At 36.2% G+C, this 72,089-nt stretch overlaps 1 protein-coding gene across 1 annotated transcript; it reads right to left on the bottom strand.

Moving 5' to 3' along the window:
- Positions 1–49,106: 49,106 nt before the first annotated feature.
- On the bottom strand, positions 49,107–69,707 carry LOC149159705 (large ribosomal subunit protein eL32z). Its single transcript, XM_089436548.1, has 3 exons — positions 69,528–69,707; positions 49,784–49,965; positions 49,107–49,622 (listed from the first exon to the last, which is right to left on the bottom strand). Exons 1-3 carry the CDS (start codon positions 69,615–69,617, stop codon positions 49,493–49,495), a joined length of 402 nt encoding a protein of 133 aa, XP_089292674.1. The 5' UTR covers positions 69,618–69,707; the 3' UTR covers positions 49,107–49,492.
- Between the last annotated feature and the right edge of the window lie 2,382 nt (positions 69,708–72,089).

The following is a 72,089-nucleotide window of genomic DNA, read 5'->3' as shown; positions in this document are numbered from 1 at the left end:
CAGCAGTCATCGCGTATGACCAACTACGACCCAAAAGAAGGTTGTAATCCAGAGGGGCATCAACCACCTCCACATCTAGATTAACAGTTTTTCCTTCAACCCCTATAGGTAAGTCCTGCAAAATGCCATAAGGATGAAACCCTCGGCCATCAAAGGCTTTTAGAATCGTCGGGGATTGATTAAGTGTAGGAGAACCAAGGGCTTTCCAACACTGTATCGACATAATACACGTTGAAGCTCCCTCATCAATCACAGTCCTAAAGCAAGGTCTGTTTTTGACTAACACTGGAATCTAGAAAGCCATTTGATGAGGTAGATGAAGTGTACTATTTTCTAAATCAAAGACTATGAGATTTGAGTCCTGAAGATCAACAGCTCCTATAGCCGACAATAGCAATTTACGTTGTGCTGGACATGATTGCAGCACCTCCAAAGCCGACATTGCTGAAGGTGAAACAGCTAAATCTTCAACAATGTTATAGTTCTGAGCAGCTCTCGCATGTGGATTGAAAGCTGACTTTCGAAGTATACCTTTAGCAGGCGGTTTGATTACTAAGTCTGGATTAGGTTTCTCGATCTGTAGCGGATCGGAACCAGAAGGAGCTGAGGTTGATGGGTTGGAATTAGAAGATTCTGCTTCCTTACCACCAAGAGGACTCTTACTTCCATAATCTTGCGATCGTGTCGCAATCCTAACATGGGACATCATCATTATGGGTTCTTCTGAGGCATTTAAGGAAGAACCTATCATCTTACTATCTTAACTAGGAAAAGGATCCTTCAAAACAACAGGTGTTTGAGAACCTTTGACGATTTTTGCAACCTCGGCACGGTGTGGACAATCTCTTGTAAAATGCTCCTCATCACAGATGAGACAAGGATAGCGAGGTTTACGTTTCTCGTCAGTAGATTCAGGTTTATCTGATTTCTCTTTTGAGTTTTGTTTATTCTTCTTCTTGCCTTTCTTCTTACCGCCAGATTTTGATTTGGTCGTAGATGATTCTACGACATGGACATCGGCAGGAATTTCGGCAGAAGGCTCTCCCATCGAGGAATCTGGTAAAGTTATAATGGGAGAAGAATTCTTGGAAGATTTCTTCTTACTTTTGGTATTAACCGTACCAATCATACCGTCAGCGGCATGAGACCCTGAGGGAGCTGCAGTTATTTGATTTTGTTTCGGGAGATCGGGGATTTTCTCGTGTAAAGTACCTGACTGCGTATAAACTAGGTCAAGGTACTGAGCTTGAGCAATTACTTTCTCTTCAGTAACAACTCCTGCCTTGGCTACATCCTCAGTTATTTTAGGTAATAACGATTTTACAAACCATTCTGCCAAAATTTGGTCCGGGATAAAAACTTTCACTAAACGTCGTCGACGTCGCCATTCATGAATGTGGTCTGAAATATATGTGGACGTTGATTGTTTTAATGAAGTTAATAATTTCGTGCCATTGTCATATCGGACTGGCAGCTGAAAATGAGTTAGGAAGGAAGTGGCTAACTGGCTAAAATTGTAAAAAGAGCCTCGTGGCAACTCAATGTACCACTTGGCTGCAAGACCATCAAAGTGCATTGAAAAATACGAAGGCGAATTGAATCATCTATAATGGAATTCGATGCACACCAGAGATGGTAAGTCATCACGTGATTAGATGGATCTTCTCTTGACTTCCCTTCAAACTTTGGTATATCACTGGGCAACTTATTCGGCATTGGCAGCCAAAACGGAAGATAATTTATGGGATCATTCGTAAGGCACGACAAGTTTGGTAAATCCAAAGTTGCTATAAATGGTAACTGACGGTTCGGATCTCGAAAACTTGGGGTCGTAAGACTAGCCCCAGGAAGAGGATATCCAGGATAACTTGGAATTGGATTTGCATTTTGGATATTATATCCTCCTGGAAAAACAGGATTAACCGCACCATACGGGGTTGTTGAGGTTGCTGATAAGTATACCCAGGGTACGGTTGATACTGATAAATCGGGCTTTGCATAGCAGGATCGTATTGGTACTGTCCCTGGTACGGTTGATAAGTAAATTGAGGTTGACTTGTGACAACCGTACTTGGCCCAAGTTGTCCTACAGGCATCTGAACCGAAGTCTGGATTGTAGGCCCGGGCTGAGGTAAAGAAGCTTGAGGAATTGATACAGGAACAGTAGAAACCGGAGCTACCGATACTCCAGAAATAGGTGGGGTGGATTGAACAGAAGCCGCAGTAGTTGCAGCAGATGTTTGAGGTGAAGTTCGAGGTGAACTAGGCTCAGGCTGATGAACTACCCCAGGTGTAGAAGTTTGAGTAGTAGGCTGGATAGGTTTCTGGGGTGAACCAGAAACCAAAGGCTGTCCAGATTGGGATGAAAACTGCACACTGGGTTGCGAAGTCTGTTGAGTTGAATCCCACACCATGTTCATTCCGGGGTATGGACCCGTAAAAGGTTGAACATATTAAGGACCAAAACCAGGTTGAGTGTAGGGTTGATAATTATATGGTACATTTCCAGTTCCTTGAACAAATGATTGACCTGAAGGTGTTTGGAAACCTTGAGGTTGGTACTGACCTTGCGGTTGGTACTGACTTTGGGGTTGGTACTGACCTTGAGGTTGGTATTGACCTTGAGGCACATATTGAAACTGGGGTTGACTTTGAGGTACATATTGATACTGGGGTTGACCTTGAGGAATGTACTGTCCCGTAGGGATGTATTGTCCTTGAGGTTGCCCCCCAGGCGGTATTGGAGTACCTTGCGGCTGCCCCCCAGGCGGTATTGGAGTACCTTGAGGTTGCGAATTTGGAGTAGTACCAGACATCATAATAATCTCTTCTACACTCAACAGTTTAGTTCTGTTATTACCAGGTGATATTACATATTCAATTGGTTGAGGAGATGCTCCTGAAAAAGTACCAGATAAAGACTGATACCCAGAAGAACAGAAGGACTGCCATGTAAAAATGTTTCTGGCATCTGAGAAAACAAGGATGACTGTCTCAACATATTCAAAGGAAGATAATAACCTCTGGGTGTTGGATGGAAAGGAAATCGAGGTGGTGAAGAAGCAAGACCCGGATTTTCTAGAAAGTTTGTCAACGAAATATACCAAGCATCACCTCTAATGGGACTGTAGAAAATGGATTCACGCTCCCTAAGTTCTATAGCTGGTTGGTTTTCAAGGAGGATTATATCTTCGTCCGGACTTACAAGTTCTTCGATTGAAATGAGTCCAGAGGGAAGATTTTGGGTAATGACACTTTCGACCCTGGGTGAACCAGGACCACTAGAAACTGGAGAAGCAAATCCTGAAGATGGAGTAGCAGCAGGTTCAGTTTCAGGTTCAGAGATTTCAGGTTCTTCGGCTAATGAACTAGTAGGAGTAACACTACCAGTAACTTCGGAAAATGAAATCGGTTCAGAAATATATTCTGTTGCTTGGACTTGATAATCAGGATGTATAATTAATGAAGACTCTCCGGCCTCCGGTGACCCAACTCTACTTTCACTAGGTGTGACAAGAGCTCGTAGCCCTTCAAGCTGACTTGGTGTAAATTCGGGAGGCTGCCCCCGAAGTCTCCGGGATTGTCTCAGTAATTCAGCCACGATTAATTATTTAATTACTTCACACGAAAACAAAGAAAATCTCAAGAAAACCACCTAAAGTCTCTAAAGAACCAAACAATTTGAAGCACACGCCTAATAAATCTAAGAGATCAAACCACACACAAACAGTAACTTTCCGGATCGAAAACACTAGTTGGTGATGAAATCCAACGTCGCAGAATTCAATACAGAAATGGCGGTTGGAACAGTTACCCCGACAACCTGCTTAATGAAACAGACTAGCACAAGTTTCTCCACTATAACCGTCTCGAGTCAAGATAAAACCCCAGAGAGTCCAAGTGAGTCTAGTCGACGTCTGCTCCAGGTACAGTGAGACCCGTCCTTCACCGTCACCTTGGGAAAGAATCCTAAGATTATGGTCACTAAGGTCACCAACAATAACAAATATAACTGGGGGAATAGTCTACGATCCGACCTACGCGTAAGGGCTGAGTAACAAGCTAAATCCCCTTGAAGGCTCCTCGACATGATCAATTCGAGGTTTACCAACAAGTGACCCCAGGATCCTCGACAATGGTTAATCCGAGGTTTACTGTTTGTAGTACGCACAAATCTTCTATCTTTCCCAGTGAGATAGACTTGATTGTCTCAAAGGTTCGAACATGATCTCGTGATTGACTCCTATAAGAGGAGCTTCCCAGATTATATCTATTACAATTGGATTTATCCCTACCGCAAGATCAACTACTTGTTTGTTTAAACTATCTTGGAGAGTTAACTACTCCCTACTCCAAGATACTAGCCTAAGTATGTTGGTGATAAGAGCCCTAGAAAATAAAAAGATTACTAGATGAATTTTGATTAAGCGTTATTTTTATTGGTTGTTTCTTAAGTCAATAGGTGTGGAGATGAAACTTTATGGTGTGAAGACTCGACTCCAAAACACTAAAATATTCACCTAAGATGATAAACAATTCATTTTCTTTTTAATGAATTTCTAGCTAAGGAAGAGTTGAGAATGCAATGCTTTGAAAACAAAATCTTTCCTTTAACATACAACTGAAAAGAAAAACTTTTTGTCTTTTTCAATGAACTCAAAAATGAGACTACTAATTACGCTCATGGAAAATCCCTTTTCTTTTCAACAATCAAAAACTACAAGAAACAATTCTTTCAAGAGAGCTTTTAAGATTTCTAGAAAACACTATAAACTATTGAAAACAAATCTTTCAACAAGCTTCTATAATTTCTAAGAAATACTCAAAACTATAAAATTCTAATCTTGAGATCTAAAACAAAATGGATTGAAAAACAACTTGAAATGTTTTTTGAGGATGCTTTACTTAGTTTTTCAGCCAACTAAGGATCAATTCGTTCAGAAAAACAAACTAATCAAAAACACCCAATTATGTTTTTATAAAAAATGAAATTCGAAACTTACAAGCAAGTTCGTTCAAAGTTTTGCAAAGAGAAAAACGAGATCTACTTCTCTTCAAGGATAGATTTCATAAACCAGTCAGACTCAGCAAGAAGACCACAGATACCAGGGTGATCTAAGGTTCTAAGGCTTCCAATCTTTGAGCCACTACAAAGACCAAGCAAAAAATCGATCCAAACAAGCAAAACCTCTAGAAAATCACTAAAAACAAGAATGCCAATGGAACCTAACTCACAAGGAACTTTTCACAAGACACGTGTAGATCTGGGCATAAACTAACAGCTATAGACAAAAACTAAACCTAACTGGGCGGAAGGATCTTAGGTTTTTCAAACTTTTAACAGGGTCCGCAGGCTCCCAGTAGAACCAGGTGCGGTACCGCTCTGTGTTTTACTGTAACAGTGCGGACAGGTCCGCACTGTACTAAATGCAGAACGTGCGGTCCTCTTCCAAAAATTCGAAAAAATAAAAATCAAACCAGGATCTAACAAGTACCCAATCCCACACACATCAAGCAAAAATTAGAAACAAAAACTCAAGTTTCTCAAGTCAAAGGCAAAGGAAAATTAAAAACCAAAACCAGTTCCCTAGTGGAGTCGCCAATTTGTTGGCCGGATAAATCGTTCTTGCGGACAAGACCGATCTCCCTAGTATCAACAGATATCTAGCAACAAGCAGGACAAGCAAATCTACTTTTCTCTAAACATGTTTCAATTCATGAATAAAATCTAAGAGGTGTAATAGATCCTACCTTGAGTCCAACGCTAGTTTGTGGCAGCCTTGCTCCAATAGCTCCAAAGAGTTTCCTTTCAACAACCTGCAAACACAAACAAGCACACATCAAAGAACACCTGCATAGCTAATATAATAAAACATGTTCATTATGAAGATCAAGGAGCTCATAAAATAAACCATTAGAGACAGCTTATTGAGAAAAATAAACTTGATTGTATTAACTTTAAGAATAAAAGAACTTTACAACCTTGGTGCCTTGATGTTGTACAAGCTCTTTCCAGGGTCCAGCAGGAATCTCCTCTACTTTGACAAGCCTCACTCACTTCCCAAATGAGATAAAAGGTATGTGATCTCTCCTCTCAAAAGCTCAAAAAGGAAGACTAAGTTCCAGCAGCATTTACCCTCAAAAATCTTCAGCTTTCAACCTCCCCTACAACCAGCCCAATGCCTTAATTTATAGTGCAAAGGAAGGAAGTTGCAGGTCCACCATCAAAGGGATAAGTTCCTCCTTCAATGGGATAAGCACCTCATATCATGGGGTTAGCTCCTTTAGTTATGGAATGGATGAACCAAGGAGGAGCGAACCTGCCAGCGTAATATTCCTTCTAGAAGCGTCCAAAAGTGACCCAAGGTGAGTTTTTAAGAATGTACTCACGCCTTTTTTACTTTTACAGGGGTTCGTACTCATTACATAAGAGACAGAGCGGTCAGGTTCGTAGGGGACATGACCATTGGGTGCGGTACCGCAGGTAATGCTAGGAGAAAGTGTGAAACCAGAATTTGAGATATTTTTAAGGTCTTTCTCCCATTTTCAAGGCTTGACATGAAGAGCTGAGGCTTAAGACTTGCAAAGGAGGTATGTATGAGTAATGATGGACTCACACAGACTACAGAAAGTCATGGTGACAATTTTTTGTGTAACACTAATGGAGAGGTGTGCAATTCGAGAAGAATTTTTTGTTTGAGTTGGGAATTCTTACAGAGGTATAAGCAATCTTTGTACCATAACAAATCATTTTTCCAGCTAAATGTGTCAAATGTACTGGGATCTTGCTGCAACTTTTAAATGAGTGCCCACACTTCTTCGTCATTCTTCCATTCATCCCTTGCTTCGTTTATCCAATCTAGTTGGATAATAGAAATGGCACAAAACAATGCTTCCACATCTTCATCCTTTCTTGAGAGTGCATCTGCAACAACATTTTCCTTCCATCTTTTGTAGATGATTTCAAAGTCATAACCCAACATCTTTGTGACCCATTTTTGTTTCTCTTCTGAAGATAATCTTTGTTCTAAAAAGTATTTAAGACTATCATGATCTATTTTTACCTTGAAGTGTCTTCCCATTAGGTAAGGTCGTCATTTCTTAAGTGCATGTAGTATTGCCAACATTTCATTGTCATAAATAGCTTTGTGTAAATACTTTCCTTTGATTGGATGACTTTGAAAAGAAAGAGGTCTTCCTTCTTGTATTAAAACAACACCAATTCCATTTCCTAAGGCATCACATTCCACAATAAAGGTTTTTGTGAAGTTTGGTGTGGCTAATACTAGTGCTTGGCACAATGCCTCTTTAAGATGTTCAAATGCCATCGTTGCTTTTGGAGTCCAAGAAAATGCATCTTTCTTCAGTAATGTTGTTAGAGGTGTTGTTATTCTCCCATAATTCTTAACAAACTTGCGATAATACTCTGTCAACCCAAGAAATCCTCGGAGATGCTTTATGGATGTGGGAATTTTCCATTCCTTGATGGCTTTAATTTTTCTAGGGTCTACCTTAACACCTTCATGAGATACAATATGACCCAGATATTCCACCTCCTGTACTCCAAAGAAACATTTGGAGGCTTTTGCATATAATTGTTTCTCCTTCAATAGTTTGAGAACCCTTTCAACATGTGGAACATAATCATTCCAAGACTTGTTGTAGATTAGTATATCATCAAAAAATATTAACATAATTTTTCTAAAGAAGGGCTTGAAAATGGAATTCATCAAACCTTGAAATGTAGAAGGTGCATTGGTAAGGCCAAAAGGCATGACCAAGAATTCATAACGACCCTCATGAGTTTTAAATGTCGTTTTTGGAATGTCTTCAGTCTTCATTCTGATTTGATGATATCCTGAACGAAGATCCAACTTGGTGAAGTAAATTGCTACTATAATTCATTTAATAATTCATCAATGATTGGAATGGGAAATTTATCTTTAATCCTGAGCTTGTTGAGCTCTCTATAATCCGGACACATGTGCCATGATCCATACTTCTTGTGCACTAATACTACCAGAGCAGATAAAGAACTTTGACTAGGTTGAATTATACCAGCCTCTAGCATTTCTGCAACCATACATTCAATTTGACTCTTTTGGGCATAGGGATATTTGCAAGGCCTGATATTTGGAGGAATACTTCCTGGAATCAAATGAATAGCATGGTCATGATCACAAATACGTGGGAGGCCTTTGGGGGTCTCAAATATCTTGGAATGATTGTCCAAGGCTTTTTGGAGATCTGGAGAAATATATGATTTCGATGTGGGAACCTCTAGTGAACATAATTGTGCAATGATACCCCGTTGTTCTTTATTTAGAAGTTTTCATGTCATTAGATCTTATTATCTTTCCTGGTTTCCCTGTGATACCCCTTAATTCCACTTCCTTTCCTTCCCGAAAAAAATTCAAGAAAAGTTCTTGAAAATTAAAAGCTATTATACCCAAAGACTGTAGCCATTGCACTCCTAGTACAACATCAGCAACACCCATTGGAATGGAAAGAATTGGACTATTCAACACATATTCTCCCATGGATAGCTTGATATTCCATAGCAGTTTATGGTTCCTCCATTTCCAACCATCACTTGACACTTTGGTGCTGGACATATGAAGTAATTTAATTCCTTGGCTATCTGACAATGAATAAAATTATGGGTACTACCCGAATCAATCGACACTATTACCTTTTTATTCTTGATATGTCCTTCTATCTTGAGAGTTTGAGGAGTGGTAATTCCTGCCAATGCATTACAAGATATGGTCAGATTCATTTCTTCTTTATCTAGGGTTGGTTCCTGGTGTATATCCTCTTCTTTTGACATTTCTTGTTCCTTTTCTTCCTCCTCTTCACAATCTATGTAAAATAATTTATTCTCAGCACACTTACGACCTTTAGTGTATTTGCTATCACAATTATAACAAAGCCCTTTTGCTCTTTATTCTTCCAATTGTTGTGGTTTCAAACTTGTAGGTTGTGGAAGGCTAGAGGTAGCAACACTTCCATCTTTATAGTTGTGAGTGGTAGGCTTCCTTTTTGCCATAATTTTGCTTTCAATTTTTCTTGTCAACCTGAATGCCTTATCCAATGAATCAGGTTCCCAAAGGCAAACCTCATGTTGAACGTTATCCTTTAAGGTCCCTATGAACACATAAATCCTATTCTCCTCTGGAATATCATTTACCCTTATATTCAATTTTTGGAAGTCCTCAATGTGCTCCACCATTAAACTCTTTTGTTTGAGATTTATCAATTGACTAAAGAAGGTGTTGCTTTTTGTATCCTCATAATGTGTCATCATTTCCTCCATAAAAATTGACCAAGTGACAATTTTTTTACGAGAGAAAAGCCATCGATACCATACAAATTGATTGGGTTCCAAATATAAAGTTGCAATGTGTACCTTTTGTGTGTTTTTCACATTATGGAGATCAAAATATTGCTCCATCTGTAGTATCCATGTTACGGGATCCTTGCCATCAAACTTCCTCATATCGATCTTTGGAACATGGTGGGTCTTCGATCCAATGTTAGAGTCTATGAAATCATGATTAACATTTATTTTGTTCTCATCATGAGTTTCATCTAATACATTTTCGCCATTAGGAATCATTTCTTGTAGCAACCTTGTCAAACCTTCCTTTAAACCTTCCATGTCTGCTTTTAAATCATTCTTAAAATCTTCCATATTATCTTTCATGTCAACCATATTAGCTTTCATGTAATTCATATTAGCTTTCATGCCATTCTTCAATCCTTCCATGTCTGATTTTAAGCTATTCTTCAAACCATCCATCTTAGCTTCCATTTCATTTTTGGTTACTCTTTGTGAGAGCGAAAATTGTTGCACTTGGTCTCGTAATTTTGATATATCATGTTGCATTTCTTCTTCTTCTTCATGTGTCGTAGTAGAAATTTAGAGTTGCTTAACAGGTGTTTCCATTTTCTTTCTTTGGGGCATAAATTAATGAGTATTATGTTTCACTATTCCCTTTGAATCACTTCAAATTATTTTTTCAAACAAAACTTATACAATTTTTTAAAAAAATACACACCTTTTTTTTTTCTTTGTAGGATCTCGATATTGAATTTGTTGTATCTTTGTAATGGCGGATCTCCAAGGTCTTAAATTTCATCCTGTGGTAGCCCTCTGAGTCCTCTTTCCAACCCCACAAGTCTTATCGATATTGGATTCTCAAAGAAAGCGTTATGCCCAATCTCCCACAATGACCTGATTATAGACAGGTTCAGTAGAGAGAACTTGTACGAAGTGCCACGTGTCACTGTTTTGACCTTCAGACCTAAAAACAATACCCAACAAAATAAATTTCGTCCTCCTTTGGTCACTTTTTACGAAATTCCAATATGATGCTCAGAGATAAAGTTATGACGATTTTCCCAAGATCACCAGTTTGAGATGGAATTCGGGAGCCTGCAAAAACCATAACTTCCTTGGATCATATCTCCGAAAATATAGCGAAACAAGATCTGAAATTCGGACACATCGTTCATCAATATTTTGTCTCAAATATGTTTTTTCAGCTTCTGAAGCTTCGTAGAAAAAAAAGTATAGCGAAAATTCTACGAGGACCTGTTTGAAGGGGCGAAACCCTAGAATTCAAAGCTCACAAAAAGATAGAAAAGATAGATCAACGACTTCAAAATCAGCCTCTTCGAGGGGGAAACCTCCTTTACATTACACAAATGAACAATTCTTGGATGATTCAAATGACAAAACCTCATTTCTATATATAAGAGTCTAAGGGGTCACAATATAATCAGAGCCGACATAACAATAATAATGTAAGGGCACAATAATAACAATAGTGTGCTTCTATGGGGCACAATAATAACAATATGGGAACAACATGGGCACAACAATAACAATAATGGATACAATGACAATAATAATGGGGGAATACACCAGTATTATAGGGACCTAACAACTTCCTTTCTTGTATCGCATCAATTGTTTCAAATTTAGAAAATCAACAAATCTACAAGAATATAGATGAGGAGGCCTATGGTCACTTGATCCAGAAAAAGACATTGGACCAGATGGGTTTACAATAAGTTTTTTTAGGTCCTTTTGGAAATCAATCAAAGGGGATCTTCTACGCATGATCAACTTGTCCAGAGGAAAAGACAAACTGGGAGGTGGAACGAACTTTTCCTTTCTAGCCCTAATTCCCAAGGAAACAAAGCCTACAACTTTTTTCTCGCTTGAGGCCAATATCTTTGTGTATTGTGGCATACAAAATACTCACAAAGGTAATTGCAAAAAGGCCAAAGAAGATACTTTTAGCAATAATATTAGAAAATCAAGGGGTCTTCATGTAAAAGCGACAAATTTTGGACAATGTCATCCTAGTGCAAGAGGCAATATACTCAAGTAAAGAATGAGGCGAGCCAAGTATTGTCATCAAGTTCGATATGGCCAATTCTTTTGATGTAAAACACTCTTTGATTTTCTTATTTATGGAAAAGCTTGGTTTTCGTCAAGAATTTGTAAAATGGACCAAGGCATGTATTGGAGCACCATGGATAGCCCCTCTTTTAAATGAGAGACCCACCAGCTTCTTTGTAGTTTCAAGAGGGCTCAGAGAAGGTTTCCCTCTTTCGCCATTGTTATACATCTTGGTCACTGAAAGCGTCAGTGGAAATTTAGAGATGGAAAAAAGGGAAGGTCGTATTTTAGGTTTAAGTATTGCGATAATATTAAAGAGGTCAATCACTCCCAGTTTGCAGATGATACTATACTTTTGGGTGCGGCCACAAAAATAATAGAAACCCAATTCCAAATAATTTTGGATGAATATTTGGACCTATTAGGGAGCCTTAAAGACAAAAATAAAATTAAACTATTTGGATGGAATTACCTAAATTCAGTGCTACAGGAAATATTTTCCCAACTTGAATTTTCAGCTAAAATTGGATGGGGGTCCTGTAAATACCTGGGAATTCCTATCTCGCTAGGAAACTAAAATTTTGAGGACTGGAGTGAGGTCCTCTAGAAGGTCAAAAAGAAAATGCAGGCATAGAGGGATCAATGGCTTAACTCAAAAGGGAAAATTTTCTTGATTAGACCCATCCTTTCAACACTCCTAATATACTTATGTTGTAACAACCTCTTAGTTCCTAAAGGCATTGCAAACTAAATTGGAGCACTTATTAGAAAATTCTTATGGAAAGGGGGGAAGAAAATGATAAGAGATTTCACCTAGTAAACTGGAACATCGTCCAACTTCCAAATTCAAATGGGGATATGGCTATAAAAGATCCTCTTTTGATGAATTTAGCATTGGTTCCTCACAATGCTCATTACTCCAAGTTGCAGAGGAAAGTATCGCCCATGTTTTCAGACAATGTCCCTTCTCGTCGACAGTCTGGAAACTGGTGTTCGTTGAAATAAATCCCATTCAAACTATTCTGGAAGCATGGTTGGAAATGTTTGTTTTTTGGAAAAATAATTACCCATGGCTACGAAAATCCTCATCTTATCCTTTGATTTTGGATAGCCCTTCCAAAGTATATATGTTGGTTAGTTTATCTCATCATAAATGGAGCAATTTTCAAAGAAGAAAAGACAGATCCTTCTAAAGTGGCTACCAGGGAAATATCTCTTATGTCTGAAGCAATCACTAATAGGGGTTAAAAACCTTTCAAGTTGAATGAATTAAATCCAACAAAGAAACAATGGATAAAATTAGGAAAAGAAGCAGATGATGCTAGCAAATTCAATTGCAAGCCAGTTAGAAAATGGATCCCTTATATCAAAATGAGCCATTTGGATTTTTAGAGTTGGTGCAGGAATAAAAATATTTTCTCTTTATTTTTTTACAGTGCCTCTAAAGGAAATCCAAGGGTGGCAAGAGTGGGTGGTGTGATTCTCTACCCCAATGAAAATATTGAATTGAAACACCAAATTAATGGTGTTTGGGGACTCCCTACTTGTAATTTTACAAGTTATGGAAACAGAAAGGAACAATAAAATAAATCCTCTATCAATACAATTACACTATTTTGAAGAGATAGAATTCTACCATGTGTTATGGCATTTGAACACATGCATATACATAATTTAGAAAACAAGGGGTCTTGGATGGAACAAGGAGTGTTGGAAATAAATAGTAACAATATATTATCATGCCCCCTCCCATAAATTTTTATGTACATATCTATGGGCATTAGCCCCTCTATGGAAAATTGGAACCACCACCATCCTCAAGTTGATTATGGGGTGCAATTGTAATCAACCCACTGGACCTGGGTGGAAGCGAGGAACCTGATTCCAAGGACTAGAGAATCATGGTTCATTGGTTGAAATTATCCTTGAAGAAGTGTTTTATGAGGAAGAACAGTAAAAAAGGATGGGAACCTCCTTTTGATAATGTCAATTTAATGTTATGTAAATATGTTATGTTTTTAGGATTATTTTACAAAGTCTACATAAGACATAGTCTTAAAATAGCAAGAAAAAAATGCCATAAACAATGGTTCTCTATTTTGTGGTTAGTAGAAGGTACTCTTGTTTTGAGAATAGTAGAATGTAGTGCTTTTGGAGCTAAATGTTAAATGTATGAGTTATGGCCTTGAAACTCGTATTTTTATAATAGAAATATATAATTGTTTCTTTGAAAACAAAAAACATTTATGATAGTAGGATCATAAAGAGATGGCCAAACAAGAGACACCAATATTTTACCCTGGGAAAACCCACATGGGAGAAAAACCTAGCAACCTTTTCTTTAGAGAAATTGTTTAGTTCAACAAGAGATACATCTATTATTTTCAATCAAACACAAGGTGAAACTGAACATAACCAAACCTAAATCTAAACTAGTCAAACAGAGATAAATGACCTGAGAAATTTAGGTCAACTCTATCACAAAAAATTGGCCTTCCTGAGAGATCTGGGTTTTCTTTACGAGAACTCGGTTTGCTCCAAACAATTTTGGTCTACTACCCAATTTGGTCTGCTCAGAAGAAATTTTGGTCTCGTTATTGACTTGTTCTACCTTAGAGAAACATTCAAGCTTAAAGGACTTCAATCTACCTCAGAGATAAACTTCGTTCTGCCCACGGACTAGGTTTAATTATAAAATACTTATTTTTCAATTGAGCTCAACCTTATTCTTCTTTGTATGTATAAATATAATATCTTGCTTGATCCAAGTTGATGTTCCAAGAGGAGGATGAAATGACCTTTATATAGTGATATAGCGAACCGAACAGGTGTGACTATAGGGGCAAGCAAACTTGTACTCTTGGAGGATCGACTTTACTATTTTGTAGCCAAAAAATAAAATTTAGAAATCCAAAATTCCCTCGCTTTTTAAGCCGACGTGATGAATATGTTTTACAAGTATTTGAAGGGCTAAAATATTTAATTATGAAGACCAACCATAGCTACAAAAATTAAACACTCCCTCTTAACTATGGAGGTATTCATAATGACTATCCAGATATTCTCCTATTGACAATTTTATCTAAGAAAAGGTTAAAAAATCATCATAAACATCAACATCATTTGATTAACATAATATTGGTCAACAACTTTGACCTATGTTAAAATATATAGCATCAAATAGGTACCATAATTCCGGTTGGCATCTCTAACCCATGGCACATAATTAGCATCAACTAGTCACCATGATTTTGGTTGGTTCCTCTAACCCATGGTATACAGACTAGTCCTGGTTCAACATCATCCTTGTAAATCTCTTTGACCCGTGGTGAAATCCTAGGGTCACACTCAATTCATTTGAGTAATCCTGGTCCCAAATCCAAAAGCCTCACTCTAGGCCATGACGCTAAATGGGCTCACTCAGCTTATCTGAAGAGTAATCATGAGCATGATGCTAAAGGACACCTACTCAATTCTATGGTTGAGTAATTATGGGCCTCTAGGACCATTATTCCTAATCCTCATCAACATACTTGACTCGGGAAGAATATTTTCCCTTTATCGAACCATTCTCCCTAATCATGGTCAACATACTTGACCTAGGGAGAATTCTTTTCTCGAATGCTATCACATCAACACTATGGCCCATTCTCCCTAATCCTAGTCAATATACCTAACCCAGGGAGAATGATTGTCCCTGATGTTGTAACTTCAATACTCCCTCTTGCTCAGAGAGGCACTCCAAACTTTTCCTCAAAGTATACAAACTTCATCCTGGAGCAAAATATTTGTCAGCAACCTGATTTTTTGTAGAATAGTATTGGAGCCACACTACTACGTTTTGTACCATGTCTTGGTACTAGATTTCATTGTGTTTTGACCTGTAGTGATTCGATGATCAAAATTTAGCTCAAAAATGAAAGTGCCTAGAATATTTCGAAAGTCGCTTCAAGTCGAAGGGTTCATCGTTCTAATTGAATCCAATGACACTTGTTTCACCTCAATCCAATGTCGTACGACAAAGTTATGATGTTCTGATTGTTTGGCCCAACAACTAAGAAATTTGCAGGGTTGATAATTGGGCTACTAACTAGGCAGTGATACCGCTGATGTCAGCGTGCCTACTAGGCGTGTACAAACCAATCCTGGCCTACTAAGTGTTAGCCCCATACAGGTGCGAGTTGGCATGTTTTTATTGGTTGGTTGTGGTGGTCCAATTAGAGGATGCCATGTGGCCCAACCAGAGGCCGCCATGTGGCACCTCATGGTAGGCCAAAATTTTGTTTAGGGTCAGATAGCCTTAGGTGGGATCAAACCCACGACCTACCGTGCAACACTCAATATCTTACCACTGCGCCATGAGGGTGTTTCTTAACCCTATACAGAACTGACGCTATTTAAATTTTTATTCGACACTTTTTTGGAGGAGGGGTCGGGCGGTCAGCCCCAGTCACCTGCACCACATGACCACAACGCCAACATAGGTTTTTCTTGGTACCATCCCAACCCTCAGTCATAGAACCTAAACGGGATATTCAGCGGAACCGGAGTGGAGCTCAACAGGAGTTAGCCTCGACCCTAGGCATATTGGTGCTCACAGGACATTGGCGCATGGCGGAGAGGGCTCCAGCAGCAGGGGTGAGCGGTTAGCCCTAACACCCAGCCACATTAAAGACCACATGACCACGAGTCGAAGGGAAATGATCCTAGGTCGGTGGGGGCAGGTCATTGGCCCTACCCTCGGCCTTATGAGCCATGTGACCAGAATTTTTCGCGTAAGGATTATTTAACGTTTTAATGGTCCAAAAAATTGCACCTTCAGCAGGTGATTTTTTCGCCTCCATAGCGGAAAGTAGGGTGGATTTGTAGCTCTGTTAGATAGTTTATCCAATTTGTAGGACATATAACAGAGGAGAAGGTTTTAGAACTTGGGAGAGCCATAACTTGATGAGTTTTTGGCCTTTTGGAGCTCAAGAAGAGTCTAGATAGGGTTTTTTGGACATTTTGGATCCAATGGAGACCTTTATTTTCTGATTGGAGCACATCTGAAGATAATTTTTGCAGGTTTGATTCCATGGGTGTCATGATCATTCACTATTTTGGAGTAGTTATTGAAGGCTTTTGAGCATGGAAAGGACCTTGTAGGGGTTTTTTAGCCTTCATATTTTTACTGCACCAGTTGTGACTTGTATGGTACGATTCATGTTTGTCTTTTCTCAATATGTCTTGTTGAGAAAATCTCTCTTTTTGTACTTCAATGTGGAATTGTAGTACTTGTATGCTCATGTATGCTCATTTTCAGATGGAGTACTAGGTCTTTGTAGGAGAACCCTTTTCTTCCTAATGGTTTCATCATTAAATGTACGTTGTCATGCTTTTTAGAGTGAGAGTTCTTTGCAGGAGAACATTTCCTTGAAGGGGAAAATAGCCACTCATATTGTCACCAAAATTTATGTCCTCTTCTTCACTGAATATATGGAGCAGTCCGCTGTGTTAGCAGACCCAGAGATGTAGCCCAGGAGGGGTGAACTATGTCACCAAATTTTGTGTTATTTCTCTTCTTGAATGTATTTATGAGTTAAATGATGATTTATGCTTATTTAGAATTTCACATTTAAATTAACTCATTAACCTTGAAGAGACCTTTAAAACTTGTGTTTTCATAAGACCCGTTTTTACTTGCAAAGCGTTAGAGGACGGTCACTTTTTAGGAAGGAGAAGTTCTCCTCCAATTTCAGATCATGTAGTCATAGTCATCACTCGCACTTGATCAACCAATCCTATAAGCAGTTTCTAAAGCCATATTGCTTCTCAACTCACCAACCAAGCTACAATACACTCAACCCCAACAGTACTGAGTGTGATAGATGTCTACTTCCTGCTCATCTAAAAAATCACAATGAAGCCCAAATTAAAGCAATCTCTCGATGAACTCTTTCTATCTTCTACATTCTCTGCCTAATCAGAATTTGTGTGTCCCTATAGTTGTACTTCACTATTTGAGACATATCTCACACCATAATTGGTTTTGCCATAAAAACTATACCATGCTCATTAGATAATTTTTGAGGTAAAAAATAGGCCTCAAAACAAAAATGTACAAAAAAAATCATCTTTATAAGAACCAATAGGATTCGATATTATGATGTCAACCACGGGGGATGATTCATCATTTTTGGAGTAAAAAGGTACAAAGATAAAAATAAATAAAAGAACTATTTTTTCAACTTGTATTTTCAACTTATCTCCCTACTATTTTACTCAAATTTTGAGCAGGAGCGCTCGTTGGATGTGGAATTTAATTTTTCATCCAAGGAGTACTTGTGTTGCATATTTTCGATGGACCCTATGACACGAAAAAAATGCATGATTCATATGATTCATCATTTTTGGAGTAAAAAAAAAAAAAAAAAAACCTTTTTCAACTTGTCTCCCTATGATCTTACTTAAATTTCGAGTGGGAGCACTCATTGGATGTGGAATTTAATCTTTCATCCAAGGATAACCCATGTTGCATACTTTCAATGGACCTTACTACACGAAAAATGTGAAATACATGAAAAAACGTGATTGCAATCACATTTTTTCATGTATTTCACATGTTTTTCATGTATTTCACATTTTTTCGTGTAGTATGGTCCATCAAAAGTATGTAACATGGATACTGCTTGGATGAAAAAATAAATTTTGCATCCAACCACTGCTCTTGCTTGAAATTCGAGTAAAATCATAGCGAGATAAGTTGAAAATACGAGTTGAAAAAATAGTTTTTTTCTTTTTTACCTCCAAAATTGATGAGGTAATCTAATCTTATTTTATTATTTCCACTATTATTTTATAATATTCATCAGGAGACCCATTTTAGACCTTAAAATTTCTCTAGTAGGTACTTCGACACATATTGACCCACATGTCTTGCCTCGATGATAAGTTAATCAACTACTTTCTAATTACCCTAACTGGGTGCTCTTTCTGAAACAAATCTTGTTGTGGAAATCCTAGCTACTTTCTCTATGACTACAACTTTCTAATTATTGTAGCATATCAGCAATCTATCTTGACAAACTCAATGACATTACATCATCCCAAAAATATTAGAGAGATCTCATAGTATGCTTCTTTTGATCAAGGAGGTAATGCATGTAATCTAGGTCCTTCATCTCGAACTCAGAGATCAACTCCCTCGAAGCTAAAACAGGGCTTCCTCCCCTTGTCACATGAGTCCTTCTTCTTTTTTTCAGAAACAAATCATATAGGATCAACCTTGATCCATCAATCCAAGTCTAAGGTACATTTTTCTATTTGAAATCAAGAGACTCCTTCATGATCCTCAAAACCTTGAGGTGGTCCCATGTACCCCTCTTCCTCAAATTCTTCATGGAGAGAAATGGATTCTACATCCATCTGATGTAATTCAATAACAAAAGCAATAATAATTCTAAAATAAGTGTACCTATCAACTGGAGCAAATGTATTTTCATGATCCTCTCCCTCTTTTTGGGAGAACTCTCTAGTCTCAAATCTTGCTTTGTGTTGTCATCTGATGCATGTTAGATCTTATAGATCTATTTGGAAGTCACAATTGACTTCCATTCAACATAGTCAGATATACTTCAAACTTGTTGATATTTCTGCTCCCTTAGATCTTAGATCTCATCTAGTACAATATCTCTCAACACAAATCACTAATTCTGGGAGAGTCCTCTTGTCACAAGCTTTGCTTCATTCTTCCACTAGTTCCATCTATTCCCATATCTTTCGAGGATTATATGGAAATGTAAGTGTTGAAGAAAGTGTAACTAGGTTCGGTCTTCATAATGACATGTAATTATTACTGATGTAAATGATGGAATAAAGAGAACGAAATTATTTTAGTATGCCTTGCTGCATGGGTTTCATGAGCAAGAGGTTTATTTATTAGTGGCTCCCATTGAGAGCCTTAGGATTTATTATTAAGTCAAAGAATCAAAGTCATGTATGAAGAGCTCTTCTTGAGCATATATAAAATGTATATGAGTCAACCTAGTGTCTAGATCAACCCTCCAAGACAAGCACAATCCTCTTGAAGAAGTCAGCCAACAAAATGATGTAAAAAGTAGTCATATCGGCCTTAGAATGTATATAAATATCAAGTCGGCTCACATATGGAGACACATCCTTTCAATGGACATGTCGGCTCAAATATAGGGACAAACAACTATATAAAGGAGCTTGTACCCTCACATTTTCACAGTGAGATCTTCGCATGCCTCTCTGAAATCTCAGAAAAGAATAGTGGTTCAGGAATCTCGAATGAGGACAGTAGTTTAGTGTTTCGGATGGAGAAGGATCCCTATGGTTTTCGGATGGGTATGACAGAGGTGATATCCTCCTTGATGATCACTGTATTTGTGATGAAGAAGATCTAGGTGATGTCTTAGTTACACATTCTCAACATACTCTCACAGTCTCGACATAATTGTAATAAGAAGGAGCTCGGTGATCCCACAGTGATGCATTCTTAGCATACTAGACACAGTCATGATCTTGGTAAAGTGGCAATCATGGTCTCGGTCATAATGAAGACAAGGTCATGATCAATATCTCGGTACAGCTCTCATACATATAGAGACCTCGTTGACATGGTGATGATCTCAGTAAGAGTGCAGCAATAATCTAGGTGAAGGTACAACAATGGTGCAACTGTAATGACCTTTGTGGTACTATGATGATGATCTCGGTGAAGCAGCAGTAATGAAGATCTTGGTGGTGCAGTAGTGGTGGCCTCAATGGTGCAGCAATGATGATGATCTCAGCAGTGACAAAGAAGAGGATTAGTGTCTTGGTCTTGGAGTGGCCTAATAGGTCAAGGGTCATGGTCTTGGTATTTGTCAATTGGAATCTCTATAAGAAGAATTTGTGTGGGTTTTCCTCTCAAAGAGTGAGAGGTTTTGGCCCTGGAAAAAATCCAACATCTTGTGTCCTTGTCTCTTTTGTTTTGATAGCTATTTGATGAACTAAGAAGACACACTCTAATAATAACAAGTGAAGATTGTGCTAAGAAAAAATAATTAAAAACTCACAAATAGTTATCATGACTAGAAGAATTTCATTAACCTACATTGCCCTAGATTCTTCAATAGACATCTCCCTCTTGATCTTAGCCTTCTTGCATCAATATTGCAAATTTATCAACCTCGACCTCATTATCAGCATGATGTCATTCCTTCCTTCCATAAGCTAGGGTTTCTTCTTTCAGTGGAAACATTAATCTAGGTCCAACTCTAGGGCTACAACTTCAAGGGTTTTCACATCCAAGACTTGCATTCTTCTAGGATTTACAAACCCTAGTTTTACAATACTCGTTTTACACCTTTTGCAAGTTCAACAGAATTTGTCATATGCAAATTCTCTTTTCAATATCCAAATGTCCAAAAATATATAGAGTCCATGTTAGCACCTTATAATTACCTCTAGGTTGAAAAAAGGATCACAAGGTAACCACAAACCACTTGCGGAATTGGAAACTAGCATGTCCAACTCTAGAGAGGGCTCTCTCTTTCAACTTAGTCACAAAAGACTAGTTTAAATGAAGAACAATGGCTAGATCTTGGGCAAAGGATGAATTTTTGATTAAATTTTGTGTTGGTAGGGTTTCGAAAGGAGTACCATTGGGAAATGAGGTCAAACTTTGAGTGCTTATGATCAAACCAATGACTGGTAAATTTGTTTAGGAAGCAGAGGCGAGATTAATAATGCTTATTAGTGAAAAAGATGATTATTAAGGTGTATGGGAAGAAACAAGATCAACAAACCATTATACCAAAGGCATCTAACAGAGGATAAATCTTTGATATAACTTTAGCATAAAAGAATGAATATGAGGACTATTATGAATAAAGCATTTATCTTGGAAAGAATTCTAAACATATAATCATAACAAAATGGAATAATACTTAAACTGCATGTGTTGGAGCACCTTACACCGATCATTTCCAAACAATACAGTTCAAACATTCAGAAGATTTCAGAGATAATATAGTAAACAAAGAAATAATATGCATTCACATAAGAAAAGGACATATATCAAAGCACCATGTACTGGAATCTATGGTAAAAGCATATTTGTATTTCTGCAACTAGGTTTGTAATAATATTCTCAAAAAAAACAAGAGAAAATGCCAATAGCCTACTCTCAAAATACCACTACCAACCACCATAAACCCTTTTTCATGTCTTTACCTCATTAAATACAATAAGGAATTTGAAATTACCACTCTAAGGTGGTTGAATTCACTAAACATAAGTATAATAGGCTAGATACAATGTATTTGTAAAAAAACAGGAAGCTATCATAATTTAAAAACATCGCTGCTCTAAATCTTACAAAAAAATTAGAAACATCATGTACGTACTTATCAACTAAGCTAACTTATCCATGCTTATCCGACCATTAAAAACACTTCTAGAATGTCTCAAAATAGAAGTTTGTAAAAATAGCCATAGCTCATAAACTTGCACAGCAATGTGAAAAAGGTTTCCAACTTGGCATGGTTGCAGGTTGTACTGGAAAAAACTGAGCTAATGGGTGCGCTTGAAATGATTTTGTGTTGGTGTAGAACCCTTAAGATATCCTCTTTAGCCTTTTCCTACCTTCTAGCTGACTGCTCACCACTTGCGCAACACTTGCACAACAAAAAAGAGATTCTGAATTTGTATTAGCAACTCCTGCTCCAAACTAATTGTAGTGACCAAATAATCATCTCATCCAACCTTATAGAACCTAACATACTTCCAATCTACCAAAATATCCACATGTTCATCAAAATATGACATTATGTCACTACATAACAAGCCCTTAGTCATATGGATTTAGCCTTCAGCAAAAAGAAACAGAGCATATAACCTCAAAAACTTCAAAAAATGACAGCATGAACAAGTCCAAGACTACCTCCTCCTCTTCTTACTAGATGATGGTTTGGCTTCCTTGGATTGCTTTGTAACTGTAACCTGCTTACTAGCATTAGAGGAATTTTGATGTCTAAAATGGGCCTCCTAAGAAAAATGTACAACTGAAATAAACTTTTTAAGAACCAATAGGATTCAAGATGATGATGTCAACCATGGGGGATGATTCACCATTTTTGGAGTAAACAAGTAACAAGATTAAAAAATAATAAAACTACTTTTTCAACTCGTATTTTCAACTTATCTCTCTAAGGTTTTACTCAAATTTTGAGTAGGAGTGCTCGTTGGATGCAAAATTTAATTCATCATCCAAGACATACCCATCTTGCATACTTTCGATGGAACCTGCTACATGAAAAATGAGAAATACATGAAAAAACGTGATTGCAATCAGGTTTTTCGTGTATTTCACATTCTTCATGTAGCAGGGTACATCGAAAGTATGCAGCATGGGTACTCCTTAGATGAGGAATCAAATTTTTCATCCAACAAGTGTTTCCGCTCGAAATTTGAGTAAACCCATAGGGCGAAAAATTGAAAATACAAGTTGAAAAAAATAGTTTTTTTCTTTTTTCCCTCTAAAATTTGATGATGTAATCTAATCTTATTTTATTATTTCCACTATTATTTTATAATTTTCTTAGGAGGCCCAATTTGAGTAAACCCATAGGGCGAAAAATTGAAAATACAAGTTGAAAAAAAATATTTTTTTCTTTTTTCCCTCTAAAATTTGATGATGTAATCTAATCTTATTTTATTATTTCCACTAGTATTTTATAATTTCCTTAGGAGGCCCATTTTAGACCTCAAAACTCCCCTAATGATGATTGCTCGGCTTGCTTGGATGACTGTTTGGTTTTCTCGAGTTGCTTTCTAGTTCTAATCAACATTTGTTTCATTAGTCTTATCCTTCTTCTCATGATGAAATTATGTGTGTAGTAGCTCTTTATCTGTCTATGTAAAGGTAGAGTCCATTTAAAAACTACCTTGGATTTATCAACTATGTCAAGAGCTTCCAACACTTCAGCATAGAGTTCCAAGTTTGTACCTTTTATTCCTTTCTACCACCTCATTAACCTAATGTTGGCACTCCTCAATTTGCTCAAACAGTTTCTAATACTATTTCCATTCATCAAATTTTGGCTTCTCTGTTGCTGGAAGGGTCTCTTTCATATGTTCTTCCCTATTAGTTGTTGATCTTGTCTTGGGTCTTCTTGGTTGTTCTGACAGATGGAAATCTTCCACATCAATCACCTGCTTTGCTTTGTCTTGAGTTGTAGGTCTAGAAGGCCTCCTAGATGGCTCACCTTCAGTGTGTTGGGTTGCCTCTGCTACTTTGTGTTTAAGCTATCTATTTTGTTTTTTCAAATAAGCCACCATGAGATGAGCTTTGTCAAGGTTGTCCTACAGCTCTATGATTTTCAGATCCTTGTCCTCCATGGGAGCCTCTTAGCTATCTTCTCCAAATTCTTGACCACCTTCCTCTAATTGCTCTGGTGCATCATCATATGGCTCAATTGTCTTCTTAGAGGTTGGTTCCTCAATCATCTTCTTTGTAGCTGACCTGGTTCTTGGTTTGTGGAGAAACTATGTTTCTTCTTGGTTAGCTTGTGACACCCTACCTTTCCCTTTGTTTGCTTTTCTCTTATCCTTCAATGACTTCTCTATCTTTTCAACTTCAGGCCTACTGACAGATTCTTCAGTTGCAAGTGTTTCTTCATTTGTTCCTACTGAGGGAAGGCCTTCTTGGCTTTTGGAGCTGTCTGAATGGGCCAACAAACTTGAGGCTGACAAGAAAGCCTCCCAAGAACTCTTCCTCTTCTCTAATTCATTCAAGACCAACAATTTAATTAGTGCAAAGTGGAACAAATTGGGAAAATGTTTCTCTCCCTTAGACTGAACCTTTTTTGCCATTTTGCCCAAGCTTTTGAAGAGGTAATGAGGTAAGTTAAGGCTCCTTTTTCCAGTGAAGTGCATGAGAAGCCTGATATGGTATTGGTATACTCTGTTGAAACGACCTTCACAAGTGAAATATCTTTGTACTTCTTTCAGGAGTTTGTTGTGGTGGTTCAATAGGTGACTTCTTGAAAAGGTGATCCCATGTTCACAAAGTCTTTGTAGTGTGATGCATCAAGTTCCATACCTTTAAACCAACTTTCACCTAGTAAAGGTATCCCTATGGCTTAGGAGATGGTTTCCTCTGAAACTATAAACTCCAAGTCCCCAATATTCACCTGGTTACCTTTGAGACCAAGGGAAAATAGATTGACCACTTGAAAATGGTAACCATAGGTTTGAATCTTTTCACAAAACACCATACATCCTGTTTGTTCAAATGTTGCTCAAATGGTTGGGTCAACATTGATCATCTCTAAACTTCTGGGTTCAAACTGTACCACTTCTCCTCCCTTGGTTTTCCTTTTGTTCCCAGGGTTTTCCATCTGGTTATGTAGATTGTTGAACACCTTTTCAAACCAATTATGGGAAAGATTTGTGGACAGAGGAGAGTGACAATGCAATGTACAGGGATTAGGTGACAGCACGAAGGACCAAGTAAGTGAGTGACAGCACAATGGAATGTGGCAATTTAGGCAGTTGACAAAGGTTTCAAATGAGATGGAAATGGCTTTGGTTTTGGGAAAAACAACATCGACAACTTTATATGCCAGAAATAGATGCCATAACAATGGTTTACATGTAAAATACGTGCCAGAAAAATGAAAAACCTAGCTGAGATGCCATGCTCGGTTTCCAATAGTGTAAACTGAGTCTTAGGTTAGATGTGAGATTGAACACGTTACGAAAACCCTCAATCCAACAGCATAGAAACTTTGTGCAGTGAACGTGGAGCAAATATACACACAGACACTCTCTATCATCACTTGACCAATTATTTAATGTAAGCAACGGCTAGGGAGAAATATTCTCATCTCGGACATCATAAAAAATAAGGATAATGAGCAACATACTTACACAGGCCTTAGTTAAGAATTTGAACCCAGTGCGCGACAATTGCGTAGCATGGGCAAATTGTGTAGCGGTTGCGCATCGAACTCCTTTCTTCTGAGTTTTCAAACACTAGTTTTCGATCCAAAACGTCTTAGATCACAGGTTACAATGAAGTGGGGATGAGCGCGCTTCAAAAAAAAATTGAATTTAGTGCCTCCATATGCCTTGTTTCATGTCATGAGGATGAATGATTGAGTGGAGGAAAAGTGAAATGACATGGGGATAACTTCCAATGATGATTAATAATGAGAAGTAAAGACCATTAACCAAACCCATAGCAATTCTAATTAACATGAATCTGACTAACATGACTTTGACTAATGATGGATGAACCCCATGAAATGACCCCTTGAACCCTCAATGATTTCCTTGTCCCTCCATGATTACATATTTGGAAATTATGACTTTATAACCTTCTCATGGATTCTAGACTTCAAACTTTTACAAAATTCAACTTTAGTTTCAAAAACCCCTTTATGACATGAACCTTTAAAATGGGGGATGAAAGCCTATGACACACACAAACCCTTTCATACAGAAACCTTTAGACTATGACACCTTGTGATTCATAGGCTAAAATTTACAAACATACCCCAAAAATGGAATAGTAGGATAAGCAAACACTATGATTCCTAGACTATAGGCCCTAACAATCCCCATGCCTCAGAATATGAAATTCATCATGTAATTAAACAATCAAAGATGTTACATCTTAACGTTAGTCTTAAGCAAATGTATCAAGATTAAGGATCTCCAATACAGATTGTTATATTAATGTGATATGTCTTCATTAAGAGAGAATACAACATACTTGGTTATTGATTTATTGCTAGCAATGATGTTTTGGCAACTATGTATTCTTAGCGTAAACATTGATTTCCACTATGCCAACCCAAGTAGCTTTTCCTTCATCATAGCAGTAGTAATAATAAGAAGTTCTTCTACAAATGACTGATTTTTCTCAAGATGACTTTCGCCTCCAAACTTGAAGAGGAACTCGGCCTCTTTTTCATCGTGATTTCTTTCATATCAAAATACGTCATCAAGGCATTTTGATGTCCTTCTTTGCTTCCTCTGATTATGAGTAACTTTCTTGTACATTGATCATATCTCAGATGTTTAGTAACAACTAGAATCGACTGTAAGTACTAGCAACACATTTCAACCAATGCAATCATAATTTCAATAGTATAATGAAAGGAATCATACTTGACAGGAATCATTTTCATAATAGTACAATAAATGGCATTGACACTTTGTATCCCAAGGAAATGTCCTTCCTTACATAGGTATGAACTTCAATATGCTTCAGGATGCCAAATGTACAGATGTGTGGATCACATATCTCCCTTACTTTGAATCATAATCCGAATTCAAAATCATTGTGACATTGGCTTATATATTATCAGGTCTTCCTAAGCCCAAAAATTTTACATGCAAATTATCATGCTATAAACAAGTGTCAAAACCATAAGAGAATGGGATCTTTGTGACTTCATATAGTATAGTAAGGGAATCGCCCTTCCAGTTATTATGTCAACAAGGTGAAGGTAAGATATCTTTATAGGATAAGATGATGGCATTCCAATGCCCTCCATAAATAAATAACAACCTTCAAGCATCTGAAATGTGAAAGGAATTTAAATTTATTTCTACCTTAACCATGAGCTTTCTTCCTGGATTCAACTTCCTTGAATTAGATAACCTTTTGTTTTATTTTGGTAGGAACAATGGAACTTTATTATAAAACATTCCAACTTTTAGAGCAAGCTCACACTTAGCTCTATTTTCACCCATCCTTGTAATCTTGGGTGCATTCTTAAGGAAAATCCAGGCATTTGAATTGCATGGATTGTTTACTACCATAACCCTTATTATTTGGGTGTGCAACAACATTAAGAGTCTTTCCCTCTCTTAGCAAAGAATACAGAGAATCCTCAAGTTCCATTTAGTTTTTTCTTCTTCCAAAATACTTGAACATAGATTTCATTAAGGTATGATTCAAAGACTTTGAATCAATGGTGCAATTCTTTGCATCTGAGGCCTCTCGATCTCTGTGGATGTTACACTGAGGCCTTTCAGCCTTCTTGAGGGGATTCTGAGGCCATTTTGGCCTTCCTGAGATCAGCCTTGATGCCTTATGCAACCAAACTACTTGAGGTAAGATGGGGCAATTCAGTCCCTTGTTACAAGCTTCAGCTTTTCGACAAAATTTAGACTTGTGATCTCAAATTTGATCACAGAGGTAGGTTTTTTCGTCACTCTAGGACACATGCGGATCTTATGTACTCTTCAAAAATAGCCTATGATTTCTAGGGTTAAAACAAACCCTATAGGAACAAATTGACTTCTTCAAGGCTGCTCTCATACCCTTGCTCTAATACTATGTTAATTTTTCATAAGTCTTCTAAATTGATAATTACTTCTAATGATTTTAATATTTTTCATATTTTTCATTCGTCATTAAGAAATTACATAGAAAACATCAATAGTAACATTTATGATAGTAGGATCATAAAGAGACAGCCAAACAAGAGACACCAATATTTTACCATGAGAAAACCCACATGGGAGGGAACCCAGCACATTTTCCTTGGATAAATTGGAGTCAGTTCAAAAAGAGATACATCTAATCTTTTCAGTCAAAGACAAGGTCAAACTGACCATAACCAAACCTAAAGTTGACTTGGTCAAATAGAGATAAGTGACCCCGGAAAGTTAGGTCAATTCTGTCATAGAAAAATTTCGGCCTTCCTCATAGATCTAGGTTTACTTTAGGAGAACTCGGTATGTTGCTCAATTTGGTCTACTTATAAGAAACTTTCTCCTTATAGAGTCGTTATGCCTCAAAGAAACATTCAACCTTAAAGGACTTCAATCTGTTGATCTGGATTGTCATTGATGTCAATATGGCAATATTCTAGATACTAAATAATGATATGAAGCCAATGAGAATAAGAGCATATCCGTGAAGAAACTGGAACAAGAAGCCAAGCCATGAGTAAGAGTCTGTTACAAACTATTCTTATTAAGATATTCCCTGAAATATCGGAGGAGCCAACATATCAAAGGAGTTAACATCGAAGGAGCCATATCGGGAGTATCGCATATAATACATGCCCAAGAAGTCCCACAAAGAGGAAGAATTCATTAGAAGGAGCAAAGAGGAACACACGACGAGGAAAGCGTTGATAGGAACAACAACGGTTGGATGAGCGGGGGTAGGAAAGTATGACTCAAGTCCCGCACTGGTAAAGTCTCGCAAACCGTCATTTGTGATAAAGATGTGGACCCGATTGAGTTATCAAAAGAAGCTTATTGTAATATTGCATTCGCGTGGACCCGTTATATTATTGTGGACCCGTTACACCATTACAACATGATTTAATGTTATATCGCATCCGCATTGGAAGTCATGTATTAAAAAGGAATGCCACTTGAAATCTGCGATTGCGATATATATACAGACCCACGGGACCATTACAATATGTTGTAATACAACATCGCATCCGCCACATTACAAGTTTTTTTTAAAGCTATTGTCACATTAAAACCCTGATTGCGATATAAGTATATGGACCCGTTGCACCATTATAATACGCCCTAAAGAAATATCGCAAGTCTTGAAGAGATGTAACAATGGAAAACCACAGATGGCGATAAGGTTATGGACCTGACGAGGTTATTGACCACTGCTTAATATCACATCGCATCTGCTCCATCGGCAGTAGCGGAATCACTGTGCTAGGTAAAAACCTCTGAAAATTTTCGATTGCGATTAAGGACAGAGTATGTTATGGGCACGACTTGTAAAGACCTCTGGAAGTTGCGATTGCAATTAAAGGAATGACGCGGCATGTGGGATCTCCAATATTTTTTTTAAATGCAACACTTTTGTAATTCGGCCTCTCTTCCAAATGAACGTGTCCTTTGAGTATTGGTGAATTTGAAGAGACAGAGGAAGCCGAAGAGCGAGCGCAGAGGAAGCCGAAGAGCGAGCGCAGAGGAAGCCAAAAGATCAAGCGAGTGAAAAGGAAGCCAAAGATCAGTGGTATCAGGGCATATATAACAGAGAACAAGGAAAGTTTACAGGTTGTTGAAACTATGAGAAACAGAGGAAGCCGAAGGTCTGGCAGACGTGGAAGAAGTAGGAGGAAAGAAGTAAGTCATAGGTCCAGCAGGGTTGGGAGTAGAGAATTACTACCAAATAGATCCAGAAAATTTACAGCAGAGGGTTGGAGCCCTTGGGGTTGGTGCCTCAAAACTGGAAGGATTGGTGTCCTCGGAGTTGGTGCTCCTAAATCTAAGGTTGGTGCCTTGACAAGACAGGGTTGGTGCTCTGGAGGTTGGAGCCTCACAAAAAGTCCAAGTTGGTGCTTGGAAACTGGTTGAAGCTATATATACATTGTACTTGATTTATTGCAAAGATTATATTAATAAAAGAATTCATTCTTGTTATTTATTTATGTGTTCTAAATATAAATGATTTAACTGAAAAAATTAACAACTGAAAAGAAATATTGATTCACCCCCCTCTCTCAGTATTTCCAACAATTGGTATCAGAGTCGGCTTCTTCATATCAGCCTAACAGCGTGAAGAAGGATTCTTAGTCATGATGAGAAATCAAGAAGTGTCAGGAAGACCTCCTCTGTTCGATGGCACAAATTTTGGTTTTTGGAAAAAAAGAATGTCCTACTACTTAATGTCCCTTGGACCTAAAGTTTGGCATTCGTTTTTAAATGAGTACACATCTCCTTCCACTCTTCCAACAGATCAAGACGAAAGGAAAGCCTACATTGCAAATGCAAAAGCCTTAAACTCCATCACTAGTGGAATCACTGATTCTGAATTTACAAAAGTCATGAATTGTAACTCGGCCAAAGAAGTATGGGATAAGCTAATTAGCTTATACGATGGGGACTCCAAAGTTAAGAAGGCTAAGCTTCAAACTCATAGAAGACAATTTGAAAGTTTGAAAATGGATGATGAAGAAGATATTTCATCATACTTTCTCTGAGTAGTTGAAGTAGTCAACTCTTAAAGGATTGGAAGAAAACAATGAAGAAAGCACTATTGTTCAAAAGGTCTTAAGATCTCTCCCAGACAGATTTGACTCCAAAGTAAGTGCTATAGAAGAAATGAAGGATCTAGATACTCTCAAGTTGGATGAGCTTCATGGAATCCTCATTGCCTATGAGATGAGAAAAGGATGCCCAAGTTCTAAAGATGCAGCATTCAAGGCCTCAAAATCAAAAAAGAGGAAAGAATGGAATGCCAGTAGTGATGACTCCAATGTTGAATCTGAATTGGCGCAATTTGTACGAAGACTAAAGAAAGGATCTAAGCTAAAAGGTAAGTACCCTCTTATTTGTTTCAAATGTGGAAAAATAGGTCATTATGCTGCAAAATGTCCTCATAAGCATGATAGTGATGGTGAGGAAAATTCTAAAAGGATGGTATACAAAAAGAAAGGGTTCAATAAGAAGAATTTCTTCTCTAAGCAAGATGAGTCTGATGAAGATGAATTTGTAGTCATCAAAAAGAAATCAACTAATCAGTTCCCTCACCGCAAAGGAGGTAATGAAGAATCAGATGAAGAAAATGACCATGCTAGAAGCCAAGAAGTATTATTCATGGCATTCACAAATGATGATGATTCAGGGCTAGAAGGAAATGTAGATGAATTGTTAATGAGTTCCATTGAAGAAAATGAGAAATTACAAAATAAAATCATCTCTCTCAAGGTAGAAAACGAGGAAACAAAAAGAAGGGAAGACCTCTTGAAAAATAAGCTAAAAGAAAAAGAAGAAGTTTGTGAAGAACATGAAGCCGAAATAGTATCTCTGAGGAAGGAATTGGAGCAAGTCAAGAAGGGTTGGGAAATCTCTCAAATACTTGACATTATCCTAAATAATCAAAAACCTCAACATGACAAATTTGGAATAGGTTTCAAAGGAGAATCATCAAATACTAAGAACAATGCAAAAAGTTATGCTAATGTACTTTCCAACAACCCAAAAGAAGAAAGATTATTTCATCAAAGGCCCATCTCAGATCCAAATAATGAAGAGAGAGTAACTCCAAGGAAGAATGTTGATTCAAATCATGCCTATTACAACAGGTACAAAACTATCTTTTTTGGGCATTGTTTTTATTGTAAAAATTTTGGTCATCAAGCTAGACATTGCATGGCCCGTAAGAATGAAACACCAAAATTGAAGGATCAAAAAAACAAATAATATGGTCCCAAAGGGCAAGGATAAATCAAGACCTACAACTCTTTTGATCCCTTGGCCAAATTTGATCAAATTTGCTCATTATGTAATGATAATGGACACAATGAACAAAATTGCCCCCCACAAAAGAAGAAAAGCAAAAAATGAGAATCCCAACACGGATAAATGCGGTCTAGCTCTATGTTCTCACAGTGATGAAAATCATTGGTTTGTGGATAGTGGGTGCTCCAGACACATGACAGGGGACAAAAGCAAATTTGTCTCATTGAACAAAAAGGAAGGAAATGTATCCTTTGGAAGTGGATCTGCCAAAATTGTTGGAAAATGAACTATTACCCTTATTAATGGAAAAGGAAAAGCTCAAAATGCTTTGCTAGTAAACGGGCTCAAACACAATCTCCTGGGTGTTAGCCAAATCTGTGATCAAGGACATAAAGTTATCTTTAGCACTAAAGATTGTGAAATAAGGAACTCTTCCTCAGGGGAACTTGTGCTGAAAGGGGCTATAACACCAGACATCATCTACATTTTGAACAAAATTCAAGAAGATAAATGTTACTTAAGTCAAACAAATAAAAGTTGGTTGTGGCACAAGCGACTTGGACATGCAAGCTTTGATAACTTGATCAATATCAGCAAGATTAACGCAGTACGAGACATTCCAAAGCTATTCAAGCCAAATTAAGGAGTATGTGGTCCATGTCAACATCGAAAGCAAACTAGAACCAGCCACAAGACCAAAGAGTTTTCCACATCAAAGCCTTTGGAGATCATCCATGTTGATTTATGTGGACCAACTAGAACTCTGACACTCCAAGGAGAAAGGTACTTTGCTTTATTTGTTGATGACTATACTAGAATGATGTCAGTATATTTCATAAAATATAAATCCGAAGAATTTGAGTGTTTTAAGAATCTTAAAGCTCTTGTAGAAAATGAAAAGGACTCTAAGATTAAGTGTCTCAGAACAGACAGAGGGGGAGAATTCACATCAAAAGAATTTGATGAATTCTGTAAAGAACATGGAATCGAAAGAGAACTCTCTGCTGCCAGAACACCCAAGCAAAATGGGGTAGTTGAAAGAAGAAACCGAACAGTTCAAGAAATGGCAAGAACAATGTTAATAGCAGCTGACTTGCAGCCAAAATTCTGGAGAGAAGCAGTCGAGACAACTGTCTATACCTTGAATTGAACTCAATTAAGACCAAATAATGAGAAGACTCCCTATGAATTATGGAAAGGAAGACCTGCCTCAGTTTAATACTTCAAGATTTTTGGAAGCAAGTGCTTCAAAAAAATAAATGATGGCTCACCAGGAAAATTTGATTCTCGGGTTGACGAATGGATCTTCCTTGGATATTCTACAAGGAGCAAAGCCTACAAGTGCTACAATAATTGTCTACAGAAAATAGTTGAAAGCATTGATGTGAAGATTGATGAAGACCTTCCAGAAAAAGAAATTGAAGAACATGAAGTTGACCCTCTCATTGAAGAAGAACCTGGAAAAGAAGAAATCGATCAAGAAAAACCCAAGGAAAAAGAACCATCTCAAACCCCTTCAAAGATGAAGTTTCTCCAAAAATATCACCCAGAAGAGCAGATTATTGGCAATATAGATGAAGGGATGCAAACCCAAAGAAGGATGACAAGTACACCAAAGAAAAATGATGTTGCTCTACTATCCATGATAGAACCAGAAACATTTACTCAAGCAAGGATCCTCATTGGGTAAAAGCCATGGAAGAAGAAATGTCTCAAATCAAGAAGAATGAGACATGGGAGCTGGTACCTCGTCCAAAGGATAAAAATATAATTGGAACCAAGTGGGTGTTCAAAAACAAAATGAATGAAGATGGAAAAATCATCATAAATAAGGCAAGGCTTGTTTGTAAAGGCTATTCACAAATTGAAGGAATTGACTTTGAAGAAACCTTCGCACCAGTAGCTCGTGTGGAAGCTATCAGGATGTTCTTGGCATTCTCTTGCTCAAAAGGATTTAAAATCTATCAAATGGACGTAAAATCAACATTTCTAAATGGGGAACTCAAGGAAGAAGTCTACATGTAGCAACCAGAAAGGTTTAATCTAGGAGAAGGAAAAGACTTTGTTTGTAAGTTGAAAAAGGCTATGGGTTGAAACAAGCTCCTAGAGCTTGGTAAGCAAGATTGGATCACTATCTACAACAACAAGGCTTCAAGAAGGGGGTGGCAGGAAGTAATCTCTACATAAAGACAGATGAGGATAAATTACTAGTGACACTTGTCTATGTTGATGATCTGATTTTTGCTAGTAATAATGATGAAATGAGCCATGAGTTTGCTCAAAATATTTCAAAAGAGTTCGAGATGTTGATGATAGGAGAGTTATCTTACTTCTTTGGACTACAAGTATCTCAAACCACGGCAGGCATGTTCATATCTCAAGCCAAATATCTTAAAGACATGCTTAAAAGATATGGAATGGAAGACTGTGCACCCATGAGCACACCTATGACCACAGATTGCAAATGAAGCAAAGATGATGACTCCCCACCAGTAGATGCAACTCATTACAAGTCAACAATTGGAGCCCTTCTATACTTAACAGCTACGAGACCCGACATTATGCAAGCAGTAGGAATGGTGGGAAGGTTTCAATTAGCCCCTAAACAATCCCATTTGATGGATGTAAAAAGAATTCTCAAATACTTGAAAGGAACTCCTGATTTCGGTCTTTGGTACCCTAAGAGCTCAACTCTTACTGTGACTGCATACACTGATGCTGATTGGGCCGGAAGTGTCGATGATCGAAAAAGTACTAGTGGAAATGCATTCTTCCTGGGAGACTGTCTAGTATCTTGGCTCAGCAAAAATTAGACATCCATATCACAATCTACAGCTAAAGCCGAGTATATAGTTGTCGCAGATTGTCGTACTCAAATATTATGGATGAAGGAAGCTCTGAAAGATGTCAACATAGGTACAAATCAACCAATCACCATCTGTTGTGATAACACAAATGCTATCAGCCTCAGCAAAAATCCAGTGATGCACTCAAAGACCAAACATATACCAATCAAGTATCATTTCCTTCGTGAACAAGTAGCTGAACAAAACATCATCTTGGAATATATCAATACTAAGGAGCAGATAGCTGATATTTTCACAAAACCTCTTCCTCGAGAAGCATTTGAACATCTTCGTCAAAAGATGGGGGTTATTTCTTTAGCATCACTTTAAGTTGATTCATAAAGATGTTGCATGACAGGGGGAGCAGTTCGACAAGGGGAGTCCTTGTGCATTCCTTTGCCATTGATGTCAAAGGGGGAGAGAAGAAGAATATTGCCATCAATAACAAATGGGAGATCGTTGATCTAGATTGTCATTGATGTCAATATGGCAATATTCTAGATACTAAATAATGATATGAAGCCAAGGAGAATCAGAGCATATCCATGAAGAAACTGGAACAAGAAGCCAAGGAAAATCAGAGCCACAAGAAAGCCAAGGAGCGAAGCCAAGCCATGAGTAAGAGTCTGTTACAAACGATTCTTATTAAGATATTGCCTGAAATATCGGAGGAGCCAACATATCAAAGGAGTTAACATCAGAGGAGCCATATCGGAGTATCGCATGTAATATATGCCCAAGAAGTCCCGCAAAGAGGAAGAATTCATTAGAAGGAGCAAAGAGGAACACGCAGCGAGGAAAGCGCTGACAGGAACAACAGCGGTTGGATGAGTGGGGGTAGGAAAGTATGACTCAAGTCCCACACTCGTAAAGTCTCGCAAACTGTCGTTTGTGATAAAGTTGTGGACCCGATTGAGTTATCAAAAGAAGCTTATTGTAATATTGCATTCGCGTGGACCTGTTATATTATTGTGGACCTGTTACACCATTACAACATGATTTAATGTTATATCACATCCGCATTGGAAGTCATGTATTAAAAAGGAATGCCACTTGAAATCTGCAATTGCGATATATATACGGACCCACGGGACCATTACAATACGCTGTAATACAACATCACATCCGCCACATCGCAAGTTTTTTTAAAGCTATTGTCACATTAAAACCCTGATTGCGATATAAGTATGTGGACCCGCTGCACCATTATAATACGCCCTAAAGAAATATCGCATCTGTAGCATATCGCAAGTCTTGAAGAGATGTAACAATGGAAAACCACAAATGGCGATAAGGTTATGGACCCAACGTGGTTATTAACAACTGCTTAAGATCACATCGCATTCGCTCCATGGCAGTAGCGGAATAACTGTGTTATGTAAAAACCTCCGAAAAATTGCGATTGCAATTAAGGACAGAGCATGTTATGGGCACGACTTGTAAAAGACCTCTGGAATTTGTGATTGCGATTAAAGGAATGACGCGGCATGTGGGATCTCTAATATATTTTTTTAAATGCAACACTTTTGTAATTCAGCCTCTCTTCCGAATGAACGCTTCCTTTGAGTATTGGTGAATTCGAAGAGACAGAGGAAGTCGAAGAGCGAGCGCAGAGGAAGCCGAAAGATCAAGCGAGCGAAAAGGAATCCAAAGGTTAGGGGTATCAGGGCATATATAACAGAGAACAAGGAAATTTTACAGGTTGGTGAAACTATAAGAAACAGAGGAAGTCGAAGATCTGGCAGACGTGGAAGAAGCAGGAGGACAGAAGTAAGTCATAGGTCCAACAAGGTTGGGAGCAAAGAATTACTACCAAATAGATCCAGACAATTTACAACAGAGGGTTGGAGCCCTTGGGGTTGGTGCCTCAGAACTGGAAGGATTAGTGTCCTGGGAGTTGGTGCTCCTAAATCCAAGGTTGGTGCCTTGACAAGACAGGGTTGGTGCTCTGGGAGTTGGAGCCTCACAAAAAGTCCAAGTTGGTGCTTGGAAACTAGTTGAAGCTATATATACATTGTACTTGATTTATTGCAAAGATTATATTAATAAAATAATTCATTCCTGTTATTTATTTATGTGTTCTAAATATAAATGATTTAACTGAAAATTTAACAATTGAAAAGAAATATTGATTCACCCCCTCCTCTCAGTGTTTCCAACACAATCTGCCTCAGAGAAAAACTTTGTTCTGCCCATAGACTAGGTCTGCTTACAAAAGGCTTCTTTTTCAAATGAGCTTGGCCTTCCTTGTTCTCCTTTGTATGCATAAACAAAAGACCTTTCTTGATCTGAGTTAATGTACCAAGAAGAGGACGAAATGACCTTTATATAGTGATATAGTGAACCAAATAGGTGTGACTAGGGGCAAGTCAACATGTACTCTTGGAGTGTCAACTTTACTATTTGTAGCCAAAAATTCAAATTAAGAAATTCAAAATTCCCTCTGTTTTGACGTTGAAATGAAGAGCATGTCTTACATATATTTGAAGGGATAAAGTATTTAAATAAGACTGGTCATAGCTACAAAAAATCAACGCACTAAAGACTGAAATAGTGAATTAAAATTACTAGAACTAAAAAATAGTAAAGAGTGACTAATCAAAGATTAGATTTGAGGTCATCAGTATCTAGAGTCAATAAAAAATGAAAATGAACAATGGCCTATGAACATTAAAAATAAAATGAGCATCAAGGATTCAATCTCATTGCCTAGTCCTCTACATCCATCTGTTGCATGAAATCATCTGGACCATTAATGGGAATGTCGCTTTCCAAGTCAAAGTTATTTAATGAGTAGCCAATTCACACCAACCAAACCATGCTACAGTGCATTTGGTCCATCATCTTCATCTATCTATGCACCACACTCTATCGGGAGCATTAATGGGAATGTCGCTTTCCAAGTCAAAGTTACTTAATGAGTAGCCAATGCACACCAATCAAACCATGCTATAGTGCATTTGGTCCATCATCTTCATCTATCTATGTACCATACTCTATATCCACATCCCATCATGTAAACAGTGCTTCTGATACTTTGATGTCTTCCATGTGCAAGACATTGAGCATTGTGCACTACAACTAGCATCTCTACTCTCCTAGGGGCAAGTATATTGATATTGATAAAATGCTATATGTGGACCAATTTCTCTCTAATGTGGAAGAACTAACCATTTGAGACAATAAGCGAATAGTAAGCTCTTTGATCTTAAGAGCATCATCTCCATGCATGGTCCACCAATCAATGGGGTCATCTTGGCCTAAGTCATTGTGATTCCCTTGCATTAGGCTTGCTACAAAGACCATTGAAACTTACAAATTGCATCCATTGTATCCTAGGTGTTCTCCCTTCTAAATTATACATCTTTGTAATGTCAATGCAAAATCTCTTTTTGACCTCTAGATCCTCAATGGGAAGAATTCTACTAGGCCTTACCACATACCATTTTAGATTGAGTGCATATGTTGACATGTGCAAAGGTGTGTTTATTCAATCCCACCTACATTGAATAACGAGTCAAATATGGATCATATAGAACTTTAGGATCTTTATTATGAATGGCTACCTTCACTTGACCCAACATGCTATCAAAAGTTTCATATATTTCTCCAATAGTGGGAAAATTTGTGCCAATGTAATAAATGGCCTCAACTATAGGGCATAAGAGCAACACAAAATTAGCACAATCTATCCACAAATCATTATCCAATATTTGAAGCCTATTTTTATTCCCCTTGTTTGTCTTAGATTCAATGCACCTACTCCAATCCATAGCACAACCATGGCCTCCATTACTGACTACACCTTTAACAGCGTCTCCAATAAGAGAAATAACTAGCATATAGGCTTTGGAATTCCTTCAAGTGAGACTTGTACATGGTTAAGGAAGATGTGGTGGTTGCAGAGAAACATCCACAAATTTCTCATAACCTGTCTTTCAATGCATTGTTGAGTGCATGCACACAACTAAAAATTCAAAAATATGATTGTATCTACACACCATAGCTATATTTGTCATAACTTGTACAATATTGGTAGGTGCAACCTCCTCTATAGCATCTCAAAGAAGCACAAATTAGAAAGTTGCATCTTTGCACTTTCCAAAATATTCAATAACTCTAAGAAAAAAGGTCCCTTTCAACATGTGGCTATGATGCTCGTGAGGGAACAATGTTTGTTCACCCATCCATAACAATAGAGCCTTTTGTCAACCATATTTGTTTCATTTGCTCTTTCTGCACTGTAATATTGGACACCTTCCTTTCTAAAATCAAATTTTCAACTTATGTAACTTGCGGACACATATGAGGATCTTGTTGTGGCAATTTCCTTGACCATCTCCTTATGAGGATCATCATATTTGTTTCATCTTCTTTTTCTGCATAGTAATATTGGACTCATGCCTTGCTAAAATCACAATCCTCAACCTATGTTAACATGGGGGCACATATGAGGATCCTATTGTTGCAAATGTCTTAACCATCTCCTTATAAGGAGTGCAACTAACATAGATAGGAATGTCACTGACAAAAAGAAATTGGCTAGTAACATCCTATGTTTCATCACAATGCAACATATTATACATCCCTACAATAGTCGATTGCACTACAAAAGGACAACCACCCTTATGTTTTCCATGAAAATATCACTCTCGATAAGAGGCATATGGTCCATGGATGATTGCTTTTATTTTTATTTTCCTTTGAAGTTCCTAGCAACTTATACATTATGATAAGTTTCACTCATAACATTTTGGCTAGAGAAGATTCCCTTTGCCACCTATGCCCAAAAAAGTGCATCTTTATTCAACTCTCAACCCAAACATGGCCACAAATATTAAATGCCCAATAGCATGAACCTCCTCTTTTATTTACGATTTTCTACTAGTTGGGGCGCAGGTACTTAGATGACAAACAACCAAAGTAGTTTTTTGAATTAGGCACCCCCTTTGCATGATGGATTACCATTGTCATGAGTTTCATTTAATGTTAATGAAATGGTCCCAATCCCACTCCAAACATGGTCCTTTGTTTGGGCATCATAATCACTATCAATCTCAATGACACTACAACGTTCATTGTAATCACTCATATTCTTAGTTTTGTTATATTTATATGCATATTTTGTAATCATTCATATTGCTAGTTTTTAAGTTTCATGTGCAATATTTTTAAATTTTTAGTAACTTGCAACAAGGATTTTTCATTATGTTTTTTTATTTTTCATGGCTTCCTACATGCCCAAACACAATGTTTGAACGCTTAACATAAAAAATGAGAATAAAAAAAATAATTATATATATATATATATATAACAAGCTCAAAATTTTGAAACTCAAAATGCTCTAATCACTCAAATCACTTGCCCAATTGCTCCATTAACATGCTCAAATTAGCCATTGGCTTATCGTTGGGGATAACCTCATCATGACTAAGAAAAGAAAAATCCTAGCAAGCATACATGTCTCGACCCAAAGGTCTCTGCAAGATGCCTCGGTTCTCCATGTAGTAGGAATGCTCCATAATCTGCTCACAATTCCAACCAAGTCCATGGCCTTGTTGTACAAGAGTGCACAACATCCCCATCGGCTCATAAGTAAAACATCTCCATGTCACATCAGCAATCCATCTGCATAACATCCCTCCCTTGGCACTCCTCATTAGATGCCCATAAGTGACACCTTTACAACTGCTCTTGCATAATGTCCTTGCATAAGATTGTCATGCTCCATGTCTCTAACGCGATGTCCATGACTCAAGTTGCCCATGTTGTCCAACCAAGTAGACCCACAACAACAATCAGTCATCCTCATCCAAGTCTGCAATTCGGTCTAGTGAACTCGGTCACCCAAACCATATCATCAAATCACATGAGTCTCTTCCACCATGGCTCCCCCACTGAAGGTTCCACCAAGACTTCCTCTTGGTCTCAGCCATGAGAAGTCCACCCAAGTATCATCATACCTCAAGTGTGTGCCCTTCTCCAATCTGTCCATGAGTCATGCCAGGCACTTAGCCAATTTCTCCATATGGCTAAAGCATGACCCATTCCTCCGCAATGATCATCATGTTCCTCCCTTGTCACAAGCATTTGCACCTTCTGCCATAAGGTCACAAACAACCCCAACAAGCTCTGCAATAGTCAATGGTCCTTGCCTCTCCATACAAGGTCTCATCGTAGACATCCATGGTAAGATCCTCCATCGCATTGGCAAACTGATTTTTCCCTTCCCTGCATATGGCCCATCTACCAAAAGCTCAAATGAAACACAAGTATCAGTAGTACTTACTTCATCATGAGGCTCCTCCATGTGAGTATCCTCATCCACCAATGTCTGCAAACTGCACGATCCTGGTCCAACTTGAACAATTTCAAGTTCATCCTCCATCGTTGTCATATCTGCAACATCCTCAAATATCATGGCTTCCTCTTCGTCATCACAATCTGCAGCTGCAACCTGCTCCATTGCCCAACCAAGTCGAAGAAGTTCATCTTCAACATTCCTTTCCAAGACTTCAAGTTCATCTCGAATCCGTGGGTTCTCTTCTTTCATCCGCTTCAACCTGTATAAGGTCAGCAAGAGCTTCCCTTGGCATTCTTCCAAACCTGCCATGTCTTGTCGTTCAGCTTGGCCCAAGCACGATGCTTCACCCTTGCTAAACCTGTCACGAAGTGTAACACTTCCTTCGGTAAGCCCGGTTCGACTAAATCAAGCTCTGATACCCCCTGTCACGAAGTGCAGTGAGATCAGCTTTTTGCAAATCCGATTCTCTGAATCAGGGCTCTGATACCACCTCTCACAATTGATTGGTGGCTATGGAAAACTAATTTACAACTGAGAAAATTGATAAAATCATTCGGTGACTCCCATAAAACCTCTCTAGGTGAAATAAACCAGAGTTGTACTCAAGTTAAGGGTAGATTCAAGGTCAACAACCACACATTTCATGGTGGTGTCTTTATGCTTAATGCCAATGAAGAAAGGAATGATTATCTGTATAGGTCTCTGAGTTCGGCAGAGGGTGCTTTGTCTGGGGTTCGGTAGGTAAGGCACTATTTCTCAAGTTGGGTAGGGCATTCTGCATATGAAATATCCTCTAAGTCTGTCCAGCACTCACATCACTGTAACCCCCCCCCAACTAACCAGCTATCTCTCTCAAAAAGTCGTTGTTGAGTGTCGCTCTCGCTCAACGATTGTCGCTCACGCAACTTCAAAGAATCATAAAATCAGCGTAGATCTATCTCATCTCTGGATCTACCAAGCACCAAGATGGATCAAATCTCTTTTCACTCTTAAAGAGGTTTGTATCCCTCTCGACACTTCTGAAGTTAAGATGAATATTGGATGATTTAATTATTAATTATAATTATAATTATAATGATTTGTTTTCTTTTATTTTATTTTTATGTAATTTGACAAAGTCAAAATGTTTTAATTTATAATTATAATTTTTATGGTTTTTATTTTTTTATAATATTTATTTTCGTGTAATTTGTCCAAATCAAAATATTTACATAACAATACAGGACAATATCTCTTTCATATCAGGTTGGAGAGCACCCCTCGGCAAAATTAAAACCCCAACATCTCTTTCATATTAGGTTGGAGAGCACCTCTCGACACAATTAAAACCCCTAACTAAATGATGGAACATTGCTCTCACTCAACAACCTAAATTGATCGAACATTGCTCACACAACTCACTCAACCTCGAGACAATCAAATGTTGATTGGAATGGTGCTCACAAAAATCACTTAGGCTCAAGGAAATTAAATCAAATGTTAAGCAAGGTTAATAAAAACAATGTGTGTAACTCTAGTAAGTTTTAAAGCATATTTCCTTTTCAGTTTCATCTAAATTTTGACATTGATTTTTAGGGTAATAATGTAGGTAATAAATTCATTTATGTATTCAAAATTGAATTTTAAATTAACAAACAAATTCCAAAAGGCAAAGAAAAAAATATAACTAGACTCCACAACTAAAATTGAGAAACAAATTTACTTATTTTAATATATTTTTTGTGTATATATATATACATATACATATACAAAAATACCCTGTTACAGGTCCCTTTTTTCTAGGGTTTCCAAAAAAGCTTCCCTTTTGGAAAAAGGCAAATATCACCCATTGGAAAAACATTTCCCCTTGCCTATTGTGAGATGTGGGGAAAAATTTCCCTGAACACTAGGTGCTCCCTATTATGTAACCATGTAAAATGTGAGTAAAAAATTCCTATAAACACGCTTAAATGAAAGTGATGCAACAATCAAAATATGGATTCACTTCTAAAACCAAAATGTGGATTCACTTCTAAAATCAAGTATTTAAAGAAGTACAACTATTTTTTATTTAAAAGAATACAACTATTTACTTCTTTTTTTGGTAAGTAAGCACCCATGGGGGATTTGAACCGGTGACCTATCACAAGGAGTGCCTTAACAATGCACCCATTCACCGTCAACCCAAAGCCTTGTGGGCGAGTACAACTATTTACTTAAAAAGATACATATAACAAACAAACAAAATATAAAGAAAAAGAAAAAATAATAGATAACTAAAAAAAAAAAAAGTAATGTAAGCACTCAATTAAGCCCAATAAAGCCAAAATGCAATATATTTCTAAATTATTACATTGTTCTTAATATGTGCAAGAACTATGATTATAGATTTCAATATCTATCTATCATGCAATAAATTTCCACAAACAACTGTTTACAAAAAAAGCACACATAAAAGAACTTGAAAGTGATAGCAACAATCTAGGTGCACTCAATTTGGTTCTCAATTTAATCAACGTAAAATAAATTTCCAAGAAGTTAATATTGTTTTAATATGTGAAGTGTGCTCAGATATTATAAAATTCAACATCTATCTATAAACAAAATATGTAGCACACATAAAAGAACTTGAAAGTGATAGCAACAATCTAGGTGCACTCAATTTGGTTCTCAATTTAATCAACGCAAAATAAATTTCCAAAAAGTTAATATTGTTTTAATATGTAAAGTGTCCTTAGATATTATAAAATTCAACATCTATCTATAAACAAAATATGTATAGAAATCGACTCAGTACAATGACTATAAAATTAATGGACTTTCTCACTACAAAAACATACTGTTATAATAAAATAGATTGGGACAATCACCACAAACCAAAAATGGTATCCAATGCATAACTAACATTAATATCAAATAGTGAAGGCATGTAGTATACAAAACCATACTATTATAATAAAATAGATTAGGACAATCAGTTAACACCACAAACAATCAATCAATTAACACCACAAACCAAAAATGGTATCCAATGTATAACTAATATTAGTATCAAATAGTAAAGGCATGGAGTAGTACAAATATATAAAATAAAAACATACTATTATATTATATGGTATCCAATGCATAACTAATACAAGTATCAAATAGCGAAAACATGTAGTAGTACAAATCTATAAAATAAAAACACACTATTATAATAAAATAGATTAGGACAATCAATCCATTTAACACCACAAACCAAAAATGGTATCCAATGCATAATTAATTAGTATCAAAGGTGAATGAGAATATCGTCATGAAAACAAGAATTTGTTTCAAACCTAATTTTTAAATCAATAAAACAAAGTAATAAGTAATATTGTATGGATGTGAACTGTGGGGCAGAAGCATTTTTGTTTCAAAATGGAAATAAATTGAGAAAATCCAAAAATACTTAAGTCATTTGCAAATTCAAAATAAAAAATTCAGTTCCTTGTGAAATAATGTTGAGTGAAACGGGAGCAACTTCCATCAAAGCAATTGCTATAGTGTCTTATAAGGTATCTAAATAGAATTGAACAAATGAGAGTAGATAGATAGCCGAAAGTTATCTTCAATGAAAACACGAATGACCCAAAAAAAAAAAACATGGATGAGACAAAACAACAAATGGATGCAAAAATAAAATATTTACCTCTATGTCTGTCCCGCAAGTAGCAAGGACTTAAAGAATTATGTCTGTCCCGCAAGTAGCAAGGACTTAAAGAATTATGTCTGTCCCGCAAATAGCAAGGAGTTAAAGAATTATGTCTATCCCGCAAATAGCAAAGGAGTTAAAGAGTTGGAGGAATTTCGTAAGCGTATATGAAAAAAGAATTAGGTAGAAAGAAGTACTATGTTCACTTGTGATCTCCAACAAAGAGTACATTGTAACTAGTATTCCGTGGAGAGCAAATATTCTTATTGTTCAATTAAGAACTAACCCACATCAACTTCGAAGTGAAACAGGGCAACAGTGGAATCAAAAGAGCATTCCATTTTAGAATGTGATGTTTTCAAAGACATCAAGATAATTATGGCAAGATGTTAGCATCAGTTCCTTAGCATTGTCTTTTCAGTGAGAGGAATGTTAAAAGGTTGGGTCAGTGCATGATTAATTTGAGTAGCAAAATGATTTAATTGCAAAAGACAAAAAATAGGAGGCTAATAGTCCCTTGGACTATTTTTAGTCTCGTGGCAATTAAAATATCATTCATTCCTTCTTACATATTATGCATGTGAGGCTATTAACAAGTGAATGACATGCCTTATAAATGAAAAAAAATACAAATCACTGTGATATAAAGCATTCCTCAATTAATAATTTATAATTATTTTTTGTTGGTGTTATAAATATAAAATAAAAACAAATCATCGTTAATTTGAGCAAGAAAATGATTGACTTGCAAAAACAAAAAAACAAAAAGCTAGTAGTCCTTGGACTATTTTTAGTCTTGTGGCCATTAAAATATCATTCATTCCTTCATACCATTCGGGTTTACAATTATTATGCATGTGAGACTATTAACACGCTTTATAAATGCAAAAAAAATACAAATTACTACATGATAAAAACATTCCTCAACTTACAGCTTATTGGAGATTCAAAAACAAAAATTCAATTGGATAAACAAAAATTCAAATTGTAATGCTTATCCTTTGAGACACATCATGGAAGAAATCCACAGACTCTTAAATTTATTTGATACATTTAATTGTCAACATATATACAGGAGCGGAAGACCACTATCGATCTACTATCCAAGGAAGCAGCGCACAGGCTTATAGGAACATGGAGCATACTAGAGCAAAAAGGTGGAACCTTCCATCAATACTATCACCGACCTTTTATAGTCTTATCAGAATAGCTAGCTCCAAAGGAGCTTGAAACATATTTTTCTTAATTTTGTTTTTATATAATCTTATATATATGCAACATCAAGTAGACTTATACATGACAGTTTACTTTTTGATACTCTGCGTAGAGTAAGTACATATATAATATTGAAAATCCCAACAGAGTAGTGTCTCCCTGCGTGGAGTTGTTAATTTTAAGTATGTTCTATGCTAGAGCAATTTATTTCAAATTTCACAGTGAGCTCATTATCTTTTCCAGATTAGCAATCACATCAGCATTAAAGTAAATTGCAGATAGAACATAAATATAAATCGCAAAAAACAAGCCAAGACAAAAGGACACAAGATGTGGGGCTAGCCAGAGACAAGCCCCACAATGTGGGGAAACCCTTGATCAATTCTTCTTTTATGTTCTTCAAAGTTCAGCAGAGAAAGAGAGAGAGAGATAGTACATTTACAATAGAAGTCAACACTTTGACTTATCTAGATAAGAGCATAGATCATCTCTAAGAAAATGATACATGAGATCAGTTGAAGACACGCTGCTTCAACTGATTCTCCAAGGTGACACCACCTATTGTTGCATTGCATTTCGTCATCATGCTGCACCTCACTGTGTTGCACCAGGCTACACCCATCATCATTGTACTACATTGTGCCATTGCTACACCATGTTGCATTCGCGTCAGTTTCGTCTGTTTCCCTGCAATTCCGACAATTGCGGCTGTTCTCTGCAGTTCCGACAGTTCCGGCTTTTCCGACAATTTTAGCTTTTCCGGCTTTTCCGACAGTTTCAGCTTTTCCAGCTTTTCCGAATTTTCTGGCTTTTCCAAATTTTCTAGCTTTTCCAAATTTTCCGGTTTTTCCAACAGTTCCGGCTTTTTCCAGCTTTCTGGATCAAGGCAGCGTTATCCTTTAAGATCTCTCCTCCTACTAAAACCCAAAGACAAGTAGAGAGAGGAAGAGCTCCCAAGTGTGTGTTGAAATGACTTGAAATCCTCTTTATTTATACTAAAACGTAGATAATGAATAGAAATGTCTATTGGGCTTTTGAGCCTACTCAAGTTGCTCGTCGGCTTGATAATAATTCCATAATCAATATAAATTCATAATCCCATGAATATTTATCGGAATCGGATGATCTTTAGATCAATCCTACACCTCTCGATGAAAGGGATCCAATAAAAATATCAGCTGCCATAAATACGCTGACCCACATGGAGTTTGGCCCTAGTTGCCAATTTTAACAGGGGTACACCTCAAATTTTAATTTCTCAAACAGGATGGGCTATCTAGCCCAAAGTACTCCGCAAAATGTAATTAATGTAATTTTCCTCATCAATGAAAATTACGACTTTTTTCCTCCAGTGAAACAAAAATTTCTTCACTTAATAATTTATAATTATTTTTTGTTGTGTTATAAATATAAAATAAAAACAAACAATCCACTTTATCTGGGACTTTGGAATGCATGATTGTTTAGTAAGTACATATATCATATCATATTGAAAATCCCAATAACATAGTGTCTCCCTGCGTGGAATACACCTCAAATTTTGATTTCTCAAACAGGATAGGCTATCTAGCCCAAAGTGCAGTATATGCCATGGGCATCTGCAAAATGTAATTTTCCTCATCAACGAAAATTACGACTTTTTTCCAAGGAAAAAAATTCCTCAATTAATAATTTATAATTATTTTTTGTTGTATTATAAATATAAAATAAAACAAACAATCCACTTTATCTAGGACTTTGGAATGCATGATTGTTATTCTCCCCACCTAAAAGTAAATTTCCACAACAGACATGTTAAGCTCATATTAAACATATTGAGCTAACGAATCAAAAATTGCTATAACGAATTCAACATATTGCAATAACAAATAAATATTCAATATTGCTATAACGAATTCACGCACTGAAGAATATCTTACCCTACAATTACCCTACAAACTAGAAGATGAAGTGTTTTGGTTACATGAAAAAAAAGCCATAAATTTCGAACCTAAACTCGTGTTAACTTTTCTTTAAATAAATATATCACTAGTCAACCTCTCAAATTTATGCCATCAAACATCTCAGAGCCATCAAAAATCCCAGAGCCATCTGGAATAAAGGAAACATTATGCCTGTTTATCAAATATACTCGCAACATCACAAAGCCATCATCTAGAATCAAGGAAATATTATGCTTGTTTATAAACTACACTCGCAATATAGAGCAAAGGGCACTTAACAACTGGACAGAGCTTCAGGGTTTAATGAAAATTTAAACAATTTACAAGAGTGGGGGTCAAAGGGACTTCCAGACTACAAATTACTGCTCTGGCCCTGTATTGTATCACAACCAAACTGCGACGCTCAGTTCAGAGATATCCGCTTTTGACATATTTTTAGAAATATTGCATCACATCAAAACTGTGCTGCATGGTCCAGGGATATCTGCTTTTGACATATTCTTAAGAGAGCATAACAAGCCGCAAGTGCTCTAACCAATAAAGAAAGCTAATAATGACCAGATTAGAGCTCTGCAAATGGAGCAAAGGACGATGTGGCACCATTTCTCCTCGTAACTGAATCCTTTATTCATGCTCACTGTCACGAGGATAACTGGTATTTTCTGCTAGTGTGGAATCTCTGCTGCTTGTCAATTTTGTAAGGTCAATAACCTAATTTTGTTGTTGGCTTCATGCCAGTGATAAAGAATATCAGATAGTATAGGATATAGGTGATAGGATCTTTATGATGGACTTTATTTTCAGTATCAGTGCGCTTAGAACAAACAAAATGTAACTTTTCCTTTCGACATATGAAGTTGTGATTTCTTTGGAATCAGAAAGTTCATCTATCAGAGGAATTAAAAAATAATTAGCATTTAATTATTCCTTATATTAATCTATGTTGCTACCATTTCGAAAGGCGTGATTTATATATGCTAGGTTTTTCTGATGGCTAAAAACAACAGGAAAAGAAATCCAATGTGAATGAATATTAATTCTACTAGAATTGGGAAAAATATCAAATTTTAACATTACACAATCTAAAATCAGGAGGGTTGTTAAAGGGTGCTGGTTCCATTTTGCACTGACAACATGGAATATCATCAAAAGACATTTGTCTTTTGCAATTTTAAGAATATTGTCTAGCTGGTGATGGCAAATCAGAATCAAGTTCGAAGGTATTGCCATCGAGCAGTGCAAAAAGGGGCTTGTAATGCTTTGCTTTGCTTTAATCCTGCCTCCATTTTAGAGTCATTCAGAGCTTAATTTCAGATTCTCTTGTGGTGTCTCCTACTCTAAGTTAGATCTTGAACCCGTTCTGAAACTCTTCAAACAGCTAGGCCGTTAATCACCAGAACTGTTGGCCTCAAATTCATGTGAAATATAGACAATACTGACTCAATTTAATTAACCTCGTCATCTTATTAAAGAAACTCAAGAATTACACGATTAAATTGAAAAACATTATTTTGCCCCAAGTCCTTAATTGTCAAGCATGCAAAACTTTTTCCCTATGGAGAGTGCAATTACAAAACATTTCTTTAAACTTGTAAATTCTTTTGCCCAACTTTCTAATTGTAGAGCATGTAAAACACTTTCCCTATAGAGTGTGCATTGATCTCAAATTATAATTATCTCAAACGGAGTAGTTCCTAGCAAAATCACCCGAACCATGACATGCTCGTAATCTAACTTGCAATAATTAAAGTAACTCGTATATGCAATAAAAAGTCATACGTTCCCCAGTTTTATATTGGGATAAGCATTGTATAACAATGCAATGCCTACAACAAATCTCATTTGTAACTCGCGTCAACATGACAAAACTGAGAATTCTACTCATCCTCTTGGCTACGCAACTTCGCTAGCTTGTTGGTCACCACGATATCAAGTTGTGCAGCTCGCTCTACAATAGATTTCCTCTTCAATGTTGAAACGTTGTGTGCAACTTCAGCACAGAATGTCCTACCACAAACATAATTGTATTAGCACAACTACTATAATGTACTAGGGTGCCAGGTTAAGATTATTTCAGACATCCATCATCATATGGAAACAAGTTGGTGTAGTTGGAACTGGAATTATGAAGAATCTCCAAATGAAAAAATGGTCACGGTTTACTATACCTGTTGTGCATCATAAGAAGGTCCAGATCTTTAACATTATGTACAACAAACTTCTTAAAGCCATTTGGCAAATAGTGCCTGGTCTTCTTGTTAGATCCATAACCAATATTGGGCATAAGGGCACAGCCCTTGAACTTTCTCCTCACACGTGAATCAATACCCTTTGGTCTACGCCAGTTCTCCTGTTGAGGGATAGATAATAAACAGAATATTAATAGCCTCTCACTAAACCATCTACTTATAGCTTCTTTATAGTAAGTACATTTCTTGGTATCTAAGAAAAATAACAATCTTTTTTCACTGTTGATATTTTAGTGAGCATTAACTGAGTACTTAGAAACCCTAACCAAATAAGAAAACTATTAATAACAAACGCAGAAAAGCGAAGAGGATGAAGAGACAACATTGTTGGGTCAAGAAAGATGCAATTTACAGTAAAGGGTCTTGGTGATCACGCTCGTCAATTTTTTTTAAAAATGAATTTTGCCGAATCTCATGCACTGGCAAATTTAATCAGCACCACAGAAATTTTTCATAAAATTCACTTAAAAGTGCTATAGATATGTTTATGGTAAAAAAATTAACATAAAAAAATGGTAAAAAATTTGAACATAAAAACAAAGGGGTTTTTGAAAAATATAATAACATATCACACTCTGTTTGATTTGAAATATACTTTGGGTCAAATTTGAAGTTCAAATTATTTGTATTTGTTTATTTGTTTATATACAAAGAAGAAGAAAAAAACAAAACAAAAACAAAAAACAGAATTCTCTATGCCAAACTAACAGGAAGTTTTATTATTTTTTCTGTAGCCAACAAATTTTTCGATTTCAATGTTAGTGAATTCAAACACAAACATGAACGAGTTGACTTGGGATTAATACTTTCAAGCCTTTACCATTCAATTGATATAAAACACAAGAGAACCCCTCGCAAGATTTCCTAAAGAAACATGTTCCTTGAAATTTTATATCATTTTAAAATGTGTGTGCACTTTCGAAAAAATTGATAATGTATTTCACCTTTTTTTCAGTCTCCGCCTGATTTAAAATATATTTACTCCGATTTGAAGTTAAAATACATTTATATAATATTTTTATTTTGAAAATATGAATTTTTAAATTCACCTAATTCTCTATTTAACAGCAGGTTTTATCATTTTTCTCTGACCAACATTTTGTTTGAAAATATGAATTTTTAAAGAAAGATACTTCGATCTCTATGCCAAACTTAACAGCAATTTGTACATACTTTTACAATGGCAGAGAGTTTTTTGAATTTAAACATTCTTAAATTCGAACACAAACACAAACAGGGGAACTTGGGTATTAATACTTTCAACCCTTTGTCATACAAATTGATATACAACACACAACACCCCTAACATGATACTTGAAATTTAACTAATTTCAAATGAAACAAGGACTGTTCTCGCTTCAAGCAACCCCCACCACCTAGTTAAGCCTGGAATTACTAAGAGGCTTTGGTGACATCCTTGAAATGATTGTGGAGGTGTTTCCAAAAAGTGCAAAATATGTTTTTCTGCTACAATGCTAGTCTGGGTTCTGAGGGTGCACATTCCTTCATGAATTCCAATCATGGTTTAATCCTCGAGCAACCATAAATACTACCTAAAAGATTATGTTTTGATACTGTGCACTAAATACTATCCTTGGACCACACCTTTACCTTGTTACCCCCCACCCCACCCCCCTCAAAAACCTGTGGGGTCAGGTTCTATGGTAGGTTCAAAAATGAACGCTAAATTCAGATCAACTCATTTGGGATAAACTCAGTTGATTGTTGGTTGTTATTTCCAAGATCAGATGTTCCAGCACTTAAAACCAGGGATATCTTGCACTTGGAAAATAGTTTCATCCACTGATACAGTTGGCACTTTTCAGGTATTGCAACATGATGAAACTTCATTACTTTACAATCTGGTTTTTGGACAGGGAGATATGATTGATGGAACATCTGTGATGCTTTACACCTGTCCAAGGTGTGAGTCTATGGCATGAAAGTGCTATACTTAGCCATTTGCACATATTGGCATTCTGGCAATTATCTGCACAAGCTGGTGCAGGAAGCGCATACACTGTTCAAGTAACCAAGCAAGAATATGCAAGTAAACTCCTACACAGAAAAAATGTAAAATATAATTGATGCTTGTTGGAATGAAAGAAATTCATGGGCAGGAAGGTAACACAGTTGTGATAAGATAAAGGATACCCTCTTTATCTGAATTCGATAAAGGAGAAACATTTTACTCAAATGTTAACTGTACTGTTCAGAATGGAATAGTGTAAAAAATTTCTACCAGCTCAAATACTGAAGCAAATGGTGAAGGCTTAGTCTTCTGGTTTATTTGAAATAATTCAGTATAATATACTGGGCTGCATTTATCACCAGTCAGATCTACCAAGCACCTAGAAGGATCAATTCTCTTTTCACTCTAAAAGAGGTTTGCACCTCAAGAGATTTGATCCCTCTCGGCGCTTGGTAGATCTGGAGTTAAGATGGATCTAGGTTGGTTTAATTATTAATAATTGATAATTATAATTATTAATTTATTTATTTTATTTTTATTTGACATCATCAAAATATTTTAATTAATAATTATTATTTTATTTTATTTTATTTTAAGTTTGTTTATTTTTTAATTGTATTCTATTTTTATTGTTATTTATTTTGACCAAGTCAATATGTTTACATAACTGGGCTGGAGAGAGGTGCAACTATCTTCAAAGACCAATACAGCCATGACTCGTGAGTTTCAATTCTTCTTTAGTGTTATCTGATCATGGGAATTTTTAAGGTGGGTGGAAGATTGTCCATCCTACAAATTATCCCTGCAGAAATACAAACAATATCCAGACATGGCATTTGCATAACTGTCACCTATGCTTGAGCACAATTTGATGAGTGCAGGGCATGACAGTTATGTACTTGGGTTGTCAAACTGTACAGCAGTAGCAGTATTAGAATATTTCCAGTAACAACCGAAGGTCTGTGGTTTTCATTAGCTTTGCCAGGAAGCTACGTCCCCAAGTATGAGCCAAATGTTGTTGCTTCCAGCAAATCCTCACCACCTATTGGAAAATACTAGGATGTTGTTTGATAAAATGACCCAGAAATGGCAAGTTCCCAGAGTTTCTTACTTACAACACCATGGTTCAGGGTCTTTGTGGTGTTGGAAGATACATGGAGGCTTGCTGCATGCCTGATATTATGGAATCCAGAGCTTGCAATCCAATCTTTATTACCATACCTTGGTGAAAAAACATATGCAAGCCAGAAAATTCAACTGGCAAATGAGATAGTGGGGCAAGTCACAAGGGGGACACATCTATCATTTTGGTAAATAATAGATATACAAGGAATGCAGTTGAAGAAAAATGATGTAATGGGCAGTGAGTTCAATTAGTACAGATAATAATAAACCAGAAGAGCAGGGAATTATCTTGGACGAGGTCCCAGGATTTGATAGCTGGTGTTATTATTTAAAAAAAAACTTAATTAAACAAAGAAAAAAGGCATTCAAAGGACTGGACACCTGGGATTCACTTCCCATATTCTGTAATCGTCTTTTAGAATGATTGATTTTTTTGATATGCAAACTTGTGTCTCCGCTATCATGTGATGCTATGAACCACTTGTGTATTTGCATATATAAAGTGGAATGATGAGTTTCACCTAGCTGTGTAAAGTTGTAAACTATTTAGGGATGGGAGCGATGATTATATCATGTCCCCAGATGCCCATTGTAATAGAGAAATTCAAGTAGTTTTGTGTCAGACCATGCTATCTTTGCAGCTTTAACCTAACACAGAGCTTGCAATCCATCCATTTCCTTAGTATTGCCTGCCAGATTGTTCGTAAGGTTTTCCCCTTCTATCAAGATTCAGGATTCACTTACACAGCATTAATATGAAGGTTTAATATGTTTTGATATATCGGAATTTGTCCCGAGTGAGATGCTATATCAGAATTTTTTCACAATTATTCAGATCCCTGTTTGTTATGCATTACACTCCAGCAACAGGCAGCTGGCACTAATTGCAAAAGGTTCAGTTAAGTTATCGTTCTTTGTTTTTTGTTTACCAAATTCAAAGCTTCATGGCGTACCCCAAGTACATGAGTTGATAAATGACAATCCAAGCAAATAGATAGGGATGGCCCCTTCCTGAAGAGTCAAAGTGTCAAGGTCCTGTTTGGACCTATTGAAAAAAAAAATTCAAATATGTAATTTTGTGTCAAAAACCCCTCTAAGTGCCAAGTCAGCCTGCCCCAATGGACATGTCTATTCACAACCCCTCTGGACAGTATAAATATTAAATAGAAGGAATATGGAGCTCATTTCAACACACATTTGTGTGATTTTTGGTCTGAAATATCAGAGAAAGGATAGAGATGATAAGGTGGGCCGAAGTAAGTATGAAAGATGAAGTTCTGTCTTGGTATATATCTTGATGCTATCTCTTGCTGATGGATCTGTTGGATAGAAGGAAGGTTTGGCTTGGCATCTAGAGATGGAAGTTTTCTGTGGTCATGGGTCTTGGATGTCTCAATTTTGCTCTGATTCTATAAGAAGAGAATTTTTATAGGTTTTGGAGGGGTTTTGCCCTAGCTTGGAGCCTATATCTTGTGTTCTTTTGTTTTTGTGGTCTTCATGTCCATGTTATGGTAATTGTTTGATGAAAAAATCAGAATAAAATTTAATAATAAGCCAACTAAATTCTCAAGCAATTACTATGGATAAGGAAATCTAAATCAAACTATAAAGCCTCATGATTTCCAACATGGTATCAGAACTTGAGGTTCGTTCAGGAAGCTTGAAGATCATATCTCGGTTGGCTTTTAGAAGAATCTATTTCTCTATGATCTTTTGGGGCATTTATATCTTTGTGGAAACCCTAATCATAAGGTTCAATCTGTACTAATTACTCTTTGTTCACACATGATTCTGTGGTATATTCGTTTCAGTGACTTCATTTGCTCGCATATAGCTCTATGGCTAGCATGATTCGATATAGCTCGATTTATATGCATAATTCTAGCTCGTTCAATTCACAAAAGCATTGCATTTATAATTACAGTGGTTTATATTTATGTCGATGATGGTATGCTCATTGGTCCTATAGCATTGCATCGATGGACCTGTGGCTTGATTTGTGAATATACCTTTATACAATATAGAACATATTATGTTGGCATCGTTGTTCGCACTTGGCTTTCTCACAAGCTCGCATTTTTGTAACTTATTTGTGGTATATTGATCAGATCACACTTTATGGCTTAACTTATTCATACATTTATTTATATGAATCGCATATTTTCGATTTTGGTGGCATCGATACAGCACACTACATTATACTCGGATTTTGGTGGCATCGATACAGCACACTACATTATACTCGGATTTTGGTGGCATCGATACAGCACACTACATTATACTCTATGGCTCGTCCTCGCTCGCACCATATTTCTAAAGCTCTTTACAATTGATCACAATGATCACATGATCATATGACACACCTATATTTTGTAAGCATCATATACAGTGGTTTACCCAAAGGAATCATAATTCCATAACATATATAATTACACTGGGTCGGTCATATATATCGTTGTTTGGTCTTGTTCGGTCTGATGGTGGCGTATCATCTTAGAGAGTTCGCATCTACATGGCCCACCTCTGATACGGCTCACATTTAATTTGAGAGAACTTGTATCTGCTTGGTTTAGAACTCTATTTGTGTTGACGTGAATAAAATTGCACACTGGTATCACTCACACCATGAGACAGTTGAGACTATGTGACAGTAACCTTGCAAATCGGTTGACAACAACAATGATGTCTTGGAAATAATAATCATATAATTGTCATAATGCAAAGTCAGACCTGTCTACAAATTGATCGTCTTAAAGGCTCAAGCAAGGGAATACAATCTATGTAAGTTGTGACCATGGTAATCTCATATAATATGTAAAGTTATTTACATGAGGAATATCATCTATGACAGTGACCGAATGGCCATGTATGGCTTGACAATTATTAACAATGATGGTTAATGAATAGCAATTTGGATCATATCAATGAAGTTGATCATGATAATCTCATATAATATGTAAAGTTATTTACATGAGGGATGTCATCTATGACAGTGACCGAATGGCCATGTATGGCTTGGCAATTATTGACAATTATTAACAATGATGGTTAATGAATAGCAATTTGAATCATAATGGTTAATGAATAGCAATTTGAATCATATCAATGAAGTTGACCTAAAGCTTTGAAAGAAAATGATATGACAATGATGGTTAGTTTATTTACCATTTGATAATAATGGATGACCAAAGATCTGAAGCACCTTTGTTGAAAGAAGATGACAATCTTAGCTACAAAAGGATTGGACCTTTGAATAGATAAGGTAAAATGTTGAGGTATGTATAATTTTTATATGCATGATATGGTGGTCATTTGATAAAGGGTCTGCGTATACATTGATCTTATGTCACAATCTAGGCTTGGATAAAAAGCATTAGAGTTTTGCAGTATGCAAGCTTGCATTGCTTTGATGACAAGTCTTAATAATGATAAAATTTCTAGGGTTTATCTATCGTGGAGATATGAAGGATCTAGTGTATGCATGGAATTTGCATAACAGATCTTGAAGACCTCAAAATCTAGGGTTTTTAACTCTTGTAGTTGTAGCAACCCCAACAAAATTTGGAATAAAAAGAGAAACCCTAGAAATGGAAACCCGAACTAATTATTTTTGCTATGAAAGGAAAAATGACCTAGTTCTTTAGCATGGGAGGTACTACCTCATGCTGATATGATGAAAAATGGTCAAGTATTCAATTGAATGTGAAAGTTTAGATCTTGAGATCTAGAAATAAAACGCATCAAAGTTTTGTGGCATACTTATAAAAGTTATGCATGATGAATGAAAGGAATCTAGGGTTTGTAAGATTTTATAGTTTGTTTTTGGTATCTAGAATTAGAAAAACCTAGTAAAGGAAACCTTAACTAATTGTTCCCTCTTTTGGAATCCCTAGTTCTTGGGAAATGGTATCTAGGGTTTGCAAGGCTAATGATATAGGGTATGTTTTAAACCCTAGCAAAAGTTGGATTAAGGTAAATCCAAGGGCTTGAAGACAACCCCTAGGAATGGATGTTTTCATACAGGTAAAAACCCTAATAAGGGTTAGGTCAAGAAGTTTTTATGGTCTACATCTAAAAAACCTAGAAATACACCTTTAATAAATCATAAAGGCCTAGATTGACTGGATTAACATTATGTTGGTGTCTTTGTGTAACTTGCTTGGTTGTATTAACTAGTGAAAACTACCAAGTACATAATGAAGGTTGTCAAGAATATGAATGCAAGATGAGAAGGATGGACGAACAAAGCAAAGCATCACTCGTGCTTGTTGATGACTCCTTGAAAATGATGAGCATAATGGAAAGACGGAACTATAAGGATCCTATGGAAATGATGTTGAAGCTTCTAGATGATGAGCTCATTTCTAGAACACATTAATTACGAAAAGTTGAAGCAAAACATTGTTGCAATATAGAGACAGAACATGCCTAAGAGGCTATTATGATCTAGTAACTTTGATATCGATATGACCTATCTCACTAGGATGACATATTGCAAAAGCATGTGAAGAATTTGGAAGGAGTGTTTACTTGATACCCCTACAGTTGCATATGGAACACATGGACCATGCGGAGGGATGTTGATCTCAAAGAAGCAAAATTTGTTATCTTGACGACAAGCCATCATGATGAGGTAATTATGATATTGATGTTTTAGTATTGGCTATTTGGTTGGTATATGGTTTTGTCACCTAGAAGAATGTTGCATAAATGCATAATGGTAGCTGAGACAAGCATTTGTTTTTAAACTCAATTCAATGAATACATGGATTGAGTGGATGGCTTTGGTAATCCTTGAAGGATTGGTGGTCAAGATGTCTACATCATCTTGGGATTGAAAGGTAGCAATACAAGAAGATAACCTGATGTGTATGACAATGGAGATCACTTTAGCTCTACTATGATTGGGGCTTAACATAAATTCTTTTGTTGATGTTGACTAGAAGAAAGTGATATGAAAGGCTGACGGCCTGGGCCCTAAACCCGGTCACAAGTTGGCTCCAATTTATCCAAAAAGATAAAAGCTCAATACAATGAGATGCAAACGAGAAGAGTAGCCATACAGCTATTACATGAAGATCTCCATGAAGAACTAATAGTTAATGTATTGATGAAGACACTAAAAGAACTTGTGGCTATAACTTCCCCATTGAAAGGAAGTAAGGAATCTCCTCTATATTTGAGGAGTAAGAAGTCTCCTTAAATGGTTGAAAAGGAGCAAGGATCTATTCCCCAATCAAGAGGGAATGAGGATCTCCTCTTTGGTTGAGGGAGTGGTGATGGACATTATATTCTCTCTCCATGTGTCATGCACTAGGACAAGACTAACAGTCATACGTCTAGTGAAGGCCATGGAAGGAGAATGGGGGTTCGGAGGATTAGATAAGCATCAATTTCCTTGAGAATAAAGAATCAAACAAAGGAAGTGGACCGACACTCTTTAAGGTTTGGACAAGCATCCAAGACAAGAGTGGTTGAAGAGGACCAAAATTCTTTGAGAATGGGTAATCCAATATAAGAATAGTCCTAAAAGGATATACCTAGTGAACATCTGGATGGGGTATGTGCCTTAAGAGGTAGTGTGGTGTCTCACATAAAGCCTCCTAGCATTATGATCTGAAATAAGAAGCGCTTGTCAGTTAAAGGCCTTATACTATGTTGACAGTGTTGGCTATGTTGGTGATGCTTAAAGACAGCTTATCAATCTGACTCTTCTTATGAGAATATTTCAATTTGAGAGTATCCTTGTACCAAGTGTACAATTATGAATACATTCCTAGTTAAGAGGTAATGTTGGAGAATGTAGCTAAGTTTGGTCTTCGTAATTTGTACCATTATGTAAAAAGCAAAGGAAATGAAAAAGAAAATTTATTATTATTATTATTTTTCTAAACAACCATGTTCTTCATGCTTCTAGGTTTTCGAGTCAAAGAGTCAAAGTCCTATTTGGACCTATTGAAAAAGAAAAAGAAAAAGAAAAAAAAATTTCAAATATGTAATTTTCGGTCAAAAACCCGTCTAGGCACCAAGTCAGACCAACCCTAATGGACATGTCTATTCGCACCCCCTCTGGACAATATAAATAGAAGAAGATGGAGCTCATTTTGACACACACTTGAATGATTTTTGGTCTAAAATATCGCAGAAAGGATAGAGATGATGGGGGTCAAAGTATGAAAGACGAAGTTCTGTCTTGGAATATATCTTGTTGTTGATCTCTTGCTGATGGATTTGCTAAAAAGAAGGAAGGTTTGGCTTGGCATCTAAGGGTGGAATTTTTTGTGGTCATGGGTCTTGGATGTCTCAATTTTGATTTGATTTTATAAGAGGAGATTTTTTCTGGGTTTTCCCCTTGGAGGGATTTTGCCCTGGCTTGAAGCCTATATCTTGTGTTCTTTTGTTTCTATGATCTTCATGTTCATGTTATGGTAATTGTTTAATAAAAGAAACTGAATAAAATTGTATATTAAGCCAACTAAGGTCTCAAGCAATTACTATGCATAAAGAAATCTAAATTAAACTATAAAGCCTCTTGATTTCCAACAGTACCCTTGAGCAATAGTTCGGAATTGGTATCTAAGAACTGGATGGCAACATGTAATGAACAAGGTTCATATACATAGAGGAATATTTAAATATTTAGAATTTGCAAATATCCATTATAGTACAAGTAATACATTTATAAAAACTATTGAATGTACAAGAGATATGAGATGTGAGATATATGGTTACAACTAAGGATTCACGTATATACCTAGGAAGATGCCCCTTCATGAATGGTTATGTCCTTGGAGACATGCCTCTTTAGTATACTAAACCATTATTAACTATTAATTATTAATTTTTTATATTCATAACACCGCCTTCCCTTCAAAAAAATTGTCCTCAAAGTTTATTGCTGATAAGGCGTGTCATTAGTTTCTTTTTCTTGTAATATATTCGTTTCAGAGTTCTTCAAGTTGTCATCTTCAATGATACACGATGATAGGATCCTCTGAGTGATACACAAAATTGTTGAACTGAGAAGAGATCTAACCATCTTGAATCAATCTTCTATGTAATCTTGTGATTACTTGTGATTACTAGATACTTCAAATGAAATTTTACCATAAGACTAAATTGTGCTAGCAATCGCAGTCTTCGGAACATAAGTTTGTTGTCTATGTTCTAAGTGATACAAGTACACAAATTGATTGAGATGTCTAATCTTGTGATTTGAATGTAGATAAAGAGTTTTTGTGGTTGGATTTTCCCTTATCATGCATGTGTGGCAATTCCCTAATTTACTTCAGGTATTGATGTTGCTGAGTTGGTTACATAATCTTCACTTGGAATTTTCATTGTCTAAATTGCAACATCTGAATATATTTTTACTTCAAGTGGTGTCCTCTTCTTGAGTTGTGATATTGACACGACCAATTTTTGTTCCTTATTCTTCAACTTGGATTGTTACATCTAAAGACTTCGATAATTCCTTCGTGAGAAGTTCTTCTAATTTGTTTTTACCGAGTTCTTATCATTTTTAGTTTCTTAATTTGAGTGAGTAATTTTTCATTATGGTCCTTGAGGAAAGAAACCTCTTCATTTTTGTCTGCAATAACCTTGTCAACTTCCTTCTACATATTTTGCATTGACTTTTGACTTTCTTGAAGGATTACTTTTGAGATATCTTTTATGTGTTTTAGTTTTACTGAATTTGGTTTTAATGTAACATTATGTAGGCATTATTTTTTCTTCTTGTAGAAAAAGTTAAAAACTTTCTTTGTATTTAAAATGAACAACCCTATTATGTCACCTTGATCACTCCACAGGGATTGAATAGAGAATTGTGATATAAATGTATAATCCCTAATATTTAATTGTAAGACGGTTATGACATATTGTTTTTTGTTCCACTGGTCCAATTTTTTTTATTATTTAACTCTTTAATCACCAATTGGTTAGCAAATTTCAAGCTTATACAATTATTACTTTAAATAGCACTAAAGCATAGTATAAAGTTTTTGAAAATCTTTCTCCCTTCATTTTCAACTTAAACAATATCAAAACCTAAAATCACATTCGAGTGAACTGCAGACAAAACCACAAAGTGGAATTTCAGAACTGCACTTCACCCAAAAAATTGTGGTTCTTGGACTTGTCAAAACTGTGACGTTTCTATTTGCAGTTCCACGACAATTCTCACCTAGTTTTGAAAACCGCCCACACAATTCCACACGGCACTTTTATTTTTTGGAATTTTGGAATGCTAACTAGGCACTCACAAGATGCTCCCTAGACTCTTCCTAGATGTTCCCTAATGGTAATGTTAAATTCTCAAGTAAAACATATTTTTACTTAATTTTTTAACATTACTATGAAATGACTCACAATGTTTGAGAGTGGTTCCAACCTCTTAAAAGTTCATATGGACAAAATAGAATTTCATATCCCATTCAATCCCATTCAATTCAAGACCTAACAATTTTCAGGATTTCAAGATCAATGAGATTGTGGCATTTCATTAGATTATATCACGTATGAGGATATGCATTTAGCATTCAATCAACAACACAAAGCCCTATATGTACCACAGTGTTGATGGTGTTGACTATTAAACTCCTTTGTTTAATGGCCTTAGCTAGAAGGTACCCTTCACTCAAGTCAAAATCATTGATCAGGCATGTTAAGGTTTTTCTACCATATTTTAAGGCTTGGATTAGCCAATTTCATCAAAATTGAGCAATGTTAACTAATATCCCTAAAGAATCAAGGTAGAGGCAAAGGCTAGACAAGAGAAGAATCTAGATTTTAGATGGTTGATGATCAAATAATTAATCATTAATGTACCATGGACATCATTCCTATCTTGATTTGTGTATAATATGCATGCTTTGGTATATTCTGCAACTACGCACACACACACACATACGCTTCCGAGGATTTTTGAAATGGCACTTTCCAACATTTCGCTTCTAGAAACGCACTCACTTCGTCTTGCTCCGTGCAACATTGGGTTGAACATGTAGTTGCACCCAAAGAGATTACATTAAAAATGGTTTCATGACCCGTGCACATATAAGTTTATCAAATCCCACCGCCATGCCCTTTAAAGTTATTCCACACATTGACCACATTACAGTCAACAACATACTATATTGTTAAAGAAATTTTGTGAATGTTGTTCCCTAATGGTAATGTTAAATTCTTAAAAGTAAAACATACTTTTACTTAAATTTTTAACATTACTATGAAGTGACTCAAGATGTTTGAGAGTGGTTTCAACCTCATCAGAGTTCATATGGATAAAATAGAATTTCATATCCCATTCAAAATTCAATAGACTTAACAGTTTTCAAGATTTCAAGATCAATGAGATTGTGGCATTTCATTAGATTATATCTCAAACGAAGACATGCATTTGGCATTCAATCAAGAGCACGAAGCCCTATATGTACCACAGTGTTGGTGGTTTTGATTGATAAACTCCCTTATCATAGGCTTAGCAAGAATGTACCCTTTACTCAAGTCAAAATCATGGATCAAGCATGTTAAGGTTTTTCTACCATATTTTAAGACTTGGATTAGCCAATTTGATCAAAATTGAACAATGTTGACTACACAAGAGGAGAAGAATCGATATTTTAGATGGTTGATGCTCAAATAATTTATCATTAATGTATTATGGATGTCATTTCTATCTTGATTTGTGTATAATATGCATGCTTTGGTGTATTCTGCAACTACACACACACACACATACGCTTCCGGGAATTTTTGAAAATGGCATTTTCAACATTTCGCTTCTAGAAACGCACCCGCTCCGCGCAACATTGGGTTGAACATGTAGTTGCACCAAAAGCGAATACATTAAAAATGGTCTCATGACCCATGCACACAGAAGTTAATCAAAGCCCACCCCCATGCCCTTTAAAGTTATTCCACCCCTTGACCATAGAACAGTCAACAATATACCATATTGTTAAAGAAATTTTGTGAATGTTCTTGGTTCAAAGCCCCATGGATCTAGCTAACAAAAAAAGGACTACTTGTTTTTTATTCTATTTACTATCCTTACACATAGACATGCACACAACACAAATATATAAAGCACTTCGTTGGGTTCAGTGGTTCAAAAGAAATGGGGATCAAGTCACTCTGACAAAGCTTACAATCTGATGGAACCCCTTCCCTCTCTCATTTTAATTTTCCAATTCTTGTATAGTGAATTCCTCTCAAAGAAATATGTATGTATATTATACATAATCAATATATTTTTAAATATGCATGTATATACATATTAATATATTAAATCTATAAATTATATATAGATATAGATATGTACACATACATATAAATTTTATATCTTAATATAGCTTCTTTTCTCAATAATTGTATATATTTTTACATATTTGTGTGTATAACCCCAATATTATATATTTCTCTTTATTATCCCAATATTTTATAGTAGTAATTAATTTCATTATTTTTTTATGAATAATTTTAATAATTTGACTCTAATCTTTTATCTTTTTGAGATTTTGTTTTATCATTTAATTTAATTTCTCAAAATTCTTTATTTGAACTTTGACCCATCATTTTTCCTCTAACGGCTATTTTGACCCCCATCCCTTTTAATTAACTTTTCCCTTTGATCCATTAATTGTCCTGCAACAGCTAGTAAGGGTTTTTATCTATTTAGGGCTTCATAGCACTAGTTCGATCATCATTAAGATTTTTCATCCCTGATGATGGGTGGAGTGTCCACCCAAAAGGTTGGACAAGCTAAACTTCTTACACGGGTTTCTTTTGAATGCTTTCAACAATAAAAGCTTACAATATTTGAGTACATGTTGTAGCAAAACAGTATAATAAATCATTCGCATAATAAGATGGTTGTCAACTGGGGGCAGCCTAACTCTAGTGAAGTTAATACTGAAAGCAATCCAAGTGCTTTGGAACTATCTAACATATATACCCAAACAAGCGCTAGAAAATATAAGAAATGCTTCAAATGCATGTGAACACATAAAAGAAACAATGGAAGTATCGCTCTAGTGAAGAGAAAAATAACAAAAAAGCCCAAAGATGGTCACTGGAGCTTAATAAATATTCATTTTCTGGAAAATGGTTTGCAAGCAAGGGCTTGTGATGTGTAAGAAGTTAGAACTCATGAGGGTTCATGGAAACAAATTATTATGTAGAACTATACAAGGCTTGGTTCAATGATATACTAGATCAAGATTCCAAGGAAGGCAATAAATGATGTATCCCATGGCAAGGCATTTGCATGGTACGATGAGTGGACAATAAGTTGGGATCAAAGTCAACTTGGATAGGATGTAGAAACGAGTTTAAACTATAAACTTCCAGAGAGATTGATTGAGATTGTTCAAGAGAAACTGTTCCATACCCTCAATCAAATAATAGACCCAAAGACTACAATTAATTGGCAACAAGGCTAAGTGAATGCACACAATTTGGATTTCAAAGATGAATATGCATATTTATGTCCAACTCATGTTTGAATAAGGGAGGAAAACACACTATTGCTTGGTCAAAGAATCAAACATCAAGTGTATATCCTACTCAATTGGGGTACCATGTAATACTAACATCTAAGATACAAGAATCAAGCTAGTGGTGGAAGGTATTATGGAAACTGAAGGCGCCAAAAAAGACAACTATTTGTGTGATTCGCTATAAAAAAGAAGAGAATATGGGAATATGCATACCATAGTTTTAAAATTCAGACTCAAAACAATGATTCAACCACCTATCAAATTAGGTTTTGACTCAAACTCAAATAGACTCATTCTAATTGAAATATATATATTAACAAGATTCCAAACCATTAGAGACAAAATATGCAAAGTTTGCTCATCTATATATACCATGTAGCTATGAATATATCAAAATTGCACCAAGTGCAATACATATCAGCAACAAAATAAATACTTAGTGAGTCTCTAAACGGCCTTTAAGAGTCCAAAAATTATGTTGCAAGTTTCTAATCACTAATCAACATGATCACTCATCACTACTACTAGAAATGGATCATCTGCAATAGCTCTAAAACATCATCTAGCTAGATTCTTAAGACTTGTTATCCTCAAACTTATAATATGATAGAAAAAAATAATACAGCTAGCTAACTATTTTGGTTGAGTGAAGGGTAAATCTCCTCAACCTTACAATATGGTAGGAAAATCTTATTGTATCTAACCAATGAATTTGGTTTGAGTGAAAAGTACTTTTTTGTAAGGTCATGGCCATGACAAAGGAGTGCAACAGTCAATACCACCAACATCAAAGGTTCATAAAAGACTTGGTGTTCTTGATTAAATGCCAATCCCATGCCCTCATACAAGATAGAATTCAATGGAAATGTTGCAATCTCACCATTCCTAAAATTTTGAAAACTGTTAAGTTTATTGAATTTTGAGTGGAATACAAATCTCAAATTTCTCCATATGAAGTCTGATAAAGTTTAAACCACTCTCAAACATCTTGAAATAATTAATGGTGATGTTAAAATTTTAAGTAAAACATTTTACTTTAATAATTTAACATTAACATTGATTGGCAACATTGTTAGGTTTTATGAGTTAGGTTTTCTATTTTTTATATATAAAAATTGAATTTTACTTGTTCAATCCACATGTGGGTTTCAAAAGATGACTCAACCAGTTTAGGACAATTTGGTATCTATTAGCTCAACAAATTTCACCAATTCCAATTCGAAAGTTGAGTTGAAAAGTTGAACGCTAAGGTGACTCAATGACCTATCAACTCAACTAGTTTCACCAATTCCATGTTGAACTAGTTCAAGTATTAAAACTATATAGAATCAATAAATGATCATTTATTTACTCATGTAGAGAGAATCAATAAATGATTACTTATTTACTCATGTAGAGAGAATCAATAAATGCACCCATGCTTTACTCATGTAGAGAAAATCAATAATGATCACTTATTTACTCATATAGAAAGAATCAATAAATGCACCCATGCTAAGTAAAGTCTAGATAAAAGTTAAGCAATTAACTTGTGTAAAAGATGGGTGCCCTAAGGATTCTACAAAGAAAAGCCTTAATGGATGGTGGTGAACAAGAAAGAACTCAATGAATTCAATGCATTACCATGCCTGATCATCTTGGGTATTTGGTTGGAAAGAAACACATCTTTTGAGTAAAAAAGAATTCCCTCTTTTTAGCATTTTTCCCAAATAAGATCTATTTCCTCAAATAATGTGGACAACTATAGAAACTAGTCATTAACGAAGCTCAAGCATGGGGCCTTTTTGATGAATCCAAACAAGGTCCTCCATATTTTAGTAGTGCATGTGGAACTTCGTATATGTTAAAGCATCACTATAAAGTACAAGGTGGGGTTAGGAGAAGGGTCAAATAATTGTTCTTATTGAAAATGTAGCGAGCAAGGTCTTCCATCTTGTGCCTTATCCAGTGAAGACCTCAAATTGTCCTCACGAGTTAGACTTCAATTAGGATGAGTTATTTCCATTTTACTGAAATAATCATCAAGTTAACATACATGGAGTTAGAGCTCCAATTAAAGAGGAGTATTCATCAGTTTGACTAAAACACGAGATGGTTGTTAACAATTCCCGTTAGAGTGAGTTAGTCTTCGGTCTTGATTGAAGGGTAAGTCAAGAACTCTAGTGTTGATTGGAGAGAGAAAGAGTATCACTCTCAGTTAACTCATCAATCAAGAACTCAAGTTCTAAATTTGAATTGGGTCTCCTTGCATGTTCGAATTGGGCCTATAAGAGGAGGACGAAGGCACAAGAAAAATAATTGTTTTGTGCACAAGGGTTTGTGTGATAAGACAAAGGTCACAAGTTTGTGAGGGAGCTTTGATTGTGGACAGTGCAAAAATTGTTTCCTAAGAAATAGGAGGAACAAGTGCGCTAGGTTAGGAGTCGATTGTGCACAAAGAAGAGGAGTTAGGTCTTAAGAAATAGGAGGCAGAATACAGAGAAGAGGAGTTGGGTCTTGAGAAATAGGAGGCAGAGAGCACGCAAGGATATAGAGGTAAGAGGAGTTGGGTCTTGAGAAATAGGAGGCAGAGAGCACGCAAGGATATAGAGGTTTTCTCTATAAAATAGGAGTTGATCTGCACTAATAGGGGTTGATGTGTGCTAGGAAATAGGGACCTAATACGCAAGGAGAGCGCAGAGACCAAGCAGACATGAGAAATTTTGCAAAGCAAGTCAAGGAGCAGAGGAACAAATGTGTGCTAGAGAGCCAAGATCAAGATCAGCCAAGATTAACTGTATCAATTGAGATTCGTGTGAGAAACAAAACGCTTTCTCAAGATAGATAAATTGCTTTGTAATAGATCCATGTGCTCAAGAAAAACCAATAAAATAGCCACATCAAACAAGCAGGTTTTCCAGGTTGGATTTCTTGGATTTCTCGAGAAAAATAAGTGTCAATTTGTGCATATGTTTTTATCTCTTTGTTTTTATTTTGTTGCCTATGAATTGTTAAGAGACTTTGTATCTTGGTGAAAATAAACTACATTTCAATTATAAGTGATCGGAGAATTCTACAATGATTCATATTGCTATAGATTTCCAGAAGGGCACTGTATAAAATATATTATCTATCCAACATTTCGGATGGTAACTCCATCCATCCATTTTCAATTATTCATCTAAGTAGTTGTAGAGTTTCATGGAAATTTAACAATGTTGAGTTTATGACTTTTAGAATTTCAATTTATATGTACTTTGAACAAAAATATCAATGAGATCCAGATTTTTGGTGATTCCAATTTGCTTATTAATTGGATGACGGGTGGTAAATGGCAAACACTCAATATATGTCTCTCAATTTTCAAGCTTATTGGCAACCAATCAAGAGAGTTGGCAAGTTCTTTTGAGACCATTTATTTCTCCAATATATATAAAGAGTTGAATTGTTTTTATCTCTTTGTTTTTATTTTGTTGCTTATGAATTGTTAAAAGACTTTGTATCTTGGTGAAAGTAAACTAGATTTCAGCTTTCAATTATTCATCTAAGTAGCTGCAAAGTTTCATGGAAATTTAACAATGTTGAGTTTATGATTAAGATTTCAATTTATATGTACTTTGATCAAATATATTAGTGAGATCCATATTTTTGGTGATTCCAATTTGTTTATTAATTGGATGAAGGGTACATGGCAAGCACTCAATATGTCTCTCAATTTTCAAGCTTATTGGCAACCAATCAAGAGAGTTGGCAAGTTCTTTTGAGTCAATTTCTTTCTCCCATTATACAAAGAGTTGAACAAGGAAACAGATGCTCACCTAAAGGAAGCTCAACAGCTCATGGAAGTCACTTTATAATGGAAGAAAATGAAGCATAAATAATTTTTATTTCTAGAATTAGATTATTTATATGTGAAACTCTTTGATGATATAATTGATTTGTAATTGGATAACGAGTAGAAACCATATGCTCAAATCTCTCTCGAGCCTATTTGTCATGGGTTAAAAGAGATGGCAAGTTCTTTCGAGACCATTTATTTTTCCCGTATACACAACAAAGAGAAACGGATTCTCTGCTAAAGCAAGCTCAACAGGTCATGCCAGTTATTTTGTTACTGGAACAAAGCAAAGTAAAAATAATTTATATTCCTAAAATTAGATTATTAATTTATAAACTTTGGGATTTTTAGTGTATATCAGGTTTCCTAGGTCTTGAAACATATCAAAAAGGCTTCTTATGCCTTGAAACATATCAAAATGGAACTCTTTGATACATGTATGGACAGTTTAAAAGACAATTCCACAAGCTGTTATTGCATTTTTTAAAAAGACGACAGTTCCTTTACCGAACTTACTGGGGCAGGTTCATGCTTTCATTGGATTTTGTAAGTGCAATAGCACAAAAAAATTCCCTTCGTCTTTACATAGAAATAATAACTAGGAACTTGCAACAATAGGCTAGGGTTCTGTAGATCTGACAGAATGATAGTATATAGGGAATAACGGCCTATTGAAGCTTTTTTATGGTGCCCCGGCAATGAATAATAGGCATTCCAGGGTTCCATTCATGCCGTGGTCTGCCTTGTCTAAATGGCCTCTGTCGCAAAAGTAGTGGAACCAGAGTGCAAGTCCTGAGCAATTATTTTGACAGGATAGCTACTACTCCACTAGGACCCTGCACCTAAGCCAACAAAATTCTACTCTATCCAGTGCAGCCCCTTAGGAAATGTTTCTTAAACAAGGGATCGACGCACAAACCCAGCTTGGGATAACAACAAAAAAGTGAAACAGGCATGTCATTTCAGATCCAAGGCGCAGGGGCATTTCACCGCCTTGTTGGGGTTGTAGTCCTTTAAAACTCTACTCTGACAAAATCGAACAACTGGGAAAACAAAACCCAAAACACTTTTACCCTTTTTAAGGGGAATGGGGGATTTCACCGCCATGTTAGCATTGCAGTGCTTTAGAAATCTGCTCCGACAGCATCGCACGACTCGGCGAACGAAAGCCAAAACCCTTTTTACCTTTTTTAGATGAGGATGTTACAAAACTGACCTAGATAAGCAGATAGAAGGGTGTGTAGGTACCTTGACAGTAATACGACGATCACTCTGAGGCCTCTTGAACTTCTTCACGCGCTTCTTCACAATCTTCTTGTTCATGAGAGGGATCGCCATTTTCCTCCTTTCAAACTTTCCCCTCCCCCTCACTCTCTGTTTCAGCTCCTCACTCGATCACCCAGGGAATGGAATACAAAAGAAAGTCTACTGGTGTTATGACATGACCTTATAAACACCGCATTTTCAGCTCTAAAACCCTAACCACGCTGTCAATCTAAAACCCTAACCACGCTTTCAACCTGACACGAGGTTGTGGGATAAATAAACATTTATGGTTTGTATATCGTGGCAGGTAATATTCCTCCTAGTGATATTTTTAGTTAAGCATTTAAATAAATAACAATATTATAGAACGTAATGTATTCCTTAGTTTTTTGGGATTTTGAAACGCCTTATAATCTCTGGTCAAAAGTAGTATTGCTGTTTTGTTTTTTTTCGTAAAATTTATTATAATTTAATGGTTAATAGGTTGTCGTGAATTTTTTATTATTATTGTTTATAGGTTTTAAGATTTTTATTTTTTTTAAATGAATTTTTGATTATTTAGTATAGATTTTATTTTAATTTTAGATTTATCAAGTGTTTAGAGAAATCAAATTTTTAAAATTAAATCTCTTTTTAATACAAAATTTGGAAAAAAAAAATATACATAGAAAAAATTGATCTCTCTTAATATTTAAGAATTCATAATTAAAATCAATTTATGTTAGTTTATAATAGTATTTATATTATATACAAATTTCACATTTTTATATATAGAAATATTCTTACTTTTTATTTTATTAAAAATTTCATATATATGCATGTGTGGCAATGACATTTTTATGACATATTTATAATTTTTAAATGTGATATGCACACTTATGGAAAATTTTAAAAAGAAGTTTTCTATGTGATATTTCTTGAAGATCTTGGCTTAAAGGAGTTTTATTATAAATATTATGTTTTTGTATATTTATTAACTAGATTTAAATATTTTTCGTATTCAGGGTTCTGTGATCTATAATGAATTAAGCAAAGTCTTTCGGTAGAAATCACATAAGAGAAATTTTTGGCCGACGCGTTTCAAACCTCAAGTGTGGTTCATCATCACGACGAGATGAATATTTGCAAATATTCATATTTCTAATTATATTACTAATGATATTTCTCTTTCATATATTTTATTTTATTTTATTTTATTTATATTTTTTACTGAGAAAAATGATATATATATATATATATATATATAGAGAGAGAGAGAGAGAGAGAGAGAGAGAGAGAAAATTATATACATATATTGTCTGCATTGTCTTTACCATACTCTAACATCTCAGTGTCTTCATCATAGCAGTATCCACTAGCCTCGGGAGGCCCCGGACTTAACTTACCATAAAAAATACTTCCCAAAAAATGGGATATGAATACAATTCTAAAAATGTGACTAGAGAGTCTAGTAAGAGAGGTTTGTCCCCATGGACTCAACCTCCTCCCCATCCATAAAGACATGATAATTAATAGAACTAACTGGTAATTCAAGAGCTTCTTTGGATAATGAATCAACTTCAGTATTTAGTTCATAGAGAATATGACAAAAGGAAATTAGTTCAAAGGAGTTGTCAACTTCATGGATATGAGATAGCAGGGGCTCCATGCCAAGTATTCTTACCTCAACCTTTTGGTTTTCCCAATCTATCACTAGTTTAGAATATCCCATCACCTAAAGGTGTGTTGCCCCCTTTTCCTTGGCTAACTCCAATAGCATCCACAGGGCTACAAACTCGGCTTTATTATTTGATCCTCTTCCTAACACATATAAGCAACAAATTGAGTGAGATTAGCTGAGATAGAGGACCATACCCATTCCATAACAAGGCAGATGACCTTGGCTAGCCTTATAAAAAACCCATGGGTATCGAAAGTCTATTATTGGCATATTCAAATTCTTGGGTCGTGTTTGTTTTAGATCTAATTTCTATTCCTGTGTCATCGCCATTGTAATATCCCTTTTTGTCACCCCTCATGTAAATATCATTATATGGACTCATAATGTAAATTAATGTAAAATGTAAATAATGATTGGACTGAGAGGAGACATATTCAAAGTCTAAGGAGGAGTTGCTTGTAAACCCAAGCCATTGCATTTATTTTCTTAACAATCTCCTTGATGAATTTATGGCCTACTAGTGCAAGCATTGAAGGAGGGCATGGATAGTCTACAGTGGAGGACGAGAGGTCCATACAGTCCTTGTCGTCAGCGAACATGTTGCGGAAGTCAAAACGCAAGGGGAATGGACAAGAAAAAGAAGGCAGGGGTGTGGTGCAAGAGGGGAGGAGACACGAACAGAAGTTGTAGGGAAAGTATGTCGGGGATGCATATACTGGAATGACCGGAGAGCTTACAGAAGGAAGATGATAGGGAGCGATGTTGTTGCAAGAGCAAGAGAACGATGAGGAGTCTGGGGTGAAGGAAAGGCGGGAGAAGAAAAGGTGGAGACATTGTGTGTTCAAGAGGCCTACAGGGTTGAGCAAGTCAAAATATTGTGTACT

Source organism: Pinus tabuliformis, chromosome 5_2 (genome assembly GCF_031772625.1).
Source record: "Pinus tabuliformis cultivar Carrire ecotype Pingquan chromosome 5_2, CPIR1, whole genome shotgun sequence".
NCBI lineage: Eukaryota > Viridiplantae > Streptophyta > Pinopsida > Pinales > Pinaceae > Pinus > Pinus tabuliformis.
This window is presented reverse-complemented; position numbering and strand designations above follow the sequence as displayed.

Bases quoted from the DNA above. Each gene is read 5' to 3' on its own strand.
- LOC149159705 (XM_089436548.1), bottom strand. From the start codon at position 69,617: ATGGCGATCCCTCTCATGAACAAGAAGATTGTGAAGAAGCGCGTGAAG. The intron at 49,966-69,527 runs GTACCTACACAC...ATCCCTCAACAG, and splicing joins ATCGTCGTATTACTGTCAAG to GAGAACTGGCGTAGACCAAA. The intron at 49,623-49,783 runs GTATAGTAAACC...TGTTTGTGGTAG, and splicing joins CTTCTTATGATGCACAACAG to GACATTCTGTGCTGAAGTTG.